Below are 72089 nucleotides of genomic sequence, written 5' to 3' on the forward strand. Positions count from 1 at the left end.
GAATTGATTTTAGTTGACTGAAATATGCTTTTCATTTAACTTTAATTCCACTGTTTTAACATGTTGACGCTTGGCACCGTGGCCTCCTCAAGGAGGAAGAGCAAGATAGAAATGGAATAAATAATTTTAACTTGGAATTGGGAAGTGTTCTGTGTTCATTCCGGTAACTTGCACCCAAACCTACTACATTCGTAACCAGCACTTGGAACCAAACTGGTGTGTGAGGCTTTTTTTTTACCAGTAGATTTTTTAAACTCAGCTAGGTTGCTTCTGGGAATCAATAAATGTCAAATATAAGCAGAAGTTCAATAGGTTCTGAAGCAATTTTAAGCCACTCTTTCTCTGTTGTCCCTTCGGTGAATTCTTACATAACAGCATCCCCCCCCCCCGCTCCCCTCAGAAGTTGCCTTTCAGATTTTTCATTAAAATGCATTGCTTGCAGAGACATCCTGTGGGCATAAATAATAATAGCTTTTGAAAGTGAATATATCATTCCTGGATAAGTAAGCTGCAAAATAAGAAGCAGGAAATTGATCACTTCCTCTGGAAGTTGTCATGTTTTTAGCCTGAGGGGGTCTGACCTGCTTTCCATCACCCCTCATATTTGTTTGCCCCCAACTAAATTATATATAGGGCTCATCAGTGCTATGCATTGAAAGCAGTATTACACCACTTGAAACAGTCATAGCTTCTCCCAAAGCATTCTGGGAACTGAAGCTTGTTAAGGGTGCTGAGAGTTGTTAGGAGCCCCCCTCCCCCTCACAGATCTGCCATTTTCACCGTTCCCCACAAAGAGGGATTTCTTGTTAGACCACCCTGGGAATATCTGAACGAGTCAATAAAATAGCTCCAGTGAAGCTCTTGCCTGCCTGGCTGTGATGAGCGTGTGTAGAAACAACCCAACCGCACAAAGGTAAATAGCAATTGTTGCTCCACCCACTATTGCTTCTGGCCCCACCCACTGCTGGAATATGGCCCCTGTGAGGTAGCCTAGAAAGGAATTCGGCCTTCAGATTGAAAAAGCTTCCCTCACCCTGGGGTGGTTTCTTCAGGACTGGCAATTACTGCAACCAAACACTTGATTTCTTTACAAGTCCATGGCTACGTTATCTTCACCTTCAGATAGAGCATTAAGTGTGAGTGTGTTGGTGTATCTATATATCAATATAGATCTCTATATATATATCTATATAGATTTATCTCCTTCTACAGCTGCAGATTTAGCATGCAGAAACAATTAATTATCACCTCCTTCTAATCAAGGTAAGATGCAAATTTAGGCACTGGGTTTGCAAGGATGGGAGGGTGGGGACACTTGCCGTTATCATGTGTTGTAAGCTAATGTTGGCTGCAGGAAGCTGTCTGAAAAAAGTTGCTTTTTTGGTTAAATTCCCTACAGCTCAGTTGTCTTCACAGCAGTTAGCTTTCAGAGACTTAGGGTTGTATCCAACAACATTTTCTTCAAAGCAGACCGTTTGAGATCTATGGATCCAAGTTACTGGTGTCCATTGAGGCATCTCTTTATTAGCTGCAACCGACAAAATTCTTGCAAGGATCTTAGTAAACTGTCTCCTAACTTTATCCGAAGCTTTGAAGACGCTCGAACTCAGAACGAAAGTGAGAAATGTGCTAAGAGGAAGGCACGTTTGGCAAACCCTCACTGTGATCACCTCCCGCCTGGAAACCACTGTGGAAGGATGTGTGGATCCAGAATTGGCCTTCACAGTCACTTACGGACTCACTGTTAAGACTGTGTTTATGGAAGACATTCTTACTTGGCTACGAGTGAACGAAGAAGAAGACGACGACTCTGAGTAGAACACAGCCCTGAATTCAAACGTTGTTGTGACATGGAAACTGTCACTGGAAACCTGCTCATCCTGCATGGGATATAAAGGGTACTTATTTAGCATAGTCTGCTAAATGGGAAAGGTTTTGACTATGAAAAAAAAAAGAACATCACAATGGAATTTAATTGAGTGAGACAAGAGGACAATGTTTATCCCGAATAGCGAAGCTGGTCTTTCTCAACTTTGGTGGGAGGTTTTGATTCATTTCTCTTCCCACCCTGGCCTGTGATTTAATGGCCTTGCAGTGCAAGTCTATCTGGGCCTACTCAGAAGTAAATTCTATTTGGTCCAATGGGGCTTACTCCATGGGAAGCGAGTATAGGATTGCAGCTTCAATTTACCATTTGTGCAACTGAGTTGTTCTGTAGCTTGGTCCCAACTCTAATTAAATTGGAATGTAATGCCTTCAACACAACTGTAATCCTGGTGTTCTTTTTTTTTACATTGATCCGATCCCATTCTTCTGTTGAATAGAAGTTTAATTAAAATGGAATGTTCAATGCACAGACAAAGCCAAGTCTTTTGAGTGTACTGGGATTGAAACTGAACTCATTTTTTTTTTTTTAAATTGAGATGCTGTAAATGAGCATGATGATTGGCGGTACAAACGCAGAATAGTGAAAGTTTGCAGCAGCAAATGTAATTCAGTTTATGTGGCCAAACTGGTGTGGCATCACTTTATGGGGAGTAACCATCCCACTTTATTCTGTATTTGTAAGACCTCGTCTGTGTTAGAAAAACCACACAGATGGAATCCAGAGAGAAAAATCCTGATAACACTTTACTGAGCAAAACTGAACAGAAACAGACTATAATTTGAGAAGAAAGGTACAAAGAGGTTTTATCTTTCTTGGCTCAGGCCTTGTACATAGAAGGGAGATATTTAACCAAACATATAGAGGAAATACTCCCTCAGAACTACACACCCAATTATGCCACCCTGCCTGGTTGCTAAGCAACACCATCACTCATCATCTAGGCTAACACCAACAGAATTAACCCTTAAGTTGCAAGCTGAATGGTATTTGCTGATGCACTTCCAGCCACCTGCAGTACTGTGTCCAGTTCTTGCTCTTTAAGAAACAGAGACAAATTGGAGGGCAACAGAGATGATCAGCAGCATGGGAAAAGTCCTATGGGGGAAGGTTGCAAAAAATAGGAATGCTGAGAGGACTATCATAGCACTCTTCAAAAACCCGAAGGGCTGTCATAGCCTCCACTTGTCAGAGGCAGTATGTCTCTGAGTAGCAGTTGCTGGGAACTGCAAGTGGGACGAGAGCTGTTGCAGTGAGGTCCTGCTTGTCTACTTCCAATAGGCATCTGGTTGGCTACTGTGAGAATGGGATGAGACTTTGGCCTAATCAAGCAGGGATCTTCTTATGTAGCAAGGGAAAGCCCACTGCCCCTCCGGGTAACTGGCTCCTTTGTTGAACTACTCTTCCCATCCAGACGTTCCACCTCATGTTCAACTGACAGGAGTTGGAGTCCCAACAATAAATTGATCACCACAGTTTCCTCACTCTTGTCACAGGCTCCGTGAGCAGAGGACCAATAAATGCATTGAGGTCAGGGTTGGGGCCCATGGGCACGATCTGGATTCCACTTCCACACTGATCTCCCCTCTGTTCAGAAAATGTCAATAAATGCCATAGCAGACCCTATTTAGTTCAGCAAGCCAATGCCTCTTGCTGTCTGTTTTTTTTTTAAAGGGAGTTTAGTCTAGCAAACAAACTTCTCATGTTTTTCCACAGAAGGAAGTGAGTGACATAGGCCAATAAATATTTTCCCAACCTCAGATTTATACATCTCTACTCTGAGAGTTTGATGCAAAGCTAGGTCTATCATGCTATGTTTATTTATATGCCACAGCATATGTACAATGCATCTGGAGAGGCAAATTAACATTATCAAAATGCCAGTTGCCATATGAGGTATATTATCTTTTTTTTTTAAATGATATTTATTACTTTTAAGGCTTACAAAAAAAAGAAAAAGAAAAAGAAACAAAAAAAAAAAAATACAATATAGACAATACAAAACACAACCTTAACATCTAAACACCATAAACTATACAAAACAAAACAAAAACAATTTAACACACATCATACCTTTACCATAATCTATCTTTCATTCCCTTGTTTCGTTGACCTCCTCTCACCTCCCTCCTTGTATTCCACTTCTATACGTTATCTCAGCAAATCCTTTATCTTAAAATATTTTTAATCTTATCCCCCATTAAATCTAATATACCTATTTACACTTAACCCCTTAAAACATTTCCACTAAGGCCAAAAAAAAAAATCCATTCCAAGATTTTTCTGTCCCTCATTATATTTTACAAAATTTCCCTATATAAACTTTAAATTTTCCAATCTTCTTCACCGTCTCCTCTTCCTGGTCTCGGCCTCTGCCAGTCCTTTCCGTCAATTCCATATAGTCCATCAACCAGGAGATCTTATGTCCGAGGCTCTTAACTCATCTCCACATCCCTTCCGCCAATCTTCTTCATATTCTTTAAGTCTAAAGAGCAGATCTCGGGGAAGCTCTGACCCAACAGCACTTTTATTCCATCTCGACAGGTCAACCAGATTTCCATAGTTAAAACTAGAATCCATAAAATATTTCAAATCTTGTTTCAAGGTTCCTCCAGCTCCAAAGGCCCCCAAAGCTCCAATCCCCTCCCGACCCAAATCCATGTCCCAAATGTCAATTGACCCCTGCATAAGGGGATCTCTCCAACCTTCCCCTATGAGGGGGACTTTAATCCCATTTACTGACATTCTAAACTTTCTTTCCTCTTCTCATTTTAATAAGAAAAAACACACATATTTTTTAAAAAAGTTTTGACTAAGACAGCTATCTATCAAGGCTTTGAGGCTCAGTTTATAAGGCTACCCTTTTCCATGTTGCAGCCATATTAACTTTGCCTCCTTCTTTAAGGGATTTGTAAATGTTGAGTTCCTTTTGTGAATACATCACTTCATTGAGTTGGTTTGTATGATGCTCATGCACCAACTAGTCCAGTGTGTGGAGGGAAGAAAGTGAGCTTGGGTCCCTCCCATCCACCTGGTAGCTAGAGATTTAAGAGGGCATCACTTTTCTTTCCATCCTGGATTCGTTTTTTGCCACACTGTTTCCATTCCCCTGCAGTTCATCTTCTGCCAAAAATTACATTATTTTTTTGTTGTTATTCCATAAATTACAGTGTCCGGTCCCACCTGGAGTATTGTGCTCAGTTCTGGACACCACAGTTTAAGGAGGATATTGACAAGCCGGAACATGTGCAGAGAAGGGCAACCAAGATGATCAAGGGTCTGGAAACCAAGACTTATGAGGAACAGTTGAGGGATTTGGGTATGTTGAACCTGGAGAATACATGACTGAGAGGACTCTGACCAACCAGAGGGACGAGCTAAAGAAGAGCAGCTGCAGGTAGAGGGGCAGGAAACAGTCTTAACACCACCAGCCTCAAACCAACTACATTAGAGGATCAGCTTCTCTCACTCAGCCGCCATACAGCTGAGGGGAGGCGGTGGGCGGACCGTGTGGGGCAGTGTGGAGCCTGTAGGTGCCCAAGCCACTGCGTCGCTCCCAGGAGAGACGCGTGGCTCGGGTGCACTACAGGCCCCGAGTTGAGTGCCTTATAGCATTTTGTCACCCCCCTTAGTGGTGACACCAGGGTGGCCCACCCCCACTGCACCCCCTTCCTCTGCCCCTGCAAGAGGAGGAGGAGGAGGAGTTTGGATTTGATACCCCGCTTTATCACTACCCTAAGGAGTCTCAAAGCGGCTAACAGTCTCCTTTCCCTTCCTCCCCCACAACAAACGCTCTGTGAGGTGAGTGGGGCTGAGAGACTTCAGAGAAGTGTGACCAGCCCAAGGTCACCCAGCAGCTGCATGTGGAAGAGCGAGGAATCGAACCTGGTTCACCAGATTATGAGCCCACTGCTCTGAACCACTACACCACACTGGCTCACACCGAGCTAGATGGAGCCATGTCCTGGCTTAACATATGGTGCCTTCCTGGGTCCCAGTGTTCTGCATTCGCATGATTATTCTGGATGCCTAGAGCAGCCGCGGCGAAAGAATTGCAGCCGAGAATCTCCGAGTTAAAAACGTGGTTTCCCCACTTATCCTCAGTCGCTGCAGTGAAGTTGTCAACCTGTCACTCTGAAGGCGGTTCCACAGCTGTAAGGACAGCGTCTCCCTGCCATGTCTTGTAATAAGCGATCCTCTTTTGGCAGGGCGGACAGCAAGCTACGAATGACCGATGAGCCATCTGAGTGATGGCATTTCGGCGTTGCCCAAAGCTAATGCAAGATGAGCAGCTGTGGCCGTGTAGGAACAGCCGGGAGCAAAAAAAGCAGAAGCTCAGACAGCGGAGCTAAATCAGGGGCAGAATGCAACTCCCACCACTCCTGACCACCCACAACCATTAGACTGGGTGGAATTAGATACTACCAGACACCCAATGACTGCCTTAGCTGCCTTACGCTGAATCAGACCACTGGTCCATTGAGCTCAGTATTATCTAACCCAGGCATAGGCAAACTCCGGCCCTACAGATGTTTGGGACTACAATTCCCATCATCTCTAGCTAACAGGACCAGTAGTCAAGGATTATAGGAATTGTAGTCCCAAACATCTGGAGGGCCAGAGTTTGCCTATGCCTGGTCTACACTCACTAGAAGGAGCTGTCCAGGGAGGAATCTCTCCTAGCCTAACTTGGAGATGCTGGGATTGAACCTTGCATGCAAGGTGTGGGCTCTACCTCTGAATCATGACACTTCTCCAAAGCATAGGTAGCTCCTTAATACTGAGTCAGACCACTGAGCTACAATCTTCAACTGAGCTACAATCCTGCTCCATTGTTCTCGTCCCCTGTAATGTCTATATCAGACTTCCTCAACCTCAGCCCTCCAGATGTTTCTGGCCTACAACTCCCATGATCCCTAGCTAGCAGGACCAGTGGTCAGGGATGATGGAAACTGTAGTCTCAAAACATCTTGAGGTTGAGGAAGCCTGGTCTAAATTAACACAGCTCACTGCATGAAGTTACTGGGCCATGCTTTGCCTTGTCCCTACTTCACATCCCTGATTACCAGCAGTGGAGAGGTGGGATCGTACAGCAGGATATCATGTACAGAGCCCATGAGTGTAAATTCTAACTTCAAATAAATACCGATGCGGCCTGAACTGGGGGTGACTACCAGGAAAGGGATCCAGGGGTTTGTGGTGGTGAGCTCGATTGAAAATGTTGACCCAACATGTAGCAGCAGTGACAAAAATAAATTCTGTGTTCAGCATTGGTTAGGAAAGGGATTGGACGATATCATGATGCCTTTTAAAAATGGAACATCTAAACATGGAATATTGTACACAGTTCTGGTCACCTTAATAGCTCAGAAAAGACATTGTAGACTAGAAATGGTGCTTCCATCGTGCTTGATTTAGAAGCTGCAGTTAGTGCAGAATGCTGCAGCACTATTGCTGACAGGAGTGAGACTCTGTCAGGATATAAAACCTTTGCTCAGAGATCTGCACTGGTTGCCCATTCTCTATCATGCCAAATTCAAGGTGTTACTATTAGTACTTAAAGCCCTTAACAGCATAGGACAGTTTACTCGCAAGACCACCTTACCCCATATATGCCCCCTCAACTGCTTTGATCTGCAGAAGTGGCACCATTACAGGCGCCACATTACACGTTTGTTAGAAATCCATCTATTTGTGTGGTAGTGGCCACACTTGGGAACTCCCTGTTTATTGATATCAGGCAGGTGCCTTCACTGTACCTGCTAAAGTCATTGTTGATCAAGAAAGCCTCTCCTGCCATGTGGAATGTTGGTGTGTGTTTTAATGTGGTTTCTAGCTGATCATTGATTTTAATCATTTTGTTTTCTATAGTTCTTTGTAACAGTTCTCTACTGATAATTTGGTATCCTGAGGTTTCCCATCTCTGCTCTTGCAAGCTCCGCAGTAATAATTCAATTGCAATGCAAACAGTTTAAAAACCAAGAACATCCATTTTCCCCACACCAGAGATATTAAGACATCTTGCTTTAAAATTAAACGTGTGATTCATAATAGAGCATGGCAAAGCAGGTAGATCATGAGCTCCTGCTAAATTGCCACATATGCTAAAGACCCTCAGCTTTGATCAGGCGCGATCAAATTTTCTTAGGCACATGAGGTGCTCATTAGGCAACATATGTGTGGGGGCTATTTTAGTCACAGCAACAGCATGTAGCATGTGGAAAAAACCGAATATGTTAATCTGGAAGTCAAATGGATTGAGCTTTCCCATTCCCCAAAATCTCTGGGGTGAACAGAAGCCAACCCCCACACCAGCATTATTTCCTGGGGTTGTATGTGATTTTCCCACCTCCTTCCCGTATGTCAATCAATGGAGAGATCTCCAGATGGCTATGGGAAACCACTGAATGATGGTTGACTTGGGGTGGGGGCAGAAATGCAAAACCACGTGGGATGGAGAATGGAGTGGAAATTGATGCTAACTGACTGGAATGCTGAACAGGAACACTGCTCACTGAAACACTTAGCTGCAGGTCCTATTCATACACACCTTATTTTACAGTGGTACCTCAGGTTAGGAACTTAATTCGTTCTGGAGGTCCATTCTTAACCTGAAACTGTTCTTAACCTGAAGCACCACTTTAGCTAATGGGGCCTCCCACTGCCGCTGGGCCGCCAGAGCATGATTTCTGTTCTCATCCTGAAGCAAAGTTCTTAACCCAAGGTACTATTTCTGGGTTAGCGGAGTCTGTAACCTGAAGTGTCTGCAACCCGAGTTATCACTGTTTACGTTTTTACCCTCCTGTCTTAATTCTTGCTGTTTCTAGTAAATCGGTGTGGGTTCCCCCCGCCCCAATGCTGCAAGGTGTTCTACCATCTCTATGGCAACTGTAGTTTCAATCCATTTTATTTCATCTACGGAAATCGTCGGGCTACATGAAGAGAAGTAATTTTTTGTGTCGAGCTTTTGTTTTCAAGAGAGCTTTGGCAATAAAAATGCTACTGAAGAGGCCCTTAATTTTTTTTTTGTCTGTAATGACAGGAATTGGCCCATTTCTGACCCTCACTCGACACCTTCCTATCCTACAGAGCAAGATAAAAATGAGTTTCATGCTGGACTTTGTTTCCTGTTGCGCAATGTGTTTGTGTTAGGTGTGAGTCAGGATGTGCCTTGGCAAGATGGCATGTGAATAGGGAAGGGATACCTGACTCTTTGAGGCCGTCTTAATATTAAGCGTTATATAAGTACACAGGATAAATAAATATGCCCCTTGAGGTTTTAGCTGCACGGGGCCCTGTCTCTTGAAACGAGTACAAAAAGCATCTTCCCCTAGGTACACACACCACATGCATATTGCACAAAGTCTTTGCCTAAGGTGGCATCATCCTATAAACCACCTGCCCACAGTTTGCTGCCAGGGGAGCCCTAGCCCATTGTTGTTGTTTAGTCGTTTAGTCGTGTCTGACTCTTTGTGACCCCATGGACCAGAGCACGTCAGGCATTCCTGTCTTCCACTGCCTCCCGCAGTTTGGTCAAACTCATGCTGGTAGCTTTGAGAACACTGTCCAACCATCTCGTCCTCTGTCGTCCCCTTCTCCTTGTGCCCTCCATCTTTCCCAACATCAGGGTCTTTTCCAGGGAGTCTTCTCTTCTCATGAGGTGGTCAAAGTATTAGAGCCTTAGCTTCAGGATCTGTCCTTCCAGTGACCACTCAGGGCGGATTTTCTTCAGAATGGATAGGTTTGATTTTCTTGCAGTCCATGGGACTCTCAAGAGTCTCCTCCAGCACCATAATTCAAAAGCGTCAATTCTTCGGTGATCAGCCTTTTTTATGGTCCATCTCTCACTTCCATACACCACTACTGGGAAAACCATAGCTTTAACTATACGGACCTTTGTTGGCAAGGTGATGTCTCCACTTTTTAAGATGCTGTCTAGCCCATTAGGGTCCTGTATCTCATCAATCTGACCTGCACCTTGCTATGCTTTACCTGAACAGCCCCATGTACTGTATCCTGAAATAGAAAAAATACATATACATTACTGGTTACAAAAGTGATGGGGAGCCCAGTGGCAGAGCAAGGTGGGTGCAGTCTGCCCCAGGTGTCATCCCTGAGGGGTGTGTGACATCACCACAGGCAGCACCCCCCCGGGATGTTTGCCACCACTGGCGCACCCGCCTGGGAGGCTTGCCAGTTCACCCCCGCAGGTGGCTAGCCTCGCCCAGCATGTGCGCCACTCCGGGTTCCAGAGCAGCTAGCTCCACCAGTGGGGGAGCTTCCAGCTGATGGGCACAATCTGGCTCCAAAGACCTCTGAATCTGGCTCTGTCACTCTCCATTATGCCCCGCCTATTCTCTCTAAGCCACACCCCTACTAAGCCACACCCCTTTCCCCTGCCCTGCTGAGCTACAGCAGGTGAGCACTGAAGAGGCAGATTTCAGGGAGAAGAGGCTGACAGGTACAACTATGAAGATTACTTTGTGGTCCCCAATCAAGAAAACAGGGAAAGAAAGCCACTTGTTCTGAAAACTTTTGGGAGGTACTCTTTCCCACCCTTTTGTACTTTTAAATTTCAAAATGAATCCTCCTTTGTCATAAACACAAGGGACCTGATAAGATGCAGACAGCAGAGCTGAGAAGGAAGGTGCACATCAACAGCTGTCTTTGTCGCCTCCTTGTATTCTTGCGATGTGGTCGTGAATATTCTCTTTTTGCATTTAAAATTACAGAGTTTGGCACACGGAAGCTTAAAGTCTTGTGCTCATTAATGTTATTACATGTCCTGACAGCGCATTTGCTTTTTTTATATATTAAAAACTCTTCCTTGTTATTCATTCTCTAGTTGCTATTCTAAATTATAAATGTGCGTGGTTCAGCCCTTCCCTGAATTATATTGTTTCAGTGAAAAGTAAATCTCACTACAAGGAGACACTGATTTTAGGACACAGATTCCAGAAATATTTACCATGTGTGAAAAAAAGAGACACCTATAATGAGCGGGGAAATCAATAGAAAAACAAAAATGTTAAGTTAATATAATCCGTGCTTCATTTGAAGACTGGGTTTTTAAAAGTAATTTCCTCTAAAGATGCAAGAGTTTCTAACAACGCCTATCTACTCTCAAGTTACAGGTGGGTAGCCGTGTTGGTCTGCTGTAGTCGAAACAAACAAACAAACAAAAAAAAATTCCTTCCAGTAGCACCTTAGAGACCAACTAAGTTTGTTATTGGTATGAGCTTTCGTGTGCAAACTTAGTTGGTCTCTAAAGTGCTACTGGAAGGAATTTTGTTTGTTTGTTTTATCTACTCTCAAGTAATTCCCATTGAGGTCTGTGAGATTTACTGCCAGGAAGTAGGTTTTTGGATTGCAAAGTAAAAGAGCAATCCTAACCCACAACCCACACTGTTTCAGTAAAGTTTCTGAATAAATTTGATTTCTCTTTCTCCAGGCTCACAACTGAGTTAACAATCCTAGACCTTATTATTTCCTTCCCTTTACCTCCAATATTCACCTCCTCTGAGGCAAGGCAATCTTCATCTTCTATCCTCCTGCCACTTACTTACATTTATTGCATTTCTGCCCCACCTTTTTCTGCAAGGAGCTCAAGCTGGCGGACAGAGTTCTCCCCATCATCATTTAATCCCCACAACAAACTTGTGAGTTTAGGTTAGGCTGAGAGGCAGTGATTGGGTCCAAGGCTACCCAGTGAGTTTTATGGCTGAATATGATAAACCAGGTGAGAGGAACAAGGCACAAACCTGAAGCTTGGATCAACAAAAGAATACAGGAAGGAACACACCCAAATTTGGGAGGTCTGTGTTAAATCAGACTTCACTGATGAGGCAGGTGCTTCAAACTGCAGTTCTGTGACTCACCACATGGGGCAGTGGCGCATAGAGGAAGTTCCCAGCTCCTGACATATTGCTTTGGAAGAGATTCTGTCCTGGAAAGAGTAATGTTCTGTTCTGCTTAGAACAGCTGTTCAACATGCATCTCCATGTCACAGAGACTCTCGGGCAGCATATATCATTTTTTTCACAATTCTCCCCCTATTATTATTATTATTATTATTATTATTATTATTATTATTATTTTATTCACTTATGAGGACTTTTTATCCTGCTTTTCTGTTGTGAAAGCAGCCCCCCCATGGTAGCTAGCAATTATATTCTGAAAGATAAGCAAGTAACATACAGTAGAAAATCAAGGAAAAGCAGAACAAACAGAAAGAAATCTATATGCAGTAACAAAAAGCTAAACCAAAAGAAACTAAACAAGCAGCAGAACATCTCAACTGCTGCCTTATCCTGGTTCTTAGGAGAAGGCAATGGAGCAACGCTGCAGGTAAATTATAGCACAAGGGCATCTCTTTTTTCTTTCAAAGTTGTAAAAGTTTCATCCTACTGTGGTTCCCCAAAGGAACACCAAAAGACACAGGCTTTAAGAGATAAATTAGGCCTTTATTCATACAAACCTACGTAGGGTTAGCCTCCTAAAAATATATAAATAAAATCAGAGGGATGCTGCCCTTTAATGATGCCAGGCACAATCCTTTTACACATCCAACTAGACAGGTGGTTACCGCTTAACCAGACAGACAGTTACAGCAATCTTTCCCTTTCCAGTTGCACAGTCACAACATACTGTCATCATTCTTGAACCATGCAGAAATCCCTTGGCTCTTCTGACTAGCCCATCCCATCCTTCTCATGTGGATACACAGAAGCATCTATCAGTGTCTTCATTGTCTTCTGACTAATTGCTCTGTATATTAGTGGCCTGCCAATGTCTGCATGTATCTATGTTGATACTTTTGTTCTCTTCTTGACCTAGGAATTCGTGTAATTACTATGCTTGGCCGATCTCCTAGTGTTTTGTTCTCTGTCGACACATCTTATATGTTTGCATTCAGTGGTGCTAAGAATTGTAAGGGAACACAGGCTTGCTCATATTTAAAACAGTCTGTTTGTTCTACTAGGAAAGGTTTCTGAAGGCTCATACACAGATTTCAGACTGCAAAGCTCTATCTGCACAAAATGAATGGCAATGCAGTGGAGGAGAAACTCAGACTCAGGGGAAGATGCCTGCATAGGCCCCAACTCTTATTCTTCTGGCCCTGGTGCTAAGGGAGTGAGTTCAGTTGACTTCTGCCCTCTAGCCTCTGGTTAAGTGGACTCTTTAAAGCAGGGGTGGGCAGCCTATTGCCCTCCAGCTGTTGCTGGATTCAACATTCATCTCCCTGACCATGCTGGCTAGGTTTGATGGGAGTTGTAATCTAACAAGATCTGGAGGACAACAGCTCGCCTATCACTGCCCCAGATGGTTTGAGATCAGGTTATGAGAAGGACTGCTTGACTTGTATGAGGCTGTCTGGACTCCAAAATCAGCCTCTCATCTCTGATCTCTGGCCATCAACAAGACATACTAGATCAGGCTTCCTCAACCTCGGCCCTCCAGATGTTTTGAGACTACAATTTCCATCATCCCTGACCCCTGGTCCTGATAGCTGGGGTTCATGGGAGTTGTAGGCCAAAACATCTGGAGGGCGAGGTTGAGGAAGTCTGTAGTAGATTGACAGATGTGCTTAGGGCTTTTCCAGCATTGGCTCATTCTTTGTGGAATGCCCTCCCCCAGAAAGTACATTGGACCTATTGCTCCCGATTTTGACAGTAACTCTTAATATATTTTTTATTTCAGTATGCTGTTTTATTAATTGCTGTGTCTTGGTGGAAGATTTGCGGCACATTTTAAGGAGTCTCATGTGGATTTCACTTGATAATGTTCATATTGTTATGTGTCGTGAGGATGCTGTTGCCATCTATGTTGTTCCTGTCTCTCTGCTAGCTCAAATCAAAACACGGGTGAGCTGGAGGTGACAGGATGGGACAGGAGCAGCTGTGTAGCATTACCCAGATGCTCACAGCAGCTGCATAAAAGGCACAATGTTGGAATGCGAGAGAGAGGTCCCAGAGAGATAGATAGATGGAATAGGCAGATATTTGATGGCTTTACAGACCATGGATGGGCTACAGAGCAAGGAAAGTGAAACTAGGAGAGAGAAAATTGGATTATAAGGAGAAATAAAGGTACAGGGAGACATAAGGAAACAAGCCCAAGTTAGTAAAGTCCAGCGGCAAGCAAGGAGAGAGAAAGGGAAAAGTTCAAGGGTGGGGAAAGGAAAACTCTACAAGAGAGAACATGAGGGGCTACAGGTAGGTGGAGCTAAACTATGGAAAACATGGTAGCTTACAGATCCACCAACTGGTGAAGGTCCTACCTGGTGGTATTTTCCCAGAAGAAGAAGGGACTTATAAACAAAAAATAAAAATAAAATAAAATTACTTCAATGGAAACTAGGAATTCATGGCTAATATTCATTCAATGTTAATGGAACTTAACACAGTCTGGATGCAACTTTGGGGTTATTAAGGAAATCAGAGTTCAGTTTATAGGTAAAAAACACACAAAAAACCGATTTATCAAATCAATGAAATAGAATTTGAACACAAATTTTTAGAAGTGGAAAAAGTTCAAAGCAGGAAGAATATACCTTGGTATATATACCTTGGTATATACCTGGTCTCTTGGCAGGAGGCTCTAGTTATTAGATAAGAACATACAAAGAGCCTAGCTAGATCACACCAGTGGCCCATTTAGGCCAGCATCCTGTTCTCACAGTGGCCAACCAGGTTCCTCTGGGAAACTAGTAAGCAGGATCTGAGCACACCAACACTTTCCCTACTTGTGTTTCCCAGAAACTGTTATTCTGAGGTCCTCTGCCTCCAACAGAGGAGGGAGAACAAGCCCATTGTGGCTAATAACCACGGATAACCTTTGCCCTCACATGAACTACGGGAAGTGTTATACTTAAGATTCCACATGGAAAAGTCAAGTGCACTTTCCTGTGTGTATGCCGAACAGTAAGCTTGATTTCATAATGAAGCTTCAAGAATAAAACTTCCTTAACCAAGATGAAACTGTGATTTCTTCATCGCGACTTCTTAATGTGTTTGTGTGCTTGTTCAAAAGAAATATTTGGCTCCCCAACAGGCAATTTTTGGCCTGAATATTGAAATGGGTGAACATTTCATGCAGCTCTAGTAGAGTTGTACCATTCTCTGGATTGCAGCCAAGAGCTGCTTTTGAAATACAAATACCTTGGCTATTATTGAATAGCTGCCAGAAGCTTTTGGCTCCCCCTCCCCTTTTCTTTCCCTGTCTGGAAATGTTACTTTCAGCTAGACTAGAATTTTTTTTTTTAGTCCTTAAAGTAGATAGCCTATCATTTTTCTGACAGTGAAGGGTCAGCCAGCAAGGGCAAGGGAACCAGGATCTGACATGTGGATCCATACATTAAACAAGATCATTTATTTCCTGCTTCCCATCTAAAGTTTGTTCCAAGTCTTTGGGCGACACGATTCTTTCTCTGCAGAAGGTTTTAGGAAACGCCACCAACCCAAAAGAGTCCCAATTCTTATTCTGCAACCCTCAACTTCTCTGTCTTCAAATAGGTGTTCTAAACCCAAGAATGGGAAAAATTCAGGCTAGGGGCCAAATGAAGGCCTCCATCTCTCTGTCTGGCCCTCAGGACTTTCCCCAGTCACCGGCCATTCTCCACACCTTCCTCCAATTCTTTTGCTAGATGAGAACATCTTCTTGAGCTATAATTATGCCTTCCTTTTGCTTGCCAAAATATAGCATACCCTCCAACATTTATCCAAAGAAACTAGGGACATCTGTTGTTGTTGTTGTTGTTGTTGTTGTTGTTGTTGTTGTTGTTATACCCCACTCATCTGACTGAGTTGCCCCAGCCACTCTGGATGGCTCCCAACAAATATAAAACCATAATAAAACACAAACATTAAAACTTCCCTATAGAAGGCTGCCTTCAGATGGCTCAGGGGTTGCATAACTCCATACCCTCCAACATTTCTCTGATGACAATAGGGACGTCCTAAAGAAAAGCGGAACATTCCAGGATCAAATCAGAAACCGGGATGTCTTCTGTAAATCCAGGACTATCCCTGGAAAACAGGGACACTTGGAGGGTCTGAAATACTGTACAAAACTAAGAGTCCCACCCATTGTTCCACCCACCCCTGTTATATGGCCCCCAGAAGGTTTCCCACAAGGAACTACAGCCCTTGGACTGAAAAAGTTCCTCTACCACGTCTTCTGGCAACAAACTCTATAGTTTAACTAAGCAGCTGTGAAGAAGGCTTTCCTTTTATTTGTTCTAAATATCCCATCCTTCAGTTTCATTGGCTGGCCCGATTCTCTGTCCACTTTCTCTGCACCATACATAATTATATATGTATCCATCATGCCTTACTACCTAGCTAAGGCCCTTCTCTTCTGTGGTTGTGTGTCATATGCTGCCAAGGGGCTCTTACCCATGTGGAAGGAGTCTATACCTGCTGGTATCCCCTTCCTCCTAAGGAGGTGTATTTTTTAAGCTTTCTGGAGAGAGGTGTGCCAGTAATTCAAGGAAGGTGTTGTTTCAGGAAATGGAGAGCTGTCCCCACCTCAAATTGCTGCTGCTCTAAGTGAGCTGGGGGACTTGCCTATTTAAGCACACACAAACCCCAATTTCAAATAATTGCCTCATCACTAATCATGATGTCTCTATCCCCTGACCAGAGACTGAGAGTAGGGGAATGAGAGACTTTGACAACTTACCTGGATATATTATGCAGAGGACATTGAGCATGTAATCAGCAAGGGACGTCATCTTCTCATTTTTGGCAGGCTTGGATGCAATTTCTGATTGGGAAATGCCACAAAGAATCTGTATGATAAGGAAAAAATAATTCCCATGCATTGGCAAAGGGGTTAAGCAAAGTTACGGCGGATCTGATTAAAAATGATTTCACCATGCCTTCTTTTCATATATTTTTTTAAAAAGATGGTACTGCTGTATGCTTCTGTCTTCCTGGAAAGAGAATATCTAGAGGCTTTTAATTCAAAGTAGAATGTCAGACAGAAGTCATATTAATTGAACCAGGTTAAAGGAATCCAAAACATTCCGATTAGTTCAGAGTTCTGCCTTTCTTTCTTTCTTTCTTTCTTTCTTTTTTTAAAAAAATATTTTATTATATTGCAGCAAATGGTATTTCAACCAGGACCTCAACAAATTTCCTGGGGGGGGGGGGGTGCGCGGGAAACTATTTGATCCAAAAGTAAAGAATCTAAATTAAAAAAATCATCTCACTGGCCCAATCTTCCTGATCTTTTAATTTTTTATTAAAAAATACATTTTATATACCCATTCTTAGAAATGTCAAATATTGCTGAGTAAAAACCTGAAATAAATAAAATAATAACCTCTGGGGAGGATTCAGAATAGAGCAAAGACAATATTCTCCCTGCTCTCTGATGAGTCTCTGCACTCCACAGGAAGGGAGAGAGCTGACCAGTCTGCTTTCCCCTCTCTGACATCTTGAGTCACAAGGAGAGGATTTCTACCCTCCATCCTTGGGTACCAGCCTTCCAGGTTTTCATCTGCTCCTGCTCCTTCCTCCTCCTTTTCTGTCCGGGGCTGCCCATGACACCCGAGGCAGGGTACAAAAATAATATAATTATGAAAACAAGTAAAAAACCCCACAATAATTCTGAACCAAAGCAGCAAGCATAGAAAAGGTGGGTTCACCCCAAAACAGGGGTCAGCAACCTTTTTCAGCTGTGGGCTGGTCCACCATCCCTCAGACCATGTGGTGAAAAAAACAACAACGAATGAATTCCTATGCCCCACAAATAACCCAGAGATGCATTTTAAATAAAAGGACACATTCTACTCATGTAAAAACATGCTGATTCCTGGACCTTCTGCGGGCTGGATTGAGAAGGCGATTGGGCCGCATCTGGCCCCCGGGCCTTAGGTTGCCTACCGCTGCCCCCAAGCATCTCAACTGTTGAAGGCCAGGGGTAAGTGATGTGTCTTCAGCATGTGGGGGAGGGAGAGCTATATCCTATTGGTGTTCAGGGACACATTCTAGTCAAGTAAAACAACAAAGAAGGATGTGAGACAGAGCTGGAGAATACTGTGGTCTGGGAGACTCTAGAGGGCTGCATTTGGCCCCTGGGCCTGAATTCTCACCCTGTCCCCATCTTTACAGCTATTCATTCCTGGTTATGAGCACTCTTTGGGGATAAAGGAGAGTAAGGGCAGGTATATAGACTTGGAGTACTTGAAAGCAAAAAAGGCGAGCATTCATCTCAGTCTTCACCATTCTTGTTTCCTTGAGCTATCAAAATGCTTGATACAGTGAAGGAGTTTTCTTGACAAAAGGCGCCGCCGACACAATATTAAATCTTCTGCTTCCTGTCCCATTGTTTTGTATTTGGAGGAACTGGGCTCCCCTTAATCCCTTCATATGTGATGATTGAAAGCTAATAGATAGCTCTGGTTACTTAATGTATGATTATATAAGAAGCACTGCCGGAATTGCCTGGAGATAATAGCAGGAAAGAGGCAAAACACTCTGGATTTGCTAAGCAAAAGGGCCCATTTGATGTACAGCGCAATGTTTCAGATGTTAATTGCTTTGAAAGGCAGGTGTGGAACAACCGCTGCAGAGATAGCCCAAATTCTGTTCAATGGAATCATAACACTTTACTACGTGTTTTAGAAAGAAAATGGAAGTCTTTAATGTGTCTAAAAAGGGGGCCTTCACTGCACTAAAGGAGTTCTATCCTTTGAGGCAGATCCTTGGTTTCTCTTTCTCTGTCAGCTGTGCAGCCTCCTTTCTCCCAAAATAGGCCATTAACAGAACAAAAAAAGGCCCTCAATGTCTTTACAGCCACCATCACATCTGCTTCCAGAAGATGTGATGATGGCCACCAACTTGGATGGTTTTAAAGGGGCTTCGACAAATTCATGAAAGGTAAGGCTGTCTATAACTGCTAGCCATGATGGTGATATATTCTGCTTTCAGGATCAAAGGCAATTAGGGATGGCCGGACTCAGTTTACATTTAAAGGCAAACTTACCTAATTTACACTTTCTGAAATAATGTGTGAACCAAAGCCACCCTTCGAGATTCACACTCATCTGAAAGTTTCAGTGTCCTTCTCCAACCAAAGAATGTGTACGAAAAGGCATATAATTGTGCATATGAATGCATACATTGGCAAAATTAACATAGGAAATGCATTCTGTTAGGGAAAATTGCTTGGCAAAGATGTATACTGCAATGCAGTCTATGTGGGGCTACCCTTGGACCTTGTTCAGATGGTTCAGAAGGCAGCAGCCAGATTGCTGATGGGAACATCTGACAAAGAACATGCAGCACCATTGTTAAAACAGATGTCCTGGCTGCCCATCTACAGCTGAGCCAAGTTCAAGGTCCCTGTATTAATTTTCAAAACCTTGAATGACTTAGGTCCTGAGTACCTTGGGGATCCTTATATTCCAGCTTGATTGCTGAGATCATTTGCAGGAGCGCCATTGGTCATTTCCTGAGTTGGTGAGTCTCATTTGACAAAAACAAGAAGCTGAGTGAAATATACTCGGAGTCGAGAGTGGATTTCATGCTCTTTATTCAGCTCATAGTGGTGAGGAGGAATGGAAGTTCCTCCATAATATCTGCTTTATATACATTATTTACACAATGGGCTGCACGTGATTGGCTAATTCCGGGATTCTCCTGTAGGCCAATCAGGTTGTGGATTCACTTCCACCTTGAGCTGGATTGGGTGGCTCCTGCGGACCAATCATACTGCTGCATTGTTCTAGGACCAATCAGACTGCTGCATTTTGGATCCAATTCAACTCAGTACATAACACTGAGCTTCTAGTGTCTTCAGCCCACTAATGAATTGAGAAGGAATTCTATTAGACAGGGAACCTCCTCTACAGAGAAGCTGTGGCAGTGCAACCAGGAGTACCTAACAGAGGAAATAAAACTTACGAACAGATGGGATTGATGATGACAAGAGCATCCATGCTTGTGAGAGTAAGAGTCTCACTAGGTGGTCTCTGAAAGCAAGAGACACTCTGCATTCTGATGATCCTTGAAATTGGCAGGAGGCCAGGTTGGGTATAACAGCAGCTGGCCAGGGGTTCAGACTGCAGCCTTTAACAGTGGAAAATGTACCAATAGTGGTCTTTCTTGTCATTTTGAGATTATTTCCGTCCTTGTATGGAATCAAATGTTTGTTTTTGAATTTAAAGGCCTGCCGGTGATTGGTAAAACTGGAACAGAATAGAACAGGGGTCTGCAACCCGCGGCTCCGGAGCCGCATGTGGCTCTTTTACACCTTTGCCGCAGCTCCGGGGCGGATACTAGCGAGGGGAGGAGGCGCATTATGCGCCCCGACACTCCCCACTGTGGCGGGCGCTGTACTGGCTGTGACGTCGCATGGGGGCAGTGCATGCGTTAGTCACGCACCGTCCCGACGTCACCTTCCCGCCCGCCCGCCTGCCCACCCGCTACATTGTAAGGGGCATGTACGCTGGTCACTGTTTTGAAGGGGAGTGAAGAACACACACATACAAAAAGGTAACTTGTTAATTTAACGTTTATTTCTATGAGGAGGAGTATTTCTGAGGGGTCAAACAAAGAAATAATAAAAAAGTGACAAAAAAGTTATTTTTATAATGACGAGTTTTGCGACTCCAAGTTTTTTTTTCTTCGGAAACGGGTCCAAGTGGCTCTTTTTATCTTAAAGGTTGCAGACCCCTGGAATAGAACATTGTCCTTGTAACCTGTGTTTCCCGATCTCAGTTTCTTCATATCTACCAAACTGTGCATAATGATTCCATTGTCTCAGATTGAAGCAGCCATGGAGATTACTTGGAGACAGATAAAATCACTACCTTCTTTGTTCAACAGACGTTCTTAATAGAGCCCATCCTCTTCAGAAACAGCCTGTATTTCAGCAGGCTCCTTATAAAAAAACAAAAACAAAAACAAACCAGATTTAAAAGAGATAATTAATGAAATGCACCTACACAGGGAGCAGGCTTAATTCACTGATCAATACCCACTGAAAAATCAAGTAAAATGGATAATTGTGGATTTTTGGGGGTTGGTGGGTGGGTATTTAGTGAGATTTCTTTAATAACAAGAAGGACCATCACTCCCTACCCCTAACTGGCTTTTAAAAAATCTCTAGATTTTAAATCTAAAAAATAAAGAATTCATTTCACACCTATTGCAAACAGCACCAGACAGTGTGAAATAGGCAAAAATGAGGAGTCAGGGGCTCTCCACAAAATTCATCCTCATACCTCAATAGAACTAGCAAGGTCCACAGTGTAAACCATGGAAGGGTGGATGCTTAATGAAGAAGTGGAAAGAGTGTGGCAGGGAGCCCTTTAAATAGCATGATAACTGTCTCTTCCTACATTGGACAAATCTGTCCCGCATGCCACAGCATGCTCCACCCCAGACTAAACCATTTCTCCTCTTTCTGTAGGGGTGGAGGGTATGGCAAATCTGCTCCCCCCCAAAAAGAGGGTAAGTGGCATTTATTTAGGCAGGCATGCCATTTATATTTCTGTTGGATTGCAAGGAACTGGGGAGCAAGGGAAACGATGAATTTAACACTTCATGCCTTCATTCTTTCATGTTTTCATTTAGCAAGTTTGTATGAAAAATTATTGCATGGAAAATGATTGCAATTGTTTTGTCTTCTGCTGGATTTTATATTACATATGATTTTAGTGCTTTTTGTCATTTACTTTTGTCTGTATGCAAATTTCCCCCTTTCTTGTTACATTTTACAAATTTTAATAAAAATAGATTTTTTAAAAATAAAAAAATCAAGTAGCATTGATATAAAAACTGGGAAACAGAGTAACAAGCAGGCTGCTGATCCAAAGCTGTGAATATACATGCACACATATTTTTGATTAAATAATTTACTCTTAATGACAACACTTGAGTTCTGTGCCTGTGTGGGACTAGATTTCTGAAATGTGCAATAATAGCTCAGCTTGTTTTCCTTTCCTATTTCTCCTAAACAGCAGAAGACTTTCTTTGCAACTGAAAATTACTCATAATTTGACAAAATTACTGTATTTAAAGATACTTTGTGACAACACTGAAATCTACTAATGCTTTCCTATTTAAATAAGTTCATGCAAGTGACTCTCTACAAGGTCCCTGAGAGTCCACCTATGGCTCTCTGGGAAAATCTATGCATTTTGCTGAAGGAGCTCTGGTGTTTAATTGGAATATTTCACTTCTCAGTGTTGATATAAATTGGTGGAAAGTAAGGTAAAGGACCACTGGACGGTTAAGTCTCCAGTCAAAAGTGACTATGGGGTTGCGGCGCTCATCTCGCTTTCAGGCTGAGGGAGCCGGTGTTTGTCCACAGGCAGTTTTCCAGGTCATGTGGCCAGCATGACTAAACCGCTACTGGCACACGGAGGACCGTGGCAACTGCCAGAGCGCACGGAAATGCCTTTTATCTAGTTTAGCTAGTGGAAAGTACTAGCTGCAGAAGATGGACACATTGGCTATGTTGAGGTGTAATGTTAAACCAGAAAATATGGTGCCCTCCATATGTCAGTGCACTCCGACTCCCATCATCTCTGACAATTGGCCTTGCTAGCTTGGACTGATGGGAACTGGACCCTGCCACCTCTGGAACACATTGTGCTGGCTACCCCTGTGAATGGGCCCAGCTTTCCCCAGGCATGTGAGTTTTCTTTTTTTCTTTGACATGACCATGAGGAAGATGGTGGAAGCTTCTGCTTCTCTTTTGAATTAATCACAATTTCACATGTCACCCAAACACTAAACTGTGGTCCATCTTGACTATGATGAATGAAAGCAAGTCAACTTTTTAAACCACAGTTTGATGCTGGCCGGTTTCCATAGTTAAAATTAACCACAGTTTGTCAAGGTCTGGATGATCTGACAAACTGTGGTTAACCTAAAATGGAGCCTGGGGAGAGGCTAAGCTTATGCTTATGCTGGCCAGATATAACCCATGAGTCCTTTAGATTTGGCCAGTGGCCTCTCCTCAGCCTCCTCACATGGCAAGAAGGCTTTGAAAAAAGTTTCTATTTGTGTGAATGGGACATCCGCCACATTGCTGTATTGTGGGAGTGCTGAAAACAGACAGAATAAATCCACCATGATCCTCCCTCCTATAACCTGGTAGGTGACAGCTGAGGGAGGATCATGGTGGATTTATTCTCCCAGCTTAGTTCCACTGCAGTGAGGGCTAGAAACTTGCCAACATGTAAACAGGAAAGATGGGATTCTCAGTTGCCTGACAGTGATGAGGGCCAAAGGTTAGAATTTGGTGTGATTGTGAAACTATTGCTACCACGCCATGAATTTTATGTTCAAGCAGCTGACAGAGCTATAAACTTGTAGATGCCCTGACAGTCACCCATGTCTTCATGAGAATACATTACTAAAGTTGTAATGCAAGTTTCAGACTATTAATAGGAATTGGCTAAGGAATGGGTCCGGGGTGTGGACATTAGACACACAAGCCTTTGAAGAGAGTGGGGCATTTCATTGTTTTAAATCTTTGCACCAGCAGCAAAGAATTTCTGCTGGGAAATTTCCATACTGAAAATCAATTATCCAAAGGTCACCTTTCATTTGTTTTTGTTTTATACATACAATGATTAAAAGACAGAAAACACAATTAGATCAATTTTAAAGCAGCCTTAAAGCTTTTCAACTGTGTTGGAACTGAACATGTTTGCTTTTCTTTTCCTTTTCCTTAAAAATAAAATCAATGAAGAAAGTCAAGCTTTGGAGGAATGCCAAGGAAAAATAATCCTGTTAGGAGGAAACCTAAATATAGTCATGTATTTTTAAAAACACACAACTTCGTTTCCCTCCCCAAAAAGACATTCTTATACCACTTCAACAGTCATGGCTTCCTGCCAAGAATCTTGGGAACTGTAGTTTTTTTTTGAGTGCTGGGAGTCATGATCGAAGAACAATCCTTGCTGAGGCAGAACCAGCATGGTTTCTGCGAGGGTGAGTCCTGTCTCACTAACATTAGAGTTTTTTGAGAGTGTCAACAGGTATATGGATAGAGATGACCCAGTTGATATCATGCACTTGGACTTTCAAAAAGCTTTCAACCAAGTACCCGAGAAAGCTTAGCAGTCCTGGAGTAAGAGATCCTCTTGTGAAACAGAAGTGGCAAGTAGGAATAAATGGGCAGATTGGAAATTCCTTCCCCACTGAGCTGCATTGAGGGTACAAAGGGTTAGGCACCTAGGCTACTATGAGGACAGAATGCTGGATGAGATAGCCATTGGCTTCAGTCAGGAGGCTCTTTTTACATTCTTATCAGGGAAGAGTACAGTAGCAAATGGAGGTAACAAGCATGTTGTTGTTTGTTGTTTAGTCGTTTAGTTGTGTCCGACTCTTCGTGACCCCATGGACCAGAGAATGCCAGGCACTCCTGTCCTCCACTGCCCCCCGCAGCTTGGTCAGACTCATGCTGGTAACCTCGAAAACACTATCCAACCATCTCGTCCTCTGTCGCCCCCTTCTCCTTGTGCCCTCCATCTTTCCCAACATCAGGGTCTTCTCCAGGGAGTCTTCTCTTCTCATGAGGTGGCCAAAGTACTGGAGCCTCAGCTTCACAATCTGTCCTTCCAGTGAGCACTCAGGGCTGATTTCCTTCAGAATGGAGAGGTTTGATCTTCTTGCAGTCCATGGGACACTCAAGAGTCTCCTCCAGCACCATAATTCAAAAGCATCAATTCTTCGGCGATCAGCCTTCTTTATGGTCCAGCTCTCACTTCCATACATCACTACTGGGAAAACCATAGCTTTAACTATACGGACCTTTGTTGGCAAGGTGATGTCTCTACTTCTCAAGATGCTGTCTAGGCCTGTCATTGCCCTTCTCCCAAGAAGCAGGCGTCTTTTAATTTCGTGGCTGCTGTCACCATCTGCAGTGATCATGGAGCCCAAGAAAGTAAAATCTCTCACTGCCTCCATTTCTTCCCCTTCTATTTGCCAGGAGGTGATGGGACCAGTAGCCATGATCTTCGTTTTTTTGATGTTGAGCTTCAGACCATATTTTGCACTCTCCTCTTTCACCCTCAATAAAAGGTTCTTTAATTCCTCCTCACTTTCTGCCATCAAGGTTGTGTCATCTGCATATCTGAGGTTGTTGATATTTCTTCCGGCAATCTTAATTCCGGCTAGGGATTCATCCAGCCCAGCCTTTCGCATGATGAATTCTGCATATAAGTTAAATAAGCAGGGAGACAAAATGCAGCCTTGTCGTACTCCTTTCCCAATTTTGAACCAGTCAGTTGTTCCATATCCAGTTCTAACTGTAGCTTCTTGTCCCACATAGAGATTTCTCAGGAGACAGATGAGGTGATCAGGCACTCCCATTTCTTTAAGAACTTGCCATAGTTTGCCATGGTCGACACAGTCAAAGGCTTTTGCATAGTCAATGAAGCAGAAGTAAATGTCTTTCTGGAACTCTCTAGCTTTCTCCATAATCCAGCGCATGTTTGCAATTTGGTCTCTGGTTCCTCTGCCTCTTCTAAATCCAGCTTGCACTTCTGGGAGTTCTCGGTCCACATACTGCTTAAGCCTTCCTTGTAGAATTTTAAGCATAACCTTGCTAGCGTGAGAAATTAGTGCAATTGTGCGATAGTTGGAGCATTCTTTGGCACTGCCCTTCTTTGGGATTGGGATGTAGACTGATCTTCTCCAATCTTCTGGCCACTGCTGAGTTTTCCAAACTTGCTGGCATATTGAGTGTAGCACCTTAACAGCATCATCTTTTAAAATTTTAAATAGTTCAGCTGGAATACCATCACTTCCACTGGCCTTGTTATTTGCAGTGCTTTCTAAGGCCCATTTGACTTCACTCTCCAGGATGTCTGGCTCAAGGTCAGCAACCACACTACCTGGGGTATATGAGACATCCGTTTCTTTCTGGTATAATTCCTCTGTGTATTCTTGCCACCTCTTCTTGATGTCTTCTGCTTCTGTTAGGTCCTTTCCACCTTTGTCCTTTATTATGGAAATCTTTGTACGAAATGTTCCTTTCATATCTCCAATTTTCTTGAACAGATCTCTGGTTCTTCCCATTCTATTGCTTTCCTCTATTTCTTTGCATTGCTTGTTTAAGAAGGTCTTCTTGTCTCTCCTTGCTATTCTTTGGAAATCTGCATTCAATTTCCTGTATGTTTCACGATCTCCCTTGCATTTTGCTTGCCTTCTCTCCCCCGCTATTTGTAAGGCCTCATTGGACAGCCACTTTGCTTTCTTGCATTTCCTTTTCATTGGGATGGTTTTCGTTGCTGCCTCCTGTATAATGTTAGGAGCCTCCATCCATAGTTCTTCAGGCACTCTGTCCACCAAATCTAAATCCTTAAACCTGTTCCTCACTTCCACTGTGTATTCATAAGGGATTTGACTTAGATTGTATCTTACCGGCCCAGTGGTTTTTCCTACTTTCTTCAGTTTAAGCTTGAATTTTGCTATAAGAAGCTGATGATCTGAGCCACAGTCAGCTCCAGGTCTTGTTTTTGCTGACTGTATAGAGCTTCTCCATCTTTGGCTGCAGAGAATATAATCAATCTGATTTCGATGCTGCCCATCTGGTGATGTCCATGTGTAGAGTCGTCTCTTGTGTTGTTGGAAAAGCGTGTTTGTGATGACCAGCTTGTTCTCTTGACAGAACTCTATTAGCCTTTGCCCTGCTTCGTTTTGATCTCCAAGGCCAAACTTGCCAGTTGTTCCTTTTATCTCTTGACTCCCTACTTTAGCATTCCAATCCCCTATAATGAGAAGAACATCCTTCTTTGGTGTCACTTCTATAAGGTGTTGTAAGTCTTCATAGAACTGGTCAATTTCAGTTTCTTCAGCACCAGTAGTTGGTGCATAAACTTGGATTACTGTGATGTTAAAAGGTCTGCCTTGGATTCGTATCGAGATCATTCTATCATTTTTGAGATTGCATCCCAGTACAGCTTTTGCCACTCTTTTGTTGACTATGAGGGCCACTCCATTTCTTTTACGGGTTTCTTGCCCACAGTAGTAGATATGATGGTCATCCGAACTGAATTCACCCATTCCCGTCCATTTTAGTTCACTGATGCCCAGGATGTCAATATTTATTCTTGCCATCTCATTTTTGACCACCTCCAACTTACCCATGTTCATGGTTCTTACATTCCAGGTTCCTATGCAATATTTTTCTTTACAGCATTGGACTTTCCTTTCGCTTCCAGGCATATCCGCAACTGAGCGTCCTTTCGGCTTTGGCCCAGCCGCTTCATCAGCTCTGGATCTACTTGTACTTGCCCTCCGCTCTTCCCCAGTAGCATGTTGGACGCCTTCCGACCTGAGGGGCTCATCTTCCAGTGTCATAACTTTTATATGCCTGTTGTCTTTGTCCATGGAGTTTTCTTGGCAGGGATACTGGAGTGGCTTGCCGGTTCCTCCTCCAGGTGGATCACGTTTGGTCAAAACTCTCCACTATGACCTGTTCATCTTGGGTGCCCTGCTCGGCATAGTTCATAGCTTCTCTGAGTTCTTCAAGCCCCTTCACCACGGCAAGGCAGTGATCCATGAAGGGGAACAAGCATAGATGATGCAAAAATATGTATTTAAAAGCTGCAGGAGATAGCTATGTAACTGCAGGTAATAAGTTGTTACACCATTGTTTTAAAAGTTTCCTGGTCCCCGCCCAATCTATTCTTGTGAATTATAATTTTAAAGGTACATCAAGTCTTGGCACTTCTGTAGAAAAAGCCATGCGTTTCCCAATAAACCTGACATTTCCTGTTACGTTTAAGAGTCTTCATGGTGCTGCTCAGAATATGAAAGGAAAAAAATAATTCTCATTCAAACACAATCCTTTTGATAACACTTTTATCTCAACATGAGGAATGATTAGAAACACAGTACTGACATAATTATGAAAAAAATGTTTTTTTTTTTAACATTGCACAAAGGCTTTCTTTTCAGTTATTAATTTCCTATTCCTGGGTAGTTAACCTTTCTTTTTTCTTTCTTTTTTTTCTGTGTAAGATGGCAAGTGGCAATAATTCAGCGGCACTGCCCACCCAGATAAGCTTTGCGGCTGAACCCCAATTAGCAAGCCACCTTTTAAATCTGCATACATCTGTCTTTTCCTGCAAGACCTATACAACCTGCACACTAAGGGGCAAGACCCACAATTTGTTCTCATCAGAGCTTCAGGGCTAAGGATCAGCACCTGGTATCAGTGGTGAGTTGCCAGGGCTCCATTAGTCAACAGCCAGAGGACCCTCTTAATTTCACCTCTCCCAACTCAGCATTGCAGGTGCTAGGTGGCTAGACCTAGCAAATCCGCTTCACTTCCCAGTGGGGAGGAGTTGCGGTGGACCACATGGCCACCCACTCCCCTCCGGGGGCAGGGAACGAAGTCTTGCATCACCCGGAGGTTCCTGGCCATGTCATTGTCCAGCCAGCCAATCCACTGGCTGGGGAGGTGTGGCCGGGCCCCATTTAAACTGAGGCGCGAGTTGGAAAGCTTACTCTTGGCTCGCTTCCTCAATCTACCTCCCTCCTTCCCTAATTTTCAGGTTTTGGCATTGGTCTTGCTATGGACCTCAGTTGGTCACCATTGAGGGGCCTGGTAGGAATTTCCCCACTTGGCAAATTGGCACAGGCCATTTGGCATACCTCGTAGCAATTGTCACAACTTTGTAAGGTTTGGCAGTTAGGCATTGGTTGATCTTATGTTGGGGGAGGTGTGGCCATCACCTGCCCCTCCAAGCTTAAGGGTATTCCGTTAAAGAAATCCGGGGGTGTGGATCTTGTCCGAAGCCCGGGGCGGGGCTAGGGCCATGCCACGACTCCAACGGGAACCCTGGGGGAGCTTGAGTTGGTTTGCATCAATGGGGCTCCCCCTACCGGTGGTTGACCCTTACTGGACTCCCTGCGTGACGGGCAGGAGTCAGATATAGTCGGTTCAATTCCATTGCCTAAGCCAATACTGCTCACATTCTGTAACCAATAAAGTTGTGGCCTCAATTTGCCCAATACAGTGGTACCTCTGGTTACATACTTAATTCATTCTGGAGGTCTGTTCTTAACCAGAAACTGTTCTTAACCTGAAGCACCACTTTAGCTAATGGGGCCTCCTGCTGCCGCCACACCGCCGTTGTGCAATTTCTGTTTTCATCCTGAAGCAAAGTTCTTAACCTGAAGTACTATTTCTGGAATCCCCTTGAAAGAGAAGGAACCTTCTTTTCTGAAGCTAAAATGACCTGGACTAGAATTGATCAAATTTGGGTTACTAGAGGGTTGGCACCAAAGATAAAAAAAGTGGAAATCTGCCCAAAAACATGCTCTGACCATAACGCCGTGAAGATGGAAATGAACCAAACAGCAGCTGGCACCTTTAGATGGAGAATGAATGACACCCTATTCAGAGATAAAGAATTCTTCAAGAAGGCCCAAAAAACATTGAGAGATTATTTTGAGATCAACCTGAAAACTAATGTTGAAAAAAGAGTAATCTGGGACGCAAGTAAAGCCGTTATGAGAGGGTTCTTCATACAACAAAATGCAATAAGAAAGAGAAGCCAGAATGCGAAAAAGGACAAGATTTTGGAAAAGATAAAAGGAGGAGAAAAGAAATTAAGATCAAAACCAAAGTCTCAGGAGATTTTGAGAGAAATTAAATTATATCAGGTTCAGTATATGGAATTGATGAACCAAGAAATAGAATGGAAAATTAAACAAATGAGACAGAAGAGCTTTGAATCCGCTGATAAATGTGGTAAATTCTTGGCTTGGCAATTGAAGAAGAGACAAAAATTGAATACAGTGACAAATTTGGAAGTGGATGGAAAGAACATTTATAATCCAACTGAAATTAGAAGTTGTTTCCAGAGATACTTTAAACAATTGTATGCACAAGGGCCGCAAAATGACTCTGATATAGAACAATTTTTGGAGAAAAATGGACTGAAGGAAATTTCAAGTGAGGGCAAGGTACTTTTGAACCAGAAAATAACTGAACAAGAAATAGAGAGTGCCATTCAAAGTATGCAACTGGGCAAATCTCCGGGGCCTGATGGACTGTCTTCCAAATATTACAAAGCTTTAAAGGAATGGATATTACAACCTTTGAAGGAAGTCTGTAACGAAATTCTTGAGGGGAAAAAGGCACCTGAAACGTGGAAAGAGGCCCACATCACGCTTATACCGAAGACAGAGACTGAGAAGACCCAACTTAAGAACTACCGCCCAATTTCTTTACTAAATGTGGATTACAAAATTTTTGCTGACATTTTAGCTAAAAGATTGAAAAAAGTATTGATGGGGGAGATTCATAGTGACCAAGCAGGCTTTCTCCCGAGAAGACATTTATCAGATAATGTAAGGAATATAATAGACATTTTGGAAATGTTAGAAGTTAATATAAATACAAAAGCTGTTTTGATATTTGTGGACGCGGAGAAAGCCTTTGACAATATTTCTTGGACCTTTATGAAGAAGAATCTCCAGGGTATGGGGGTAGGACAAAGGTTTGAAAACGGTATAGGCGCAATATATTCTGAACAAAAGGCTAAACTTATAGTGAACAATGTGATTACGGAAGAACTTAAAATAGAGAAAGGGACACGTCAGGGGTGCCCAATTTCCCCGTTACTTTTTATTTCGGTCCTGGAGGTTTTGCTGAACATGATAAGAAAAGATCAGCTGGTCAAAGGGGTTCAGGTCGGAGCGAAACAATATAAATTGAGAGCTTTTGCAGATGATCTGGTACTTCCATTACAAGAGCCAGAACCCAGTACTAAAAGAGTTTTGGAATTGATGCAAGAATTTGGTCAAGTGGCAGGATTTAAATTGAATAAGTCAAAAACTAAAGTATTAGCGAAAAATTTAACAGTTAATGAGAAAGAGAAGTTTCAGAATGAGACAGGTTTAACTGTGGTTACGAGTGTAAAATATTTGGGGATCAATATGACAGCTAAAAATATGGATTTATTTAAAGATAACTATGAGAAATGCTGGAAACAAGTGAAAAAAGACTTAGAAATCTGGTCAAATTTGAAGCTTTCCTTGTCTGGTCGAATAGCAGTTATACAGATGAATGTATTGCCTAGAATGTTGTTTTTGTTTCAAACTTTGCAAATTGTGGACAAGATGGAATGTTTTAAGGGTTGGCAGCAAGACATTTCTAAATTTATCTGGCAGGGCAAAAAGCCCAGGATAAAATTTAAGATTTTGACTGATGCAAAGGAAAGGGGGGGATTTGCCCTGCCAGATTTGAAACTTTATTATGAATCAGCAGCTTTCTGCTGGCTAAAGGACTGGCTGCTTCTCGAGAACACAGACATTTTAGATTTGGAAGGTTTTAATAACTTTTTTGGGTGGCATGTATATTTGTGGTACGACAAGGTTAAGGCTCATAAAGGTTTTAAAAATCATATTGTCAGGAAAGCATTGTATAATGTCTGGATTAAATATAAAGATCTGCTGGAGAACAAAACTCCAAAGTGGCTGTCACCAATGGAGGCAAAAGCTTTGAAAAAACTTAATATGGAGGTCAAATGGCCAAAATATTGTGAAATTTTAGAACAGGAGGGGAACAAATGGAAATTGCAGAGTTTTGAGAATTTAAAAGATAAAGTGCGAGACTGGCTTCATTATTATCAAATATTGGAGGTCTATAAGTTGGACAGGAAAATTGGCTTTCAGGTGGAAAAATCAAAACTGGAAACAGAATTGTTAGAATCCAATACTAAGAATTTATCAAAAATGTATAACTTGCTGTTGAAATGGAATACACAGGATGAAACAGTTAAATCAGCTATGATTAAGTGGGCACAAGATATTGGACACAACATTATGTTCGCTGACTGGGAAAGGTTGTGGACCACTGGTATGAAATTCACGGCATGTAATGCCTTGAGAGAGAATATTATGAAAATTATTTATAGGTGGTACATGACCCCAGTCAAGCTTGCAAAAATTTACCACTTATCAGAGAACAAATGCTGGAAATGTAAAGAAAGTGAAGGTACATTCTTTCACCTCTGGTGGACATGCCCAAGGATTAAGGCTTTCTGGGAAATGATATATAATGAAATGAAAAAGGTATTTAAATATACCTTCCTGAAGAAACCAGAGGCCTTTCTCCTGGGTATGGTTAGCCATGTGGTGTTAAAGAAGGATAGAACTTTTTTATGTATGCTACTACAGCAGCAAAGATTCTTATTGCAAAGTATTGGAAGACACCAGATCTACCCACCTTGGAAGAATGGCAGATGAAGATGACAGACTACATGGGACTGGCAGAGATGACCGGCAGAATCCGAGATCAGGACAAAGAGACAGTGGAAGAAGATTGGAAGAAGTTTAAAGACTATCTTAATAAACATTATAAAATTAATGAAGGCTAGAAAGATATGGGTTTAAAAATTAGTGGTTTACAGGGGCGTTGTTTAAGGAAAAAGAATAGAATTTGCAAAAACTATGGGAAATATGGGAATGGATTTGCTGATAAGATAAATGAGATTAGAATACAGAAGGGGGAGGTGTGAGGAGGTCAGAGAAATTAGGTTTAGAAAAGAAGGTTTGAATTTATACTTGTTTTTGTTTTGTTGGTTTGTGTATGTCTTTACTGTTGTTTGTGTTTATATGTTTTTATTTGAAATCTCAATAAATATCATTTAAAAAAAAATAATGAAGTACTATTTCTGGGTTAGCGGAGTCTGTAACCTGAAGCCTATGTAACCCGAGGTACCACTGTAACATTAACCTAATATCCATCTCCTTGTGTCTTATTCATCAACGAAGGAGTGGTTTGGGGGTCCCATTATCCTGGCCATTGGCCTTGCTTGCTAGGGCTGTGGATTGTTGGTGTTCAGCAACACCTGGAAGGTTGCACCTGTTCTGCAGTGTCTGGCGATGGGAAGTGCCTCATGGAGATCCTGCATAGTGATGGTTGTTACGTATGTTCTTGAGTGTTCCCTGCTCTAAGCGAAAAAGGTCTGATTTATGTACACTTCAGCCAGCCCCTGTCGACACCCATCTTGTGCCTGACTGGATGTTTTGTGTCAGGGCAGCACATCACAATGCAGGCTTCAGAAGCCTGGCCTGCATTGTTATATGGACTCAAGCTAAGAGCAGGGGGTACTTAGGAATGTGCATAACAATAGTGTTCTTTGATCTGGCCAAGTCTTCCTAGGAAATTCATCCCTTGGATTTAGCCTGCTTCTAACACAGTTAATGTTTACTGCTCATTAGAGCTTGTTACACAAAGGAGAGGGGACGCAGGTGGCGCTGTGGGTTAAAGCCTCAGCGCCTAGGGCTTGCAGATCGAAAGGTCGGCGGTTCGAATCCCTGCGGCGGGGTGCGCTCCCGCTGCTCGGTCCCAGCGCCTGCCAACCTAGCAGTTCAAAAGCACCTCCGGGTGCAAGTAGATAAATAGGGACCGCTTACCAGCGGGAAGGTAAATGGCGTTTCCATGTGCGGCTCTGGCTCTGGCCAGAGCAGCGATGTCACGCTGGCCACGTGACCCGGAAGTGTCTCCGGACAGTGCTGGCCCCTGGCCTCTTAAGTGAGATGGGCGCACAACCCCAGAGTCTGTCAAGACTGGCCCGTACGGGCAGGGGTACCTTTACCTTTACCTTTTACACAAAGGAGATTACAATGTGACGTTTTTCTCAGTTCAGCTTCTGAGTGTACCTAAGTTACTGGCATCTGTCAAGTCTGCGTGGAACCAAGTCACTTATGTAGGACAATATAAATATTCATGTTATCATACAGACAAGCACACACATAACCTCACCCCCCCACGTTGCTCTGTATATTTCTATTATAGGTGTTTGTATTTTAAAGGGCTTGTTCTAACTGTAAAAAAACTGACAGGCAAACCATTATAATGTTTCTGTTCTCCTGAGTGCCCCAGGAGCAAAATACACACTTGAGGGACCTGGACAAAATTCCCATCAACTTGGTCATAGCTTGAGCAGTTTTGTGGATTGTTTGCTGGATCTGTAGTAGAAGGATCTTCCTTGAAATATCAACATTAGGATCCATTCTCATGGTAAATCTTCCAGCAAAATTATTATAACTTATAGAATTTATATACTCCTCTATACCCGGAGGTGTCAGGGCGGTTCACAGGACAATAAAAATTAAGGCACACTGGAAACAGTTTCTACAATGTCCATGTTGTTTACATTGATATCTCGCCTTTTCTCAAGGAGCTCAAGATGGCGTACATGTTTCTCCCCCACTTTATGTTGTCCTCCCAGCAGCCTCTTGAGGTGGCTTAGGCTCAGAGCAGGTGACTAACCCATAGTCACCAGTAAGCTACATGGCTGAGTAGGGGAATATTGGGCTCTCTGATCCCCATGTTTTGTTTTGTTTTATGAATGAGATAAGGGGGACGAAACACTCTGCTACTGGACTGGTAATGCAGTTGGGATGAACATCCATTCTGCTCATTTTTCTTCTTCTAAAGATAACCTCAATGGTCATTCATCCCCATAATGTAACCCTCCTGCCCTTCCCCCATACTGTTACATTTCTAAATTGGCTTGCCTCGTTACAAGGATCTATCATATTACAAGCAATTAAGCCCTTGATAATAAATTGTTTGTCAGTCTGCAGATGATGTACTGTAAGTGATTGCTCCTGCAGGTATTAATCAGCTGGTGCAATTGCCAGCCATATAGATCTACTCCAGGCTGATTGAATTTCTTTCCAGAAGGTGCAATGAAGCAAAAGGAACTTTTCTTTCTTTCTTTCTTTTTTTAAAACACACTCAACACACCTAAATGTTAAAAGGAAACATTTTCTTTGAGATCTACCAGTTTGAAACTGGCCCATTCCCACGACTGCATCCCTGGCTCAGGACAGTTAAAAACAGTCTCTTAGACCCTGATGGAGTTTAATCAAAGGCAGGGGGAAGTGGCAAGTGGGAGCCTTCCATGGTCTTTTAAAAAAAATTTAGTTAATTTGTCATAGGAACTTCCGTAGTTTTAATCTAGCAAGGAGTTTAGGGCAAAAGGACTGCCAAACATATTTGTTTATTTTATACTGGCTGGGTCCCAAGAGGGAGCTGCTAGAAGAACATAAGAAGAACTTGCAGGATTAGGCCAGTGGCCCATCTAAGTCCATAATCCCATTTTTACAGTGCCTAAGCAGATTTTCCCAGTAGTGATGTATGGGAGTGAGAGCTGGACCATAAAGAAGGCTGATCGCCAAAGAATTGATGCTTTTGAATTATGGTGCTGGAAGAGACTCTTGAGAGTCCCGTGGACTGCAAGAAGATCAAACCTATCCATTCTTAAGGAAATCGGCCCTGAGTGCTCACTGGAAGGACAGATCCTGAAGCTGAGGCTCCAATACTTTGGCCACCTCATGAGAAGAGAAGACTCCCTGGAAAAGACCCTGATGTTGGGAAAGATGGAGGGCACAAGGAGAAGGGGATGACAGAGGACGAGATGGTTGGACAGTGTTCTCGAAGCTACCAGCATGAGTTTGACCAAACTGCGGGAGGCAGTGGAAGACAGGAGTGCCTGACGTGCTCTGGTCCACAGGGTCATGAAGAGTCGGACATGACTAAACAACTAAACAACAACAAAGCAGATGCCCACCACCACAAATCTCATACACTCCTGCATGTTGTGGATCACAAGAGAGACTCTCCAGCAAACTGTAACATCCGGCCCTATCCTCACAGTAATGAGCACTACCCTGAGCTCCCCATTACTCCTTGTAGAAGATTCTTAAGAACATCAGAAGAGCTTCACTGGCCCATCTAGTCCAGTGTCCTGTTCTCAAAGTAGGCAGCCAGATACCTATGGGAAGCCTGTAACAAGGACCTGAGTGCAACATACCTTGGGATGGGGCTTATTTCAGTCACACTGTCAACTCCAGGCAGTGACACCCCCTGTATATATGATGGTCTCAGGTAGGCATCTGTAGTAGACCCTGCCAACCTGCTGGGATCACAGGAGGTGCCTGAGGGCTGGCAAATGGTGATAGGAGGCCTAATTTCAGCATTTCTTCTAGCTGGTCTGGTTTGAGAAATGAGAATGCAACAGAATTCTTCTTGTATGTTGGAACTGAGGCAAGCTGTACACTTGACACCACTTGCCCAGATCTCATACAAAGACTTTCATTAGAGTGACATGCCCATGCTGCTCCTTCCACACTCAAATTACAGTGATTCTGAATGAAGCGTGAGATAATGGCTATTGTAAAAAAAGAAAGAAAAAAGGGAAAGGGAAAAAGGAGTCCAGAATATTATTTAAAATGGAGAACTTTGGCATCAGTTCACCCTGGGAGATACGTCCCATCTTGATAGGTTACCTTTTCATGTTTTAAAAAGCCTGGTGAAGAAATCCTCAAAGTCTTCAAAGGGAAAGAAAACCCTTCCAGGCTGAAAGTAACCAATCCAGGGTGAAAGTGAATGCAGTCTTCCTTTCCTTTAGATTCCCACCTGCCATTCCGACTGTTCTGTTCATGTGAATTCACCCAGAAGGAAGCAATTATCCATGTGTGCAATTTAATTCACTTAAAAGGCATGTAAATTAAGGGGAAGGGCTGTAGCTCAGGGGCAGAGCATCTGCTATGCAGATAGAAGGTCCCAGGTCCATTCCTTGGCATCTCCTGGTAGGAGCTGGAATACTCCCAAACAGAAGCCTTGAAAAGACTAGCCAGTCAGTGTAGACAGTATGGAACTAGATCAACTAAGGGTTTGACTCTGTGTAAAGTAGCTCCCTGTGTTCCTGAATTATTGCATGATGTTTACACTTTTATTTTTCTAAATGTACAGTTTGTAACATTTTGTACAAAGACGTTTCTGTACATTTATAGAATAAAATGTTAGGTGAGACCAGAACGCAATGGCAAAACATATACAGTGGACCCTCGGTCCACTGATCCGATCGCACCCCGCAGCGTTCTCAACCCTCACCGCCGCATCTGCGCACGCGCGGATCGCAATTTGGCACTTCTGCACATGCACAAAGCGTAATTTAGCGGTTCTGCGCATGCGCAAGCGCCAAAACCTGGAAACAACCTGTTCTTGTACTTCCGGGTTTGGCGCAGTGTGCAACCTGAAAACACACAACCTGAAGCGTCTGTAACCCGAGGAATGACTGCACTTTGCACACAGAAGGTCACAAATTATCCTGCTCCACTTCCATGGAGGAGCCTAGAGCAAAAGGCTGTTTCAACACCATGGAGAGCTCCAAGTGCACAAGTTGCCCCAAGAAGGATTGGATGTGAACAGAGAACTTTAAAGCCTTAGCCTCCAGGCCCCTTCTCCTAAATGGTGCCCCCCTTCTGGAGAACCATAGCCTCTTAAAAGGTAAGCCCTCTGGCCTAAAGCTGGGCACTTCTCCTGCTGTCTGACTTGGTACACTTCCTTTTCTTTTGGACTTGCAATTAGTAACCCAGACTCAGGCAAAGGTGTCCACAGAGTCCTGGCTCCAGTTCTTCAGGCCTGGTGTTGTGGGATCTGGCTTGGGAGGCTCTTGCCTGCCAATCCTCAGTTCAATAGTCCCTGGATCACCAGCATCAAGTTCAGAGTCAAGAAGTCTATCTCCTTAGCTGGTGACTCTAGTCTCTGGCCAGGTGTTCTTGTCACAACTAGACCCTGGGAGCATCTCACAGATGCAGTCCCTAATATCTCAGTTTACCATTTTAGGAGATGAGGCAGGGTAGGGTGAGCTGCTGTCCACCAGAGTGGACAATTCAGGGCTATCATCCCTTGTTGTTTGAAACTCAAGCTCCCTACCTTACCTGATTATGGGATCCAACCAATGATGCTCACAAATTTTGTGTTTTTGTAATACAACTGCTGTTGGAAGAAGAAGGGAAGTGGGAGGTGCAGAGGCTTGTTATTTTTGTATTGTTATTGATTTCTTTATAACAATTTTTTAAATAGAAACAAAACCCACGATGAGGTACAGCTAATGGTTTTTTGAAGTTTGCAATGATGTATCTCCAAGTGCATCTGTGATGCTCTGTAATGCAATGCCTTCTTATGTTTAATAATCATTTTACTGGGTTTTTTTCTGTTTGATTTTAAATGCCCTTTCCTTTACCAAGGGGGGGGGGAGAATATTATTCAATAACCAAGGCTGCTGTGGTCCTTGTGATGTGATCTGAATAGTCTTTTCATTACAGGATGTCTCAGAAATGTCCTCAGATAATGGATAACAAGAAAAGCAATTAAGGCTTTACCCCCAAGTAATATTAAAGGGCTCGGAATAATAACAGGGGATGCATAAATGCATGTTTTTATCTTGTACGTTGTTCTAAATTAATTCTCTGGGAACTGTGGGAGGCATTATTTGGGCAGAAACTCTAGCTACACTTGAGGACAAGATGTAGAATCCTGTGGACATTGTTTTTCTATTGGCTAGGACTGGACCAGAGACCTTTAAGTTTGAAGCCCTAGCCAAGAGGAGTATGGAAACCCTGGGATGGCACTAAACCTGGGGCACTGTGGGGGATTACAAAATGGCGGCCAGGCTGCTACTGCTTTCACTAGCAGTAGTGCTGATGGGGACCTTAATGAAAAAAGATGGAAGCCATGCTAGTGCAATGGCTAATGATAACTCTTGCCCTCAAGAAACTATTAGGGAATATCTCTTCCCAGGGCTGGTGTCAGTGGTGGGCCCCCATTCCCAACACATACACATTCCAATTGAGGACTTAGCTTTGCTTGTGTAGGTGGCCACCGCCAACTTCCTTTGCCACCACAACTGCTTGGGCAGCAGTGGCAATCACCCACCCTGTACTGAACCCCTGGAGACACCCTGCAGCGGTGGACTGGTGATGATGCTTTTGAATGGGAACTAAGTCAGCTCCCATGCATGGTGGCTGTCTGCCATTTACACAAAATGCAATGCGGGTAGCCACCATGCATGGAAGCTGACTTTTGCTAGTCTTCCAAGTGGCACAGAGATGGTGGCGACTAGATATGCACCTGTGATGCATCAAGGAGGGGTCCTTCCAAACCCCCAGAGTCTTTGGCCTGTGCCTGTCCTGGCCAAGCAGTGGTCTTTCCTCCCCCATAAAAATTAGATCAATTCCCCTGCCCCCCAAAATAAATTTCTCTTTCCACAAACATCATGGAGAATGTTCTTTTTTAAAGCTTTAAAACTTTTTATTAACAATGTTGAAGTCTAAAATATACCCCCAAAGCACATTATACACCTTTAGCATATAATTACTGAGAACACAGGATAGATTCTAGTTCACATAGCCTTCCGTTAAGTAAAATGAAAATGACACAGCCCAAGTTTGAGAATTTTGAAGGGCCTTTGTCCCAAGTACCAGTGAACACGACTTCCAGCACTTGAGGTTCAAGTGCCTACACTAGGCAGAAGATGAAACGAAGAGAAGTTTTAATTTAAGGCACCAGAATCTCAAAGCATAATAATTACTCAGGCCAGCTTGCAAATATTGTTTCAGTTTTAATGTGTGTGTGTGTGTGTGTGTGTGAGAGAGAGAGAGAGAGAGAGAAAGGCTTGAGAAAAGGATGACTAACTTCTAAAAGAGAAGGACTCAGTGCATTTTGTCTCAAAACAACAAAAGACTTCATCAGTTCATGGCTCTTGGAGAGAATCCTAATTTCTGACATGAAGCACTTCTGACTCATGCTTCGGAACTCGGCAGATCAAGGGAGGAGCATGAAACTGGCAGCCCCCCTCCCTCCAGTGGAAAGGTACAGAATGAGAAGAACTAATCATGCCCAAGTGTCATATTCTTTTACAGTTGACTTAAAAAAAGGTAGCGAGAGATGAAGCACAGGCGCGGCAGATCAAAAATTCAACCTGCTTTTGTTTCTGATCTTACTCTTCGTCAGGGAATGCTACTCTAATGTGAAAACTTTTCATGCAAAAATTCAAGCTCAGGCTAGATAATGAAATACCAGGGAAAGCTCTGGAAACAGGGTGAGGCATGGGTCTTCTTAATAGCAGTCTTCAAATAAAGTTAAGGAAGCAAATCAAAGCAGAGGTGATGGTGCAATGGACGTTCTCCTCTCATTGACACTCAGCTTTCCCATTGGGTTGTGTCCAGTGCTAGTCCTACTCAGAGTAGGCACGGTGAAATTAACAGGTATGAATAACTCAGGTCCATTAATTTCAGTGGGTCTATGCTGAATATAATGTTCATGCCATTGTTTCTATGAAAGCTCCTTTGGTGGGGGGCGGGGGGCGGAAACAGTCAAACAAGGTGAATTGTTTTGTCACTGACACTGACCTTCTTTGGGTGGAAGCTTGAGAGAGAAATGCTACCTTTAGTGCAAGACAGGGAAATCTAAATATTCTAGGTAGTGTCCCATTTTACAGTAGAGTCATTGAAATTGATGGGCATAAGGCTGAACTCAGACAGCACTTTATTCCACTTTTCACAGTGCTCCCTTACCTGATAATTTAAACATTTTATGTGATCTTTCGTACTATGTAAAAGCTACTTTTGGAAAACAAGCAGAAATTTAATGCTCATTTCCGTGCCCCTTCCTTCCTGCTTTCCTTATTTTCCAAGTTGGTGGCTATCACTGCCTCTTGCTGGAACAGATTCCATTTTTTTGTGTGTGGGGAAATTCCATCATTCTTTTTGTCTGATGGATTGGTCCAATGGCCCAATTAGCCAAGCATTCTGTTCTCACAGTGTCCAGCCAGATGCCTGCAAGCTGGGCATGAGTGCAACAGAACTTTCCCCTTTTGTAAATTTTAGCAGGTGATATTTAGAGGCATAATGCCCCTGTCAGTGGAGGTAGAACATAGCCATTGTAGGTTTGGGCTTCGTATGTTTATCTCCATGTTTGGCAACATTTCTCTTTCCTTCTCCTTTCCTTTCCTTTTTGTTCAGCCTGAATAAGTGTTCCAAAGAGCTCAAAAAAGTTGCTGTCTCTCTACTTATTTCTGTAAAATTTGAGCCAGTCTTATAAAAGTATTTGCCCTACTACTGCTTTTGAATATTGGCAGGTTCTCCGGTTCCAGCGTATCCTTTGCAGTGGGGCTCAGTAGGAAAGCCAGGGCACATCACTCAGATATTTGGCATAATATCTCAGGGCGTTCTTTCAGCCGAGCCTTGAAACAGCCGCTGAATCTCAGCCAACATTCAACCTGCATTCGATGTGAATGCCACCCACGTTGACACTGGTCTGAAGGCTGAACGTGCATGGAATCCTTGGCAAATTTATTCGCAAGAGCCGGTGGCGTGTGGATCCCTGCTGCAAAGGGGGTAGGGAAAGAAGTTCGGGGGTGGAAATCTGCTTCCCATTGAACCTGCGAGATTATCAGTCAAAGGCCTGCCTACTAATTTGAGATGCTCAAGGAACAGAAGCTGACATTTAGAGAAATCTCACTGATAATTCCCCCAGGTCAGAAAAAGCACAAGGGGGACGACTCTGAGCAAATCGAAAGAGTCAATACACATCTCCTTTTCAATATTTATGATTCCCTACTTCTTGTGGAGTTCTCTGACAGACCACAGTAACAGAAATATATGCATGGAAGAAGACAAATCAGCGGCTTTACAAGCCTCTATTCATGTGCAAAATATAATGAGCTACTGGCATTTTAATGCTCCCCCCCCAAAAAAAAAAACCCCTTCCCACAGTGTTGCCTCCCAAAGCAAGTGTAATAAAAAGCCATTATGTGTTCACATCAGGTCTAAGGTTGCAAGTTAATGTATTTTGGTTTCACCACTCCTTGTTACAGGAGCAAACCCAGAACAATATTTAATATAAGCTAGACAATAACCTTTTCTCCCCCTCCCCCCATAACACAATCACCCATGAAGATCCAATGAAACGGAAAGGCGGAAGATTCTGGACAGCCAAAAGGAAGTACATGTGGCACATCGTTCAGCTATGGAACTCAGTCCCACAGGAGACAGTGGTGGCCCACCAACCCGGATTGCTTGAAAAGAGGATTAGACAAATTCACAGAGGATAAGGCTATTGATGACTGCTAGCTGTGATGGCTCTGCCTCCACAGATGGAAGCACAAATGCTTCTGAATACCATTTGCTGGAAACCACAGGATGGGCGAGTGCTCTTGCGCTTGAATCCTGCTTGCTGGTTTCCCACAGGCACCTGGTTGGGCACGGTGAAAACAGGATGCTAGACTAGATGAGCCATTGGCCTTCTTACTCTTCTTATGTTCTTAATGTCTCGTATTGCTTAACAAGAGAGGGGACAGATTTAGGAGAGCACAACTGGTTCCCCCACACAGGCTGCCTCGCTGAAGGAGTGCCTTCCTGCCTCCTTTCCAAAGTCTGGTAAGTGGGAGTAGGCGTGTGCTGAGCTTGGTTTTTGGGGGTCCTAATCCTGCCCACCTAGCAGTTCGAAAGCACGTCAAAGTGTAAGTAGATAAATAGGTACTGCTCTGGCGAGAAGGTAAATGGTGTTTCCGTGTGCTGCTCTGGTTCACCAGAAGTGGCTTAGTCATGCTGGCTACATGACCCGGAAGCTGTACGCCGGCTCCCTTGGCCAGTAAAGTGAGATGAGCGCAGCAACCCCAGAGTCGTCCATGACTGGACCTAATGGTCAGGGGTCCCTTTACCTTTACCTTTAATCCTGAATTGATCTGGGAATTTTGCCCCTCCTTCAGGGCAGTAAGGGCAAATGGAAACCTCCCTTCGCTCCCTTCTTCTGAGACCGACAGTTGGCAAGGTCCTGTGAAGACTATGGGAGTAAGAAATAAAAGGGTTGGTATGGATCCACTGAGAGCTGGTGCAGATTGGTGTGTAGCCATATTGATTTACTGAACCTCAGCCGAAAGCTATTACGAAGTGATCACAGGCAGGGAAAGAACTGCAAATGACATTATAGGATTTCCCCACAGGAGGGTGGGGAAAAAAAAAGAGATCTTATCAGGTTTACCAACTGTTATATAATTAAAGAAGGCTGAAGAGCTGTCTTATTACTGCAGGCTGGCAAGGAAGCTGAAAGGAAGTCACCTTCTCATTTCCACCCGCTTTAAAATTGAGTCCTGGCTGGAAGTTCTGATGATTCTTTTGTCTTCCTGTACACTGAGCATGGGATGGCTGGGCAGACAGACAAACAAACAAACAAACAAACAAACAAACAGGCAGATGCTACAAAGCAGGGGTGGGCAACCCTTTTCAGCCTGAAGGTCACATGGCCACAGTGGGCAGGGTCAGAGGAAAACATGGGCAGAACAATGAGTATAATTTTTACCTGCGTACAATAGCATCCTTTCTATGCGCACGTGACCCTCTCTAGTCTCCGTCCAGCAAGTAAGAGACACTATCGGAATTCAAGGACATGTTCCAGCAGGCATCAATTGCTGATTTGGCATAATTTGGCTGCTTGGCATTCAGTGCAGGCCAGGAAAGAAAAGAAAAGAAAAGAAAAGAAAAGAAAAGAAAAGAAAAGAAAAGAAAAGAAAAGAAAAGAAAAGAAAAGAAAAGAAAAGAAAAGGTTTAAATTCACTGCCACCCTGAGGCATTATAAGGGCACACTCTTGGGGTCTGTGCACCATGGTGAATGCTAGACAGCGGAGTCTGGCATCTTGGGCATCACTTAGTTGATCCTCCCAGAACAAGGAGACCTTCTCCCAGTGCTTCACTGGGGAGCAATTAACTCACTGTCTTACATGTCCAGTGGGGGTGGACCGACTTCCGGGTTAGCGCCATTGGCAATGGCGGAATTCCTCTGATCCAGAGGAACCTGCTCCGCGAAAATCGGGTCTTCCCGCTGCGGCGAAGGCGGAGACCCCTTAAAAATCCCAGGCGGAGGAAGCCTGGGAACGTGGGATTCGGCTGACACCAGGAGCGCCCCCCCCCTACATGCAAGGAAACCCCTTTTTGGGGGGTCCGAAGCGAAGTGGGGGTGAGTGGCGCGGTATCTTGAATCGACCGCTATTTTTACGGAGTGAAGCCGCACAGCCGTTGCCGGAGAGCGCTGACTTTTTCCTGTGGACAATTGGACTCTAAAACAAGTACCCGTGAGTAGAACGGAAAATTGGGCTAAGAAACATTTTAATTTGGCATTCAAGCGGGAAGGCTCTAAATAGGAAGTCCGCCTTCCGTTTTTGTAAATAATCCGAAGCAAAAATTGTGCAAGCTAAAGTCTGAAAAGCTGTTCATAAGGATCTAAAATTCCTCCTGTTTTAACCATCCAAACCCCTCTTTGAAGCAGGAGTAAAGAGGGGAAATTTGACTGTTTATACCTGCAGGAGAGAGAGTAAAGAAAGATAAATTTCCACCGTCTCAAACCTGGGAACGGGGTGTCAGAGACAGAGACTTTTGGTGAGTTCATTGACCGTGAAAGAAACATCTTTTGACAGACAGCTAAAGAAGAGATACAAATTATCTTCAATGTTGCCCTTTGCATTTAAAAGGAATTAAAAATTTGAAAAGTGAAAGTAACTTTGTTTTGTTGGATTTGCTTTAAAGATGGATACAAATAGAAACTGCCTCCTCTAGAGGGAGTTTGTTAAATTGTTGCTGGAGTCGATCTGGGGTTTTTCCAGCTGTGGTGATTAGGATCCTGGGAACAGACTGTGACCTTGAACAAAAATGTATCTGAAAGAAACTTTGGTGCTTGCTCTTTGCAAGACGAGCGCCCTGTTAGAACAGTTGCATGAGAAGATGGATTTGATGACTGTTGCAGTTAAAAATCTTGGACAAACAGTGAATATTTATACAGGAATTACTCAGGAGCCAACTCAAGAACCTGATTTGATGGAGCAAGTGCAAATGCAGAAGACAGGGGAGGAAATTGTTGAACTTCAAGCAATACAAATGGAGAAGCCTGAGGCCCCACAGGAGCATAAGCCGTTGTTGTTGAAGGTTGAACCTGGAGCGGACCAGGGGAGATCTGGAATTGTGGGGGCCCTTAAGTTTGGAGGGTCCTTGAAGCATGTCTTTAAATATCCTCTGGACTACGCTGTTGACTGTGGGGACTGGAACTATGAGGAATGGGCTGATCTCTTGAGGAAAGATGGAGACATTTTTGAGTTGGAACATCCCCGAGATCTACTCTTCAATGAGAAAGGAAAGAAACTAAGAAAGAGATCAACAAAAGATAAGGTAAAGTGCAAGTATAAACAAGAAGATCTGCAGAAGGGACATGGAAGAGACCTAAGAGCCTTGGACATAAGATTACCAGGTTGATGGATCAGAAGAAAAGGACAATAAGGACTGACATAACCCGAGACCAGGAAAAAGAGACGCTGGATGAAGAGTGGAAGAAAATTTCTAAAGTTTTATTTTGGAAATTATTGTAAAATTAATGAATATTAGGAAAAACGTTGGAAGGAAACTTTGGCTTTAGTAGAAATAATATGGAGTTATGTATAAATAAGTCTTAAGTTTTAAGGTATTTTATGGTAAGATAAGGTTAAAATAAATTAAGGCAAATTGAATGACAGAATATAGTATTGAAAGATGGAAGGATTTGCTGACTTAATTGACAGGTTAGGTTTTTTAAGATAAATTATTTAATTGAAAATTGAATGTTACTAGGTGAAAATGCAAAGTTACAATATATTTAGATGAACTATCAAGATAAAAGAAAAAATGGGAAGGATTTGCTGAAATTATTAATTGAACTAGAATACAAAAAAGGGAGGTGTGAGGAGGTCAGGGAAACAAGTAAAGGAAAGTTAAGATATGGAAAGGATGACGTGTTTTGTTTTTCTTTTTAAAATTGTTTTTATATCATTTTTACTTCTTTTTGTGTGTATTTTGTATTTTTTGTTCTTTTCTTCTTTTTCTCTTTTACATTTTTGTAACCTTTTCGAAACTTCAATAAATATTATTAAAAAAAAAAAATACATGTCCAGTTGGGGTGAAGGATGGTTCCTTCTTATGTAATCATTGATTTTCCCCAATTGCACTTAGGTATTTGGCTAATTGACAGATCCTCTCATCAGTTAAAATTTAATAAATAGAACCTTTTTTTTTTTTACCATTGAATATGTTGTCTTGCATCTTTTTTCTGCTTGTGGGGGCGAATGAACTGGAAAACACTGCAGTTGGCAAAGCACTGGCCTTATGTGACTGCAATGCCTAGTCCCAATTGCAGTTTCTGAAACATCTTCAAAGATGGGCCCATATATTGCAGCAGTCAAATTTGAAGTTTACCAGGAAATAGATCGCTAAAGCCAGGGTATCTCTATCCAGGCTGGAGAAGCAGCCTAAGCTGGTTGAATGCACCTGTCCCATGGAGGCAAGCTGGACCTCCTAGGATAAAGATGGTTCAATGAACACTTTCAGATAGAGTATTTGAAACTCATCTAGTGCAATATGAACACCACTACCTAGATAAATAAGAACATAAAAATAGAAGAGGAGCTTTGGGGATTCCCATGGGCCTCTGTTTGGCCGTGGTAAGAACAGGATGTTGGACTAGATGGGCCAGCAGGGCTCACTTTATTTTCTTAAGAACATCCCACAATGAGCAATGGGGAGTTCAGGGAGTGCAGAACTCATTACTGTGTTGACAAGATGTTAGTTTCCCTCTACCCTACTTGGAGTTGCTGGTATTGAACCTGCGACCTTCTACATGCAAGGCACATGCTCTGCCACTGAGCTATAGCCCATCCTCAAATCTTTGTTAACAAGGTTGATATAGGAACATAGGAAGCTGCCTTATACCGACTTAGAAGTGTTGGACCATCCAGTATTCTGCACTGACTAGTAAGGGCTCTTCGGGGTTTCAGGCAGGATTCTCTCCTGGCCTGACCTGGAGATACCAGGGATTGAACCTGGAATCTTCTGGATGCAAAGCAGATGCTCTACCACTGAGCTATAGCCTCGTCAGGGCCAAGCTAGGGCATTGGAAACAGGCTCTGAAACTGAGCCATGTCTCAAATTGAAGGATGAGATTGCCAGAGCAATATAAAATTGAGAAAAGTAACATCTGTCCAACTCTAGGAGGGGGGTGCAGAATCCACAGGGACGTGTTCAGCAAGGGAACAATTCCTCGGGGAGAAATGTAACAAGTAAACAAGTCCTTACCATGCGGAGCAACCTTATCTTCATCCTCTCTCTCTCAGCAAAAAGCTTTATTTAACAGAGGCAGGAAATTTGGTAGCCAGTGGACTTTGTCAGCTCAGCTTATTTAAGAACTTTGAGCACAGTGCTGAGATGCCAATGATTAAAAGCTTTGGACACACCAGTCCTTTCCATGCTGAGGATCTTGTTATCTGAAGCCAATGTGTGAAGGACACGCCGTGGGTTCAGATATTTTAAACAGGGCTCTAGGAATTTTGGAAGCCATCTGGGTAGGCTTTGATGTATTACGGGGTGGGGGTGGGGGGACAAAGATCCTTTGCCAGGCAAATCTACTGTGAAAAGGATGATGCTAGCAATATGACATTTTAATTTTTTAAAAAATTCTGATTGGCAATGGTCACATCATAAGAAGGATGAAAAGAAGGTCAGGACGGCAGCCAACTCCCCTGCCTAGGGGCAGAATGATTCACTCGCTCTTTGCAGATCAAGAGAGGCAGCCTACTGTGACATAACTAGGAATGTAAAAGAGCTTAGTTTTCCATTCTGCTCTGCCTAGCTCACACGCAGCACTGTTTCTGTTCCACTGCACTGCTTCTTCCACCAAAAAACTATGTTCTTCATCTCACTGTCTGCTAAGTTAGTAAGGAAGCACTCTGTGGTGCTTGCAGTGCGGGCTTTGAGTCCCAGGAGTTCCCTCTCTACTTGAGAGCCAGTGTGGTGTGGTGGTTAGACTCAGGGAGTGGGTGGTGCTGTGGTCTAAGCCACTGAGCCTCTTGGGCTTGCTGATCAGGGGGTCAGCGGTTCGAATCCAGACAACAGGGTGAGTTCCTGTTGCTCTGTCCCAGCTTCTGCCAACCTAGCAGTTCAAAAGCACGTCAAAGTGCAAGTAGATAAATAGGTTCCGCTGTGGCAGGAAGGGAAATGGCATTTCCGTTCACTCTGGTTTCTGTCACAGTGTTCTGTTGTGCCAGAAGCAGTTTAGTCATGCTGGCCACATGACCCGGAAAGCTGTCTCCATCGGCCTGAAGCAAGATGAGCGCTGCACCCCATAGTTGCCTTTGACTGGACTTAACTGTCCAGGGTCCTTTACCTTTCACCTTTAGTGGTTAGAGTGCTGGACTAGGACCCAGGAGACTGGGGTTCGAATCCCCACCCAGCCATGAAGCTCACTGGGTGGCTGTGGGCCAGTCAGCAGCTCTCAGTTTAACCTACCTCAGAGGGTTGTTGTGAGGATAAAATGGGACGAGGGACAGAATCATATATGCCACGTTGAGCTCCTCCACATTCCTAGTCATTCTGCTTCAGTTCAGAACCCATAAGCGTATATGTGAAATTCAGATGTTATGTCCCAACATACATGACTTTACACTTGTAAATCAGTGGACACATTTTGAATTTTGAGAGGGTACTGGGGGCATCAATCACAAAATAGCTATTATGGGGAGGGGGTTTGGCTTAACACAAAATTAGAGAGATAGCAACCCCTGGAACCTAAAGCTTAACATGGGAATTTGATTTTGTCCTACTGGTCCTGACTGTGGAGATCACACAATTTTGATCTTACACACACACACACACACACACACACACACACACACACAGTGAGAGTTGTTGTCTAGTAATAGGGGATAATGTACAAGGTAGCTACACCACGCACAATCTCATTTCACACAAAGATACCTGAACATTTTGCCCCATAATCTTATTTCTAGGAAGGTTAGAGACTTCCTTTAAAAAAAACATCTCAGAGACCAGGGCACCAGTGGAAGCTTTTGTGGGTACCATGTTGCTTGCAGCTTCCAGGTGGATGACCTCTGTCCTAAGCTTTCACAGACATCAGTCCACTTTGTCATATGCATAAAGCATTATCTGTTCTTCAGGCATCTGATGAAGTGGCTGTAGTTCATGAGCGCTCGCTCTATAATAAATTTGTTAGCCTTTCTGTTGCTATAAGACTTATGCTATAAATTACTGACATTCTCCCACATGCATGGAGGGAAAATATCAATTTACTTCGAAAGCTCTGCACCATTAACATTTGGATTCTTGCTCATTTTGTGGATCCCCCCTCCCCCTCTTTTTTTTTTTTTTTAATAAGAAAATACAAACCATGGTTGATTCATTGTAGTCGTTGATTTGCGAGAATCTTAGGCACATCAGTGACAAAACAGATTGGCATCTGGCATCTAACAGCTCTCTGTTATGGATTGGGAACATCCATTAGAGTCACATTGAGTAGGCTTGACTGACACTCACTAAAAGTGATTAACCACAGAATGACATGCCAGAACCTTAGAGTGAAAAAAGAGAGTCCCCTTTGCTTGAGACCAATCATTCACTGCTTGGCAGCACAACTGCATATTTACAGCTGAATGGAGTTCATCTGCCAAACTATCAGAATAACAGCAAGGAACCATTGCCAGATCTCAAGATGGCAGGTGGCACAGGTGGAGAGAGAGAGGCAAGGGATCAAACAGTTGGGAAGGCATGCATAATCTGAACCAAATGCCCTGCGGGGATTTTTTCAGATGTGGATGTGAGTTGCTGAAGGGGAACATCGCTTGTGGCTGAAGAAACAGGTCAATTCCCCCCATATTGTGAAAGGTGAAGGTCCGCCATTTGACTGAGACAAAAACAAAGTTGCTGTACAAGCTACAATGTTTGGGATCATGATCTCTGGTAGTGCAGGATAATTGGTCCCACAGAAGGCTTCATGGATGCAGAAGGCGGAATATGAGCCTAAATCACATGCCTTTCTACACATAACTGTTTACAAACAGAAGGTCTTCAGCAGAAACCTGCTGGTCCAGAGCAAAAACCTGCTGTATGTAGTACAGCATTCTGCTTAGCCACAGTGGATGACCAGATGCCTATGGGAATCCTACAAACAGAACATTAATGCCATAGTGCTGCCTGCCTGGTCTTGGGAGTCCTGCTGCATCTTATCCTGGAAGTAGCATATACAGGTGAAACTCAGAAAATTAGAATATCGTGGAAAAGTTCATTTATTTCAGTAATTCAACTTAAAAGGTGAAACTAATATATGAGATAGACTCATGACATGCAAAGCGAGATATGTCAAGCCTTTATTTGTTATAATTGTGATGATCATGGCGTACAGCTGATGAAAACCCCAAATTAACAATCTCAGAAAATTAGAATATTAAATGAAATCAGCAAAACAAGGATTGCAAATAGAGCAATATTGGACCTCTGAGAAGTAGAAGCATGCATACATACTCAGTACTTGGTTTCGGCCCCTTTTGCATCAATTACTGCCTCGATGCGTCGTGGCATGGATGCTATCAGCCTGTGGCACTGCTGAGGTGTTATGGAAGACCAGGATGCTTCAACAGCAGCCTCCAGCTCTTCTGCATTGCTTGGTCTCATGTCTCTCATCTTTCTCTTGGCAATGCCTCATAGATTCTCTATGGGGTTCAGGTCAGGCGAGTTTACTGGCCAATCAAGCACAGTAATCCCATGGGCATTGAACCAGGTTTTGGTACTTTTGGCAGTGTGGGCAGGTGCCAAAGTCCTGCTGGAAAGTGAAATCAGCATCCCCATAAAGCTTGTCTGTGGAAGGAAGCATGAAGTGCTCCAAAATCTGATGACTGATGACATGGCTCCCCAAATCAACACAGACTGTGGAAACTTCACACAGGACTTCAAGCATCTGGCATTGTGTGCCTCCCCATTCTTCCTCCAGACTCTGGGTCCTTGGTTTCCAAATGAGATGCAAAAGCTGCTCTCATCAGAAAAGAGATTTGGGGAGCCATGTCATCAGCTGGTGTTGTTCCACTGTGCTTCATTAAGTCCAGGATCAACATAGCCATCTACCAGGAGATTTTGGAGCACTTCATGCTTCCTTCTGCAGACGAGCTTTATGGGGATGCTGACTTCATTTGCCAGCAGGACTTTGGCGCCTGCCCACACTGCCAAAAGTACCAAAACCTGGTTCAATGCCCATGGGATTACTGTCCTTGGAAGTTTTTAAGCAGAGATTGAATGGCCATCTGTCATGTATGATCTAGTTGAGATTCCTGCATTGCAGGAAGTTGGACAAGACGACACATGAAGTTCCTACCAACTCTACAATTCTATGATTCATCTTGTCTGCTCTGAATTGTCCAGTTTCATTCGATAACAAGTTCAGGATAACAAGTTGGATAACAAGTTTTAATTCTATTACAATTTAATTACTTTGGATGATTATCTTTTTATATGCTTTTAGGTAAAGGTAAAGGTACCCCTGCCCATCAGGGCCAGTCGTGACCGACTCTAGGGTTGCATGCTCATCTTGCTCAAGAGGCCGGGAGCCGGCGCTGTCCGAAGACACTTCCGGGTCACGTGGCCAGCGTGACTAAGCTGCATCTGGTGAGCCAGCACCAGCGCCGCACACGGAAACGCCGTTTACCTTCCCGCTAGAAAGCGGTCCCTATTTATCTACTTGCACTTAGGGGTGCTTTCGAACTGCTAGGTGGGCAGGAGCTGGGACCGAACGACGGGAGCTCACCCCGCCGTGGGGATTCGAACCGCCGACCTTTCAATCGGCAGGTCCTAGGCTCTGTGGTTTAACCCACAGCGCCACCCGCGTGCTTTTAGCTTTCTGTATTTAATCTGTCTTGCTTTTAATTTGTGTCAGCTCCCTTGAGTCCCAGTCTGGGAAAAATTATCACAAATCATAGATTACAGAATTGTAGAGTTGGAAGGGACTGTGAGGATCATCTAGTCCAACCCCTTGCAATGCAGGAATCTTTCACCCATAGTGGGGCTCAAACCCACAACCCTGAGATTAGCAACAATGACAACTACAACACCACCACCACCAGCAAGTGACCCAATCCATAGCTCCTAGACTGATGAAGTTATTTCTCACTTTTTGTACCATTCTTGATTTTAAAAATGCAACAAAATACATTATATCATGTGTATTTTGAGAAACAATAAAAAAATATGTACTTAAATGTGATTCTGTGGAAAGTTTAAGGCACAGATTAATGCAGAAATGGAATGGAATGGTTTTATGGGTGAATGTCTGCAACAAAGACACAGACTGGATATAGAGTGAGTCTTTCATCCCTACAGGAGATGCAGCAGCCTTAGCAAACCACAGAGTTGGAAAAAATGAAGGTCACTGGGAGGAAAACAAAAGACTGAAAGAGAGGGGAGAGGAAGGCTTTGGAGATGGCTTGATGATAGGGGTTGACAATGTAGGACACTGCAAATATTGCTGGACTACAGATCCTATAATCTATGACCATTGGCAGTGCTGGCTGAAGCTGATGGAAATTGGAGCCCGACAACATTTGGGAGCCCACCGGTTCCCTGCCCATAAAAAAGTGATGGTTACCCATAAATTCTAGTAGTGTTTGTCCTTGCTTATTAAAATGATAATCTCTAGAGACATGCCCAAATGGAAAGATTTTCTCCTAGGGAATTCCCATCTGATGATCCAACTCCTGCACTGAAGTCTCCCATAATTAAGACTCCAGCTGCCAGATATTTCTGCTCTATATATTCCAATAAATTAGTCAAATCTCTCCAAATGCTTCCTGTTCCCAGTGAAGTCCTGCTTGAAGGCAAATATACATTAATACATATACAGAAAATGTATGAATACAAACCAAAACCCTCCAACGTTTGTTTTGGATTATGAGAGGCAGAGCAATATGCTTGGCTGTTTTAATATCGGTGGAAACAGAAGGTGGTTCTCATGCCTTAGAACGTCAATAGAAACTGCAGTTCTTGAAGAGTGAGAGAAAAAAACTGAAATCTAGCTGTGAGCTTGGGGAAAAACTTGGGGAGCAGGGTGCTCCTATCTCAGGATGGCAAATACCACACCACCCACCCGTAGAAGGAATAGGATTTTTCTATGCACCGAAACAATGTTTGCTCATTTTTGCAAGCCGTTTCCCTAATAAAATACTTTTTGTATGTGTGCTGTTTTCACTAATATGCACTTTTGGGGCTGCAGTTGTTTTCATTTTCATTTTTTTTTTTAAATAAATTTTTTTATTAATTTCCAAATTTTTAACATAGACAAACGCAACATAAAAACAAACACAAAAAATCATATTTTCTTTACCTTATTTCCATAACCCTCTTTTCCCGGACTTCCCCATACCTTCCCCTTTTTGCATCCTTAATTTTAAACCATTATTCAGCAACCCTTCTTAGCCAGTTAAATATAAATTCATTCTCCTTTTCAATTCCACCCTAAAATTAAACACAATTTGCCGCTGCAATTCTACGTCTTCCTTTCCCTCAGCATTTTAGCACTCCTCAATTTTATAATAGTTCTTAAGATACATCTTAAACTTCTTCCAGTCTTCTTCCACAGTCTCTTTCTCTTGGTCGCGGATTCTGCCGGTCATTTCTGCCAGTCCCATAAAGTCGATTCCATTTTAAAATTTTATGTCCCACTTTTCTTGCAAAGCGCCAAAGGTGGTGTACATAGTTCTCCTCCTTCCTGTTTTATTCCCACGACTACCCTGTGAGGTAGGCTGGGCTGAGAGTGATTGCCTGCTCAAGGTCGCCCAGTGAGTTACATGGCTTAGTGGGGATTTGAACTCTGGTCTCCTAGGTCTTTGCCCAACGCTCTAACCACTACACCACACTGGCTGTTGGATAACTGCAGCACAGAAGTTGGTGAAGTGCAAATTTTGAAGGATAAGCCGTAAGAGGCAGATTTGTGCTTGAGAGACGTGTCTTACAGCAGTATCTTCTGCAAGAAGGAAAGGCAGCATACGACTCAGAGATCAGCCTGAGGTTCCCTTATAATAGAAAACCTTGAAGACACCTGTGTGGCTTCTTTCGCTCCATTTGCAGAGGTCTCCAGGACTTTTGTGATTGACGCAATTGGATTAATAATTTACGGCTGGGGGGCAGGCAAGAAGTTTCATCTGTGTGTTCCTGGGGGAAAGGAATCTGACTCATCGGCAATGCCTCACCTTAATAATATTGAAACAAATTGGAGGAATGAGTTTGAAAGCAGAAAATGTCCTGATAAAGTGATAGGCACAGTGCTGGATTCATGTATAAGCTAAACAAGCTATAGCTTAGGGCCCCACTCTCTTGGGGGCCCCCTAAAAAATTAAAGAAAAAACAACTGGATGTACATTTCCAAAATATAAGATAAAAAACAAATAAAATAAAACCTACATACAGCAAAGACTCTCCTCCCTGCAAGAGAGGGGAGTGGTTGTGGGCGGGAGCCCGAGCTCCGCCCCTAGCACACAGTGCAAGTAGATAAATAGATACCACTCTGGCGAGAAGGTAAACGGTGTTTCTGTGCGCTGCTCTGGTTTGCCAGAAGCGGCTTAGCCATGCTGGTCACATGACCCGGAAGCTCTACACTGACTCCCTCGGCCAGTAAAGCGAGATGAGCACCACAACCCCAGAGTCGTTCGCGACTGGACCTAATGGTCAGGAGTCCCTTTATCTTTACCTATGATGTAAGTAATGGGGTCCCTGCCTGATAGCCTGCTCCCTAAAATATCACTGGTTTGCTCATTTCTATATATAGGGTGCCTACATTCTGCATGTGCAATTGGCTTTAGATACCTATTAGGTCTATAAATTACCATATATCATATATTCAACACAAAATAACAGCAACAATTTGTTGTTGACAAAGGACAGCTGGACATATAAAGGGCCCCATTACCTCCAGTTGCTGAGGGAATCATCAAACCTAAATCTGGCCCTGGGTAGGCATCTGATATAAGGTTATTCTCCCCTTCCCCAGTGCACAGCAATATTTTTTGGGGATGTGTGTGGCAAGAAATAAGGTCCCCACAGACTAGTGTTTGGGAGATCATTAACTGTTTTGATTTCCATTCTATTTCATTACCAAATTATAACATTCGTTTGGTTGGAGACAGGGTCAATAATATGCTATGGAACCACTGATACTTTTTCTTAATATGAGAAATAAAATTGCTTCCTGGGATAAAGAAACAAAGCTACTTTCAGCCAGAGGTTTCTAGGAATGATCCAGTGCATTCTCTCTCTCCATTCAGGCAATCAAGAGGCATTATCACAGTTCAGTAGGACCCCAAAGTTCAGTAAGACCCCAAAGGGTATGGATGAGGGCCGGGGTCCTAGGAAAGGGACGTGACCTAGGCAGAATTTCAAGGGCAAGATAGAGAGGTATGGAGGGCCACATGCATTGTCAACCCAGATAGCTCAGTTGGTTAGAGGGCATAGTGCTGATAATGCCAAGGTTGTAAGTTCTAATCCCCGTATGGGGCAGCTGCACATCCCAAGAGGAAGACACTTCTCCCAGTCCTTGACTGTGCCAGTTCACATGCCCAAAGGGTGCAGGATGCATCCCTCTTATGCAATCGCTGCTTTCCCCACTTTGGCTAATTGGCAGTTTCTATTTCATTAAAATTTAACAAATGTTATTTTAAAAAACCATTTAACAAGTGATTTTTTTTAAAAAAAACAATTTAATGGCTCTTTTTTCCAGGCATGGGGCAAAAGTGCTCTGCAAAAATGTGTATATTAGGCAAAATTGCACATAAAATGGTGTCTATTATGAGAAATAGGCACAAAAATGCTGATAAATTGACATGAGGTTTTTTTAAAAAAATTAAAAAATTGCAGGCTGATGTTGAAATATCGAGAACTGAAGTTGGAAAGATGAGAAACAGCTGTTGCTGGGAGCGTAGAGTTTTTACTGAAGTTTTTACTGTTCTGAACAGGACAATGGGCATCGTTCATTGAGTGTCCCAAAGCCTTAATATGCCTGAACAGTCCTGGTGATGTGACAGACTCTGTAATGGGCACACATCAATATTAAACGGTTTTCATTCAAATGCCATGTCTGAGGTTTCTCTCTAAATGAGGAATGAATGCTACACGGCATGCAGCATTGTGAATGTTTTCAGGCAGAGTTACAAAGATGTTTAGCTATTGTGTACATAAGAATTTCTATTTTTTGTGGCGGGGAGTGCGGGGGAAATGGCGCTTAGGACTGCTGGAGAGGCAAAGTCTTCTGTCTGGAAGACAACAAGGGGGGGGGGGGAATGTCTGAAATCGGTCCTACTGGGAGGTGAAATAAAAATGAACAAGTGTCTCACACCTGAAGAGAATTGGATAAAGTATTGGGCTCTATTCATATAACATTGCACATGGTTACATATGGGTGTGCGCAACATGCATGCACCCACTCTGCCCCATATATTTGAGCACAAGACACGTCACATGCACACCACTTGAATGGCAATGGCCCGACTGCACTGGCAGCCAATTAGTTACTGGGCCCAATTCATAGTGTTGGCTTTGACCTGTAAAGCCTTAAATGACTCAGGGCCTCAATACCTGAAGGACCGCCTCTCCCCATATAAACTGTCCCGGACTCTGCGTTCATCATCTGAGGCCCTTTTTTGTGTGCTTCCTCCGCGTGAGGTCCAGAGGGCCTTTTCTGTAGTGGCTCCCCATTTGTGGAATGTTCTCCTCAGGGAGGTTCACCTGACACCTTCATTATATATTTTAGGCATCAGGTGAAAACATTCCTCTTCAACCAGGCCTTTGGCTGATTAATATTCTAAAGCCTTTTAAATTTGTCGGGGGCGGGGCGTGTTAATTTGTGGGTGAACATATCAGACGACACAGCGATTCTTCAAACAGCTCTTGTTTATTCACAGGCCAGAACAGAACAGAACTGAAGGGTTCAGCCAACGTGCTTATATAGAGCTCCACTACAAGGCAACAGTAACAACTTTCTGTATCTATCCAATCACTGAACGTCACTTTCAATTATTTGCATATGTTGACCTGAGTGAAAACTATCTACAGTATCCCCCTGCTGGCCCAGAGTGAGAACTTCAGTACATAACAGGGCAGGTTATTGTTTTGCTGTTTTGTTTTTAATCTTGTATTTTATTCTGTGAACCACCCTGAGGTCTTCTGATGAGGGGAGGTATATAAATCTAACAAACAAACATTGAGGGGAGCGGCCCCCTCAAGTATTTTATGGGGGCAGGCAAAGGGACTTCGGCCTCTAGGAGTTGCCTTCTACGCTTGGCTTGAGGGATGAATGATCTGACTTGACATGAGGCAGCTCCTGATGTTCTTGCCTGTGAAAAGCGCTATTATCTTCTAAGTGAACCAGTCGTTGGATTAAACCAAACACTGTTAATAGGCCTGACTTGGATTCTCTCCTCCTCTTTGTGTTATGCTTTTAGAATCTCTAACATTTCCACCAAAATGACTAATATACAAAAAGCAGAATCTGATCTTGAGTTGTGGCAGCCCCAGCAAATAAAACAGAGATTGCTCGGCCTTTCATAAATGCTTTCAAATATGCCACTTAAAGGCTGCACACCGAATGCTCGTTATCGGAACAGATTAGATACCGTGGTGATAGGAGCTTTTAAAGTACCTTTAAATGGTACACAGATTAGGTAGACAATAACCCCGACTGTAGCAAAGTCTTTAGCTTTCTTTCCTGGAGAAGGTAGGCTCTATTATTGCGAATTGCTTTAGACTGTTTCCCCTCCCTGCTTTAGGGTGGGTGTCATAGTGTACTTTGCCAACAGACTGAACCGAGTGTAAGAAGAACTACAGAAGTGTTATGTGATTTCACTTTGTTGCATGTGCTCAATGAAAGGTAGGTAACAAAATGAGCAAACATTTTGAGACCTTACGGAGATACACAAACTCCCTCCCAGTGCCAGGGTTCCTGTTACAGTCAAACCTCAGTTGTCGAACGTAATCAGTTCTGGAAGCCCGTTCAGCTTCCGATTGGTTCGACAACCAAGGCACGGCTTCTGATTGGCTGCAGGAGTCTCCTACACTCAAGCTGCGTCGGACATTTGGCTTCCGAAAAATGTTTGAAAACCGCAGTGTTTACTTCCGGGTTTTCATCGTTTGGGAGCCGAAACGTTCCAAAACGGAGGTGTTTGGGAGCTGAGGTTTGACTGTATTATAAACAGAGGGACAGAACTTTGTCCATCCACTTGGTTATATATTTGTTACCTTTCACTACATATTAGGGGGGAAACCCTAGCTCAGTGATAGAGCGCTGCATGCAGCCATACCTTCCAATGTTTCTCTGATGACAATAGGGACAACCTAAGGAAAAGCAAGACATTCCGGGATCAAATTAGAAACTGGGACCACTTCTGTAAATCCAGGACTGTCACTGGAAAATAGGGACACCTGGAGGGTCTGATGCAGCATGTACTAGGTTTAAGCACAGACATCTCCAGGTAAGGGCTAGGATTACCCCTATATCTGAAACCCTGGGGAGTTGCTGCCTGTCAATACTGAGCTAATTGGGCCAAGGATCTGACTCAGTGTGTGTGTGTGTGTGTATCTTTATACACACACACACACACACACACACACACACACACATATATATATATATAAAATAATTTTTATTAATTTTCCATTTAAACATATATAATCACATCATTATTATTCACTTTACTTCTTTGGCTCTTTAGAGCCTGTCAACTTCCTTCCCTCCAGCCTCTTGGCTTTCAAAACTAACCTTTATATCACAGCATTTTATATATTTTCCAATTCTAATATAACTCATTACAAAATACCTCACAGTTTAAATATAGAAAGGTAAAAAAAATCGCATTACAAGTCTTCAGATAAACCCTACTAATGTTGAGAGCTGGACCCTAAAGAAGGCTGATCGCCGAATAATTGATGTTTTTGAATTATGGTGCTGGAGGAGACTCTTGAGAGTCCCATGGACTGCAAGAAGATCAAACGTATCCATTCCTAAGGAAATCAGCCCTGAGTGCTTGCTGGAAGGACAGATCCTGAAGCTGAGGCTCCAATACTTTGGCCACCTCATGAGAAGAGAAGACTCCCTGGAAAACACCCCAATGTTGGGAAAGATGGAGGGCACAAGGAGAAGGGGTGGCAGAGGACGAGATGGTTGGACAGTGTTCTCGAAGCTACAAACATGAGTCTGACCAAACTGCGGGAGGCAGTGGAAGACAGAAGTGCCTGGCGTGCTCTGGTCCATGGTGTCACGACTAAACGACTAAACAACAACAACAATGTTGTTAATTGCTTAGAATGATCTTTCAAATATTGTATAAATTTACTTCAGTCTTTTTGGAATACTTGATCATGCTGGTTTCGGATTTTCCCCGTCAGCTTCGCCAGTTCCGCAAAGTCCATCATTTTCATCTGCCACTCTTCTTTTGTTGGTACTTCTTGTTGTTTCCATTTTGGGGCTAAAAGAGTTCTTGCTGCCGTTGTTGCATACATGAACAGTCTTTTATCTTTTTTTGTATCTCTTCACCTACTACACCCTATAAAAAGGCTTCCGTTTTTTTTAACAAAAGTGTTTTTAAACATTTTCTTTAACTCATTATATATAATTTCCCAGAAAGCCCTTACCTCTTTACAAGTCCACAAACATATGGTAAAAGATACCTTCCTTTTCTTTGCATTTCCAACACTCATTAGATCTTGTCTTATACATTTTAGCAAGTTTTGATGGTGTTAAATACCATCTCTACATAATTTTCACCACATTTTCTTTAAGTGCGCTGCATGCAATAAAATTAATACCTTCATTCTAGAGCCTTTCCCACGATTCTAACTGAATATTATATCCAAAATCTTTAGCCCATTGTATCATCACCCCTTTAACCTCTTCATCTTTAACATGCCACTCCAAAAGTAATTTGTACATTTTCTTCTTATCATCCAATAAATCTGTCTCCAACCTAGATCTTACTGTATCAAAACCATTTTTCTTTTTATCTCATTTAAATGGTGGTGTTGCAACCAATCCATCAATAATTCAAGAATCTGACTCGGTATAAGCTGCCTCCAGAAAGGGCTGAAGTCCCACAGCAGAGGATTTGTTTTGTATTAGAAAGTCACAGGTTCAATTCCTCATGTCCTGAGTCAGGGCCAGCAAAAGGCTCCCTGCCCAGAACCCCAGAAAGATGCTGCCAGTGCAGTCCATGCTGTGGGGCAGAGCTATGGGGCTGCCTACCAGAACACAAGTGTCCTTGAGGCATGCTGGCATCACCATAGGTCAAAAATACATTCCAGCCAGGCCAAAACAGAGGAGGTGAAAAGCAAGGGCCAATAAAAGGTGCCATTTTTCTAAGAGGGTATGTGGCCTGCAAAGAGACCCGAGGACCAGATAGAGACCAGACAGTAGGTCCCTGGGAACCATAGTTCCCCATCCATGTAATAAAGCCCCTCTGACCTGAATTCCAGTTTAACTAGGGGGATTTTGTAAGAACAATACAGTGATACCTCATGTTACGTTTGCTTCGTGTTACGTTTTTTCAGGTTGCGTCCCGCGGCGACCTGGAAGTACCGGAAAGGGTTACTTCCGGGTTTCACCGCTCACGCATGCGCAGAAGTGCTAAATCATGCCACGCACCTGCGCAGATATGGCGCTTCAGGTTGCACACTTTTCATGTTGTGAATGGGTCTCCGGAACGGATCCTGTTCGCAACCAGAGGTACCACTGTAACAGTATGCACAGTTAGCTTCCAGGCACACAGCTACATTGTTTTTGTGTTTTTTTTTTTTAATAAAAAAAGTGTGTTATAAAACTGTGACACCAGATGACACTGCGGAGTTCTGTCTTTCGACAACCTGATTCCCCATTATGAGGTTTACAATGCGTTTTCCTGAAATGTTTTTTTTTTTTTTTATGTCTAGATCCAGCCCAGGTCCATCATTACACTCTACTGATTAATGCCAGGCAAAGACACTCAGAGAAAATGTAGAAGCAAGGCCATTGGGAGATGTGGCCTGGGGGGGGGAGAGGGGGGGGGCTTCAGAGGGGTGGGGCCTGTGAAATGCTCAAGGGGCCAATTAGAAAGGCAGGGAGGGATGTATTTGGCCTGAGGTTCCCCACCCCTGTTACAACAAGGAATACATGCAAGGAATGGCACCAGGACTTGTCAGGCAAGGTGATTCTTTGAAGCATCCAAAACACAAATTAAAATTGCATAGGGAACACACAGTTTTTGTGTACTAAAACAGAGGAAACATGTTCTGGAGCGGGAACTTCCTCCGCAAGTGATTTGCTCCTAGACACCTTGATGTTCCCTTTTAAAAATTTTTGATGTGAATACCAGTGCTACTTATCCATGAATTATAATGCCACATCAGAACAACAGTACTTAACCCTGTCCTGTAGGTGGGCTCAGCTGAGGACTGTGTGACCCTCCTCACAAGTTACACATCATGGCCTGAGCTCACAGACATCTGGAGAGAGTGAGAAAAGACAGGATTAGTAGCACTAACTATCTAGCAAAAATAGGGAGGGAAGATGGGGGGGGGAGTACATGTAGGAAAAGGTGGGGTTTGAAGGAAGGGTTCATACCATACCCTCCAGGTGTCCTGATTTTCCAGGGACAGGCCCAGAACTATGAAAGCCATCCCAGCTTCCGATTTGATCCCGGAATGTCCCTATTTCCCCTGCCAGTGCTGCTGCCACCAAACTCAGGGAGGAGGATAGATTGGTGCTTGTCCTGAGCTGAGGCAAGTGAGCACCCCTGTTGCCTCTCTGTGTCATGGTCCAGTTTACGGGCGGTTGAAGTCCTGGCAGAGGACGTTGGGACCGGGGGCAAGATAGCGGGGTGGGAGCAGGAATGGGAGTCCAGAAGCCAGGAGGCCAAGGGTCCGAGGGTCAGAGAGCCGAGAGTCAAGGGTCCGAGAATCAGAAAGCAAGGAGTCAAGAAGCCAAACACAGCAAGGCAGGAAGCGTGTTGCTGTGGCAAAGAGCCAAAGGGAAATGCTGACCTTATATCCCTTCCTGGCTCTTGCCACCAGGTGCTGTGAGTTACCAAGTGGCCTCACCAGTGCGGCCGTGCCTTGGCTCTTCAGAATAAACTTAGGAAAAGCCCAGTCCTGCGAAGGCCTACCAGTCACAGGGCCTGGCTCCTGCACGCACTCCTGACACTCTGCTGTTGCTGGCCTCCTCCCTTGGGCTCCTGGAGAGCAGGAGGAGGAGAGGCTGCCAGCACTGAGGCCCTGCCCTGTGTAGTGCACTGGCTTTGAGGGGTTGGCAGAAGACAAGGTGGCATTAAGTACATGGTATGAATGTGGCCTTATACTGAGTTAGACCACTGGTCCTTTTCCCCAAGTTTTCATGCAGGGGAACATTGTTCCTACCTGAAGATGCCAAGGATTGAATCTGGGACCTTCTGCATGCAAGGCAGTTGCTCCACCACTAGGGCCCTTCTCCCTACAGGGATGATGGGAATTGTAGTCTCAAAACATCTGGAGGGCCGAGGTTGAGGAAGCCTGTTCTAGATCATCTTAAGCCAGCGTTGGCCAAACTTGGGTCTCCAGCTGTTTTTGGACTACAACTCCCATCACCCCTAGCTAACGGGACCAGTGGTCAGGGATGGTGGAAATTGTAGTCCCCAAACAGCTGGAGACCCAAGTTTGGCCAACACTGTCTTAAGCAGCCAAATGCCCCTCGCTGTGCAACCCATCTGTTTGCAGCATGCTGGGAGGATCTGAAAATCAGATTGACGGGGATAGTATCAGGATGGTTGCGCATCGGAGGCCAGATGTTAAACCGCACAGCCCTATTCCAGTTGTGTGGTTCTGCCTTGAAAAGCGAGGGAGGCTCTTTTGCAGCTCATGCTTAGAATTTCCAAGTGAGGCAGATGAGCCAACAGGCTGCAGAGCTGTCAATGAATTGGCCTTGGTCTGAGATTGTGTGTGTGCAATTGCGCTCAGAGCGAGCGCACTGCCTGTCCCTCTCCCCTCTCTGCCCAGCATCTCGGCATCACTGCCATCTGGCACCACACAGCTTTAGCCCCAGGCCAAGAAGTGTGGCGCACCACTCACATCTGGCCTGCCTTATTATCTCCGTGCATGGCAGTAATGTAATTACACATCCATTTTGCCCAGCAAATGTAACATGAATACCTCCATTCTTAAAGGGTTCTCCTTCTCAGTTTCCCAGTCTGCAGACCCGGCGGGAGCTTAAAGTGGCTTAGAATGGATGGGGAGGCGGAAGAGGGGGAAGCAGCAATTAGGAGGAAAATGATAGGGCCTTCATATCCTCAAGGTCTATTTATTAGCATGAAGAAGGAAAAAAGTAAAATAAAATTAACCCGTCTCTTATTCTCTAGTAAAATCACTTTGGTATGTACAGGCCAGTATATTTTATTTTATTTTAATCCCTCCTTTTTCTTCCAAGGACCTCAAGGTGACATACATGGTTCTCCCTCTCCTTAATTAATCCATACAATTAAACCCTGTGAGGTAGGTTAAGCTGAGAGGCAGTGATTGACTGGTCCAAGGCTACCCAGTGAGCTTCATGGCTGATTTGGGGTTTTAAACCCTGCTCTCTCAGGTGCTACTCCGACCACTACACTACACTGGCTCTTTTTCATTTGCAAACTTTTAGCTCACGATGATTATAGTGGGTACTGACATCTAGAATCCTCTTCCTGCAGTGTTGAACACACTTGTCCTGGGCCTCCTCATGCTGTGTGGCTGGATCTGCGAGATGACATTTATAATTTCTCAGAATGCTCTCTTTGTAGCATCATTCTGTTGCATAGTGGGAAATGAAAATGGCAGCCCCAGGTGGGATCCAGTCCCCAAGATTCCTTGGGAGGAAGCCATGACTGTTCAAAGTGTATGATGCTGCTTTATATGAATAGTGCAGATGGGGCCTCTGTCTGTGCATTAATGTGATTTACAAGAATCGTGATCCAATGACCTGCTTCCATGCTCTTCATCTGATTTCTCCCAAGATTCTGAAATTCCAAAAGACTCGGTCCAGTTTTCAAAGAGGAACAGGAATCTCATTTCCCCCCTTAATATTCCAGATCTTGTACAGTGACTGAGCATCTACCAACCTTTATCTCACCGATGACCTCTAGATGTTTCAGAATTCAACTCTCATCAGCCCCAGCAAGCACCAGGGCTGATGGGAATTCTAGTCCAAAATATATGGAGGGTACTAGACTGGCCTACACAAGGGAAATCTGCTATCAATTTCTTTAGCTCACTTAAGTCTTCTCTCCACTATCTGTGGTGGGCATGCAAAGGAGTATAAAAGTAGTAGTAGTAGTTTGGATTTGATATCCTGTTTTATCACTACCTGAAGGAGTGTCAAAGCGGCTAACATTCTCCCTTCCCCACAACAAACACTATGTGAGGTGAGTGGGGCTGAGAGACTTCAGAGAAGTGTGACTGGCCCAAGGTCACCTAGCAGCTGCATGTGGAGGAGTGGAGACACAAACCCGGTTCACCAGATTACGAGACTACCGCTTTTAATCACTACACCACACTGGCTCTCCCCAAAAGAGGGCACAGACCCAATCTTAAAGTGATCCTCCATATAAGAACATCAACATGCATTTGACAATGTTTAACAAGTGCACATGGGTGCTACACATCTATTCAACACTGTGCATGGAGAGTCTTGATGCAATAGTTGCAGGGCTCAGCAAACTTTTTCAGCAGGGGGCCAGTCCACTGTTCCTCAGATCTTGTGGGGGGCCGGACTATTTTTTTTTGGGGGGGGGAAATGAACGAATTCCTATGCCCCACAAATAACCCAGAGATGCATTTTAAATAAAAGGACACATTCTACTCATGTAAAAACACACTGATTCCCGGACCATCCGTGGGCTGGATTTAGAAGGCGATTGGGCCAGATCCGGCCCCCAGGCCTTAGTTTGCCTACACATGCAATAGTGCATAAAGGTGAAAGGCAGGTGATAAAATAATAATAATAATAATAATAATAATAATAATAATAATACAGTGGTACTTCTACTTACATTCACCTCTGGTTATGTATCCTTTGGGATAAGAACGTGACAAACCTGGAAGTATTTTTGCAGGTTTTTCCATGTGCGCATGCGCAGAAGCACTCTACCACACCATGCTCATGCGCAGAAGCGGTCCATCCGGTTATGGAAACCTTGGGATCCAACCGGAGCTCCGGAACAGATCCCGTCTGCAACTGGAGGTACCATTCTTCTTCTTGTTGTTATTATTATTGTTGTTGTTGTTATTATTATTATTATTATTATTATTATTATTATTATTATTATTATTTCAATGGGTCTGCTCTGAATACCATACAATATTTTTGAACTTCTAAAGGATTTTGGTTTTTTTAGGGTGAAACAGAGTCAGCACACAGCCCTTAAGACTGATTCTGAAGTCTGCCATTGACCTGATCTTGGTCACAATCTGCCCAAATCAGATCAGGCGAATCTGCTTCGGAATCTGAGTAGAGCAGCCCTCAATCTTGGAGCCCACCCTGTACCCACTGTTGTTGTGACAAGATCAACAGTGCTCACCAAGCGCCTTGCAGGTTAATGCACTATTAATGATATATGACGATATATCTCAGCTCCTTCCAAGGTGATGCTTTCCCTCCATTGTAAATCATTAAATAGCATGCTCCTTCTTGAGAGTAACAAATGTCTCTCTGGCTGTGCAATTACAGCTCAGCTAAAAAACAGATGTACAAAAGGTACGCATGTAGAAACACTCATATTTTGCTTCATGCTCGGCATTATCCTGGAGAGTGACATTTTTAAAAAATAAAATGGCCTCAGGCTGATTTTAAGGAAGCGTAAACATATGCTGTTGCTCACTTCCAAATGTATAATGTTTTCACTCTCTTGGGGATTGTAATGATTCACTATCTGCTTCACAATGCTCAGTACTCACAGCAAACTCATTTGCTAAATGCCGATTCTTCTGTAGTTCAAACTGCAGAAGTTTGCCTGAGCAAAGGGCAACATGGTGTCCCCATTCCCCATACAGAAGCCAACTGGAGCAGCCGCTGAATCTTACTTCAAGACAGGCAATGTGTCCTCTGCTGTCCCCCTCCACCACAGCTGAGGCCGCCGGGTAGTTATGGGGTCTTGGGACAAGCCAAGTGGCAGACACGTGTGCAAGTGTGAAAAGCCAGCACAAAGAGGCGCATATTCAACATATTAATTTGGAAGCTGTATAATTAAGATATCAGATGTAACCCTGTGGGGAGGGAGTTCCATAGCTTAGGAGCTGCTACAGAGAATACCCTTTCTCCAGGCACCCCCTCAAGCCTCTGAGGGTGGAGGAACTACCAAGAGGGTCCCATCCACCAATCTCAGGACGCTGTAGAGAAGGAGGCATTAATTCAGATATTTGGGGCCTGAGTTGGCTATGTTCTACCTACACTTTTAGAGGTATTTTGAAATTTGAAATACTTTATTGTCACTTGTACAATTTGTATACAATGAGATTACACGAGCACCCCCCACTCAGCTCTCTTAGTCTTAATTCCCCTCGTTTACTGACGCACACCCACCAAACCCGAAAGTCAGTTGCCCTGTTGTTAACTTTTCATTCAGCAACCTAACAGCCCACAGATAGAAGCTGTTCTTTACCCTGTTGGTGCGACTAATCATGCTTCTATATCTTCTGCCCGAGGGCGGGAGATCAAGAAAGTGCCGGCCAGGGTGTGAATCATCCCTGAGAATTTTCCTCACTCTCCTGAGGCAACGTTCTTCCGCTATTTCATCCAGTGGATTCATGGGACAGCCCATAATATCTTGTGCTGTATTCACCACCCTCTGTAGGCACTTCCTATCAGTTGATGTCAAACCAGCGTACCACACCGTGATGCAGTATGAAAGGACACTTTCTATTGTGGACCGGTAGAAGAAGATCATCAAATGTTGATTGACATTCTTCTTTCGCAATACTCTGAGGAGATGGAGTCTCTGTTGGGCTTTCTTAACCACCTGGGTTGTATTTATTTTCCAAGTAAGGTCTTCACTGAGATAAACTCCTAGGAATTTAAAGGAAGAGACTGTCTCCACACAGCCCTTCCCGATGTACAGTGGGGCTAGTTCCCTCTTCCCCCGAAAGTCCAACACCATCTCCTTTGTCTTGCTGATATTAAGGTGCAAGTTGTATTATGCCTCTGAATAGCAGCTGTTGGGAATCATAGGTGTGCAGAATGTTGTTGGACTCATGTCTAGCTTGCAGGCTTCCCGCAAGCATCTGGTTGCTGGACTAGATGGGCCATTGGACTGATCCAGCAGGTTCATCTTATGCTCTTATGCTTTTATGGGTTGGAGCCAGTGTCAGTTAACTACCAGTCTGACTAGCTTCTGTGTGGGGTTTAGTGGGGTCTTGAGCTTCACTTCATGCAGCAAGATGTCCTGGGTTGGGTTCTGCCTGCAGTGTTGAGCCTGCAAGCTGTCTCTTGGACTATACACACATAGTTTATTTCAGGCAGAAGTCAAGGACCAGAGCAATGGCTAAATATCAGACTGCAGGGAGGCAGTTTTAGGCTTGCAACACAATGATCTTAGCCTCCACAGCTATGTAATACATACTGTTCACTTGGAACTGTCCAAGGTCCTACACCTCTTGTCTTCAGCTTGAGGTCAGGACATAACACAGAGCTTTGAAAATGGGTTTCTCTGCTTCTGCTCCAAAACCCAACATTATACTATAACCAACATTATTCCATATGCAGAATTTGATGCTTCACACTGCTATTCCATAGAATACTTTGAGCTGGAATATATTCCCTGCCTGCTAAAATTTCATTTTAAAAGCTAAAGGGTGACATGAGGAAATCCTGTATTATGTGAAATGAAGGAACTGTGAATAAGAGGTGAGCAAACACATAACAAGATGTTGTATTCAACCCATCTGTTGGTATCCTGAGATTCGGGGCAAACACTGATAGGAAAAAAAATAGTATTTTATTATTATTATTATTATTTTTTAAAAAACGGATGGATCTCACTTTTTCAATTCCTTCATATAAAAATAAATAAATAACTATAATTAGCTAAAGACATCCATATGGTGACTTTTACAATCCCAGATGGGTTTCTGTCATCTTGTGCATGATCTTTGCTTCTCTATCAAGGAGAAATGAGTAATCTTGGAAATATTAATCTGACTTTGACTATATTTATCCTTTGTACAACAGCAAAGATGGCACACGTTGGCCTCCTTTCTTGGCATTGGATGGCATGAGCTGGCAGGGAGGTCTAGAGTTTGCTATCATTTATGATGGGAAGAAGACAAATTGCTGGAGAGTTTGGCTTGAAAGCTGACTCTCTAGAGGAGCTTAGCACTCAGTGTTGGCCAAGGCAATCTGATGCGAGGAGCTGGGCACCATTGTTAGACCGAAGGCCTCATTTCCTCCTAGGCAGCTTTTTGGGGGCCACATGCCAGTGGTGGGTGGAGTTGAAGGCAAAAGTGGGCAGAGCAAGAGATGTTAATCTTACTTTTTGTCAGGGACTGGGAAATGGTGGAAACTGCCTCCCCAGTCTGACTGACCCTTCCTGGGAGGAGGAAGTAGAAGACAGTATAGATTTGCAGCAGGGGTTTGAGGGAGGTTGCAGTTCAGAGGCAAATGAGGGGGGAAGTTGGGAAATCACGGTAGAGCCAGAGCAACACCTAAACATATCCTCAACTGTTCCTCATAAGGTTCGGCTTCCAGATCCTTTATCATCTTGGTCGCCCTCCTTGGCAAAATTCTGGTGCCAAGAACTGGACACAATATTCCAGGTGGGGTCTGACCAAAGCAGAACAGAGTGGTACTATTACTTCCCTTGATCGGGACACAATACTTCAGTTGATGCAACCTAGAATAGCATTAGCTTATTCTGCTGCTGCACCACACTGTTGAAAATACCCAATAATTCATGCCTGCCTTTTTTCAGCTACGCATCACAGTAATGGACCATATTTTTGAAATGCTGAAATCTTAAAATAAACAAACTCAGGAATAAAGTCTGGACAAGGAGGAATAATTTAGCAGGCCCCTGGAGGTGTCCAAGGAACCAGTGTCCCAACATCATGTCCCACACATTGCCTTTCAAGGTGCTTAGGAAGCATTTGATTGAGAATTGCAACTCGGGGATTTGAAAGGAAGGGTGCAATTAATGTCAGCAAGTAACAAATTAATTATACAAAGACTAATGCTCAATTATTTTATTGTGTCTAATTTGCTCCCATCACATTTGTGTCACCCAAATGCATTTTGAATCTCCATTACCGATGAATTCATTTTACAGCCCTCTATTCCTCTTGGCCCGTTTGCTTAGCATGCCGGTGCATGACTCTTGTTGAAATCTTAAAAATGGGCAGTTTGGGACTTCTTCCTCTCCCTCTTATATTTCTTTGTAGGCCAATCATTTGAGAAGAAGCAGCAGGAAAATAACCATTGAATTTTCTGTAGCTTCTCAAAATGGCAAATGTAGTTAACTTTTTCTTCTGCAGCATTTTTCAGGTATCAAATGGGAGATGGACCATAGCTTAAAGGTAATGCATCTACTTTGCATGCAGATGGTCCAAGGTTTGATACCTTGCATCTCCAGGTAGGACTCAGAACTCCCTCTTCTGAAACCCTGGAGAGCTTCTGTCAGTCAGTTTACACCAGGGTTTCCTAAATTTGGGTTTCCAGCTGTTGTTGGACTACAACTCCTATCATCCCTAGTTAGCAGGATCAGTGGTCAGGGATGATGGGAACTGTAGTCCAAAATCAGCTGGAGACCCAAGTTTGGTTTAGACATTACTGAGCTAGATGGAGCAATGGTCTGATGTTGTAAAAGGCAGCTTTCTCCGGTCACTCGGGTGGCGCTGTGGGTTAAACCACAGAGCCTAGGACTTGCCGATCAGAAGGTCAGTGGTTTGAATCCCCGCGACGGGGTGAGCTCCCATTGCTCGGTCCCTGCTCCTGCCAACCTAGCAGTTCGAAAGCACGTCAGTAGATAAATAGGTACCGCTCCAGCAGGAAGGTAAACGGCGTTTCTGCGCGCTGCTCTGGTTCGCCACATGACCCGGAAGCTGTACGCTGGCTCCCTCAGCCAATAAAGCGAGATGAGTGCCGCAACCCCAGAGTCGGTCACGACTGGACCTAATGGTCAGGGTTCCCGTTACCTTTAGGACTTAGTGTAAGTGTGCTAGATGAACACAGAAATCTGCCTTAGTCACATGTTCCTCATAATTTAGGCATTAGGTTATCTCCCCCCCCCGCCTGCCCTATCCCTCTGATTATTATGACCCTGGGGTCAGATTCCCCTTCTTTGGGGGTTGAGCACTCCTAGCCAAAAGGAGGAAGGGTATGCAGCATCCAGACCCAGAAGTGCGTCTACCAGAGGAGCCTGTGCATCAAGTACTCTTCTGGATCAAGGATGTGGTTCGGCTTACCCCATGGACTCGGATGACTCCTTTATAGAATTCCACTGAGACCAGAACATCCCCCGCTCTGTCACAGTAGGAGACTATTGAAATGGGTTGGGCCCCTTTAACTGAAGGGTGGTGCTAAAAACTGGGTATCTCAGGTTTTTTTTGCTTTTATCCCACTAGGTTTTCCACAGAGTAGGCCCACTGGAATTAATGGACCTAAGTTAGTTATGCTCGTTAATTTTAATGGGTTTCTGGGTAGGAGTAGCTTTGGATACAAAGCCTTTGTGTTCCTAGAGCATGGTCTCATCAGCAGCCTGAGCCTGTCACAGTGTGCTGCGGCAAGCAGAGGTATTGCAGTCTCCCCGGTTGTCATTGGTTTACCTGCTGTGATGTTACAAATAGGCAGACTGGGGTGAAACAGACAAATGCTAACAATGACCTGTGTACCATCAAATGAAATTTTCCTATATCTTACTATACAATAAAATTGTAGGGTTGTCATCACGCTGCAGTTTGCTGGCAGCTGCAGGAACTCCAGCAAGACAAACCAAGAGACAGGTAAGCAAGCAGCATGAGCAGGGTGGGGGCAGGTGAGATGTTTGAAGGTGAGTGGGAGGTGCTTCAGAGAGTGGTCTTCCAAGCAGGCATGGCAGCCCCCCCCCAGTGGGGCATCTGTTGAGTAATCTTATCATTTTACTGGAGAGCTGTTGGCTAAAGAGAGAAAAGCAAACTGCTTTTGGAAACGTGATGGATATAATTTCAAGGACCAGGTATCTTTCATGCAGGAGTGGACAAAAGATGTCCACAAGTGCTATCCAGAATTTCAAGAGAAGGGAAGTAGCAAAAGAAGGAAGTCATTCCTTCCTGCTATTTTGCTGCTAAATTCAGCATCAGGTTAGGAAGGAAACGGATATGCAGTTTCAGCTTAACTCTTTATCCTTTCAATGTCATTGTCAGAAAGTGGGTGACGACTGACAAATCAGTTGTTAAAGGTAACATCTGTGACTCAGCGAGCTTCAGAAACCACAGCTAAATTATGACATAGCATGGTATCTGCACACATCCACTCTCTTCTTCTCTCCCCTTCTTTTTGAAAGACCGTTTCTGGGTTCTGACTGGGTCTTCTTTGTAGCTTCTTTCCGTTCAGTGTCAGTCCTTTTGTGTGGAGTCTTAAATCTCAGAACAACCAATGGGTGGGTGGGTATGATCACAGCAGCAGGCCCTGTCACTGACCTCCATACATAGTTAGTATATAACTTCTTACACATAACTTTTTGATATTTACGTCAAGCATTGATTTCACGTGTATTTGAAGTTTTACATTTTGTCCTATTCCTGTATCGTTTGTTTTGCTTCTAAGCTGCTTAGGGGAAGGGCTGTAGCTCAGTGGCAGATCAGCTAATTTGCATGCAGGAGGTCTCAGGTTTGGTTCCCCAGCATCTCCAAGTAGGGCTGGGAGAGACTGTCAGCTTTGCCTTTGAGCCAGTGCCACCGACTGTGCTCAACCACTTCAGCCCTGACTGGGCCAGGCGAGCTGGGGTAGCACTTCCAGAGACCTTCTTCTGCAGGAACAGGTCTAAGTGCTGTGGACTCACAACTCAGAGCTGTGAGCACCGAACTCACTTCCAGAAGACAGCCGTGCACAGCAGAGTACAACAGAGCATAAATCACTCGGACAACAGTGCTGAAGAATATCTTCTTTTATTCACTACAGCTACTGTACTATACAAACTATATACAAATGGAGACGCTGGCCTGCACTGAGTGTTACTGAGGCATCTAATCATAAGCTTGCATTTTTATTAAAGCTTATATGTTTAATCAGGGCTTGTATTTTAAAAATGAGCTTAAAATGTTTTATGCCAGGCAGAAGACCAGCTGCCTAAAAAACCTTGGCAAAATGTTTTTACTCCTAGACAAGGCCCCCCCCCCCCCGATTTATAGCAGAAAACAATTCTCAAAGTCGTAAAAAGGGAATTACAGGCTGACAGCCAAGGTTACACTGACCCTACAAATTAAGAGTGGATAAATAGTAAAATGAGCCATATCTTCTTCCTAAGGTTAAAAAAGGTCAAGAGCAGTGAAAAAGCAACTGGTCTGGCTGGCAGAAACAGAACATTTTT

At 43.6% G+C, this 72089-nt stretch overlaps 1 long non-coding RNA gene across 2 annotated transcripts; it reads right to left on the reverse strand.

The window, feature by feature from the left end:
• Positions 1 to 16584: 16584 nt before the first annotated feature.
• LOC307202479 lies at positions 16585 to 47000 on the reverse strand. Of its 2 annotated transcripts, none has more exons than XR_013832899.1 (3): positions 46822 to 47000; positions 35700 to 35879; positions 16585 to 16676 (listed from the first exon to the last, which is right to left on the reverse strand). It is a non-coding gene; the product is annotated as an uncharacterized lncRNA (long non-coding RNA). The 2 variants fall into 2 exon arrangements; XR_013832900.1 differs by lacking the exon at positions 16585 to 16676 and adding an exon at positions 20578 to 20775.
• Positions 47001 to 72089: the final 25089 nt, after the last annotated feature.

This window comes from Podarcis cretensis (assembly GCF_951804945.1).
Source record: "Podarcis cretensis genome assembly, chromosome: 14".
Lineage (NCBI taxonomy): Eukaryota > Metazoa > Chordata > Lepidosauria > Squamata > Lacertidae > Podarcis > Podarcis cretensis.